This window comes from Oryctolagus cuniculus, chromosome 7, assembly GCF_051225735.1.
Source record: "Oryctolagus cuniculus isolate XC-2025 breed Fujian yellow rabbit chromosome 7, ASM5122573v1, whole genome shotgun sequence".
NCBI lineage: Eukaryota > Metazoa > Chordata > Mammalia > Lagomorpha > Leporidae > Oryctolagus > Oryctolagus cuniculus.
This window is the reverse complement of record NC_142873.1, coordinates 158,130,312-158,199,442: the sequence shown is the minus strand read 5'-3', so window position 1 is coordinate 158,199,442 and position 69,131 is coordinate 158,130,312. Positions and strand designations below refer to the sequence as shown.

Here is a 69,131-nt window from a genome sequence, read left to right as displayed (position 1 = left end):
AGAGTGGGCAAGGGAGCAGCCCGCGTCATCTTCACCCCTGCTTTCCAGACGAGGAAGCCGAGGTGCACCTGTTGGAATGACGCACGAACAGCAACAGGCTTGGGCGGAGAGGGGCTCGGCGGGAGGAGCTGGGGTGGGGTGGGGGAGGACTATCTCCCAGCTGCTGTGTTTGCACGAGAGGAGCACTGCACGAGGAGTCCTGCAGCCTGGTGGAGCCCTGACTCCGGCTCTGGCTCCGGCTCCGGTACGGGTTCGCTGAGCCAAGCTGTCTCCTCCCTGGGCCTCTACTTCCCCCTCTAAAAAACGGGGTGAATCATCCCCGCCCTGCCCAGCGGGAGAGTCTCAGAAAGCAAACCAGTGTGACTGGACGAGGAAGACCTCAGCCCACATCTGCCTCCCAGGAGCAGCGCTGTGCCGAGGGGGCCGCAACCCAGCTGGACCCTGGCTTCCAGAGCCTGGCGCCTGGCCTCCTGTCCCAGCCGTGAACTGCTGGGGCCTGGAGAACAGACCGGGGAGCCCCACACCGCCTCAGTATGGGGAAGGGATGCAGAGGGGCCCTTTGTGGAGGGGGCAGCAGGCCCAGGTTGCCAATGAGAATATTAGCTGGTGTGAACTAATTTGATGGTGTAGATAAAGGCCAGGCTGCCTGGGGCCCCGAGCCCCTCCTAGCCCCTGCCACCCCCGCCCGATAACATCGAGGCTGAGCCATCCCCACTCTGGCTCCCCATTCCTGGGTGATGAAACCCCACCTCGGTTGGGCTGGCTAGCACTGCAGTTACCAAACCACTGTAATTGAGATTAATTTGGGGGCTGATTGGGTCAGCCCTCGCAGGCACCCATTAATTAGTGGGGCCCCTGGGCAGGAGGTGCTGAGCGATGCCCAAAGTGTGTGTGGCCCAGAGGAGGGGACAAGCTGGACAGAGGCCCCCGAGCCCCTGCACGCTTGCTTCTTTGTGCAGGATGGGAAGGGGCCCCCACTCTTTGACTTGGGCCCAAAAGGCAGCTGTGGGTCTCCAAGGGTTAAAGGGCTCATTATGGGATGGGGAGAGGCGGAGGGGCCGCTCACTTGCAGGCTCCTTGGACATCAAACAACTCTTGCAAAACTTCCAGATGAGTTAAGTGCAAATGAATTTGAAACAAACAATGAAGTTCCCTTCAGAGACACCTGGGCAGAAAAATGAAGGGGAAAACGCCCCAGGGCCAGTGCTTGGTTAGAGATTTTTTTTTTTCCCTGAACCCAAAACACACAGGGAAAAACAAACCCACCCGTCTACACCGGGTGCCAGAGGCAGGCAGGCAGGCGCGCCCTGACTCAGTGCCCGGCTGGCAGGGAGCTGGGCCCGCACGTGAGGCCCAGGCCCAGGCCCAGGAGCAGAGAACAGCAGTGCAGGGTCCAAGCTGCAGGTGCCCAGGACGTGGGGGGGGGGGAAGGGGGGATGATGGGCGTGGGCTCCTCTGTGTGGGCGGCTGGGAGGAGGCCAACCGGCACAGCCCAGGCCTCACCCTCGGGGTCCTTGGCACCGCCCGGTCACATGTGTGCCTCTGGCCCCCTGGGGCGGGCCCTCCTGATGGCCAGGCAGGTGACGTGTCAGACGGGGACCTGCCTGCCCCGCCTGCTCACCCGGCTTGCCCCTGGGGAACTGCCTGTGAATCTCGCAGTGGGACAAGGGCAAGTTGAGTCACCAGCATCAGCCCCCGCTTCCTCCCACTCTGGAGCCTTCTCTTCACTCCCGGGCCCCAAGGACCGGGCAGGCGGCTGGGGCCCAGCCCAGGTGACTCTAAGGAGCCCTGGACCCACCTGCTTGGCAGGTGTCCCCACTTCTGAGCAGTGCCCGCCCCGGGAGCCGGGGCACGTGACCTCTGGGGCCCTAATGGAGGAGCCGCCTCCCTGCGCATTTGCAATTCATGGCTCCAGGGAGATTGCATTAGGGCCCCGCTGTCACTCGTGATGAATGTCGCTTGTTTTCCAGAAAAAAACAGGCCCTGGATGTGCAGTGACAAGGCCGCAGGAGGCCCCCGGCCCCCCTCCGCCCCCATCCCCACGGCCTGAGGACCCGGCCATGCCAGTGTCCTCAGGAGCCTGACAGTGGCCTGGGAGCTCGGCCCCTCTCGGCGGCGCTCAGGCCTCCCACATGGAAAGAGTTCCTGCCGTCCTCCAACACTCGCCAAGGCTTTCCCAGTCCTCGGCCCCTGAAATCCTTCGCCAGCAGCTCCACTTGACAGATGAGCAAACTGAGGCTTGCGGGCAGAGCGAAGGCCAATGAAACTGTGGCCTGCAGGAGAATCAGAGCGGCCCAGGGGCCCAGGTGCAGAGAGGGCCCTGAGAGAGGGGGTCTGGGAGGCCGAGGAAGGTGGGAGGAGCTGTCTGTGGTCGCCCCCCACCCCCGGCCATCTCTGCCCCCACCTCACTCAGGCTTTGCCCTCTCCTCCCTGGCCAGAGCAGGGGTCCCAGAGCTGGCTTGGTGGCGGCAGAGGGAGTGGTTCTCTCCCATTCCACCCGACCTGGGCCCACAGCCGGCTCAGCGGTAGGTAACCCGGGGTACAGAAGTCAGCTGGGGGTCTCGGCTGGGAGTCCCTTCCTCGGGTCCCCACTCCTCAGCTTCTCAAAGGGCCAGCGTTCCAGGGGGCCTTCGGGGACAGAGACAACTGCCTAGGCCTCCCTGGTGCCCTGCTCTGGCTCAGGAGCTCACGGTGGCTCCCACTTTCCCCACATTTACCAAATTTTATTCTGTTTCATCCCCGCTCCCGCCCTTACCAACTGGGAGCCACAGCCTGGCAGAGCCTCAGACAGAGACAAATAATTCCATGCCCAAGTGTCTTGGGAGGTCCCTTCACCAGGAATAAACAACAGCTCACCTCGGGACAGACAAAGCCGGTGACTAGGCCGTGCCCTGCCCCTCGGCGCAGATGGGAAACGGGCTGCGGGCCGTGTCCTTGGCTGTGTCCGTGCCCAGAACAGCGCCTGGCACGGAGCAGGTCTCTGCTGAATGAGTGGGAATGCGTGAATGAGTGAATGGATGAATAAATGATAAGCTAGCAGCCCCTGCAGGAGGGTGGAGGCTGTGGGCCGCTGGCGGGGGTGTGGGAGGCGGGCACGGGCTCCTGCCACGCCCCCTGCTGACCTCAGGGCCGCCCGAGTGTCTGGGGCTGGGAACGGGTGGGACAGTTGGATGGGGGTCTCTGTGCAGAACCTCTCATGGGGAGAGCCCACGGCCCCCCACCCCATAGCCCCAAACCCACCAGAGGAGCGGGACGATACCTGAGTGTGGCCCCTAGGTTGGTGCGAAGGGGGCGTCCTGTTATCTCCATGACGACTGCCCGAGGCAGCTGCTGTGTCCTCCTTCCCAGACAGAAGCGAAACAAGCGCCTGGAGCCCACCGTGGCCTGGCCTCGTCCCCGCCGATGGCTACTCCTGCCACCCCACCTTTCTGGCCTCGCCAGGCAGCCCGAGTGCCACCCCCCTTGGAGCCCTCCCCTCCCAGTCCTGTTCCTGCATCTGTGTGCGATGGAAGCCCCGCCCAGAAGGCCAGGTGTCCACTCGTGCCAGCTGCCCGCCCATCTGTTCCAGGGTGGCCCCATGGGCGCTGTCTGCCCTGCACTGGGGCTTCCTTGGCAGCAAGCCAGATCCCCGGCTCTGCATCCAATTGAATGAGCGAGGCCCCGATCCCGGTCCCCAGCGTCCAGGGCCCAGACAAGTTTCCAGGACGCAAATGGGCTTCGTCCCTGGCGCTCGCCTAAACGGGCAGATGTTGGTCCTGGCTGTTGGGGAGAGGAGCAGCTGAGCCACGCTTGAGAGCATGTGGGGCCCTATGCTCGGGGCCCGCCTTGTCCCCACCCTCAACAGCACCTCCCAAGCGGAGCCTGGAGCTGGACAAGAAGCTTGGCTCTGGACCGAGCTGGGTTCAAATTACCGTGTGGCCCTGGACCAAGTGCTCCCCCATGCTGGGCATCAGTTTTCCTGTCTATAAAATGGGCACGGCAGGCCCTAGGAGGCTCTGATGAGCTGGGGGTAAAGCACCAGGCATCAGCAGGTACTTCATGTTGTGTGCACGGGGCGTGCCCTTCGGTGCTCCCAGCCAGCAGGCACCCGCCCTCCGGGTCCCCGGGCTCCCATCCGCTCCTGTCACCGAGCCATGCCCCTGTGCCACATCTCCTGCCATCTGTCGGCACCAGTTGCTACCCACCACCACCAGGTGCCCCAGGGGCCCTGCCACGGTCCACTCTGCCGACAGTGGCTCCAGCTGGCCTCCAGGCCAGATACGGGGTCTCCAGCAACCCCCCAGGTCCCCAGGGCACCCCCTCGCCCTCCCCCAGGGCTGCCCGCACCCCCCGGGGGCTCCTCAGGCAGGGCCGGGGCCCTGGGACCGGGCTGGAAGCCGCCGGGGCTCCCGGAACGCTCCCCCGCCCGCCCTGCCCGGGCCCACATCCTGCCGCAGCCCTGCGTCTATTTCATCAGGCCCAGGATGGCTTTTTAAATAAATCTAAAAAACTCCACTTCCTCCTTGGCAAGTTCATTTTAAGTCATTTTATCTCTTTCCCCCCTATATTTTTCCCAAATAATGTGATTAAGTGACTCAGCGCCGGCTGCCTCTGGCAGGCCTGGCCTCTAATTCAGTTTCTGGACGGCCACCTTTAACCCCACTCCACTCCGGCTAAGAGAACACTTAAGCGAATATTCCGCCGCTTCCTACCGAGAGAGGCTGGGGGGCGGGGGGCGGGGGAGCGAAACAAACTTTCACATAAAATTATGGTATATGGATAATTGAGAAGTTTAAAAACATGAATCTAATTGTACAGTCCCCCGGGAAAGCCATATTGAGCCACCCTATAAGAGGCCTGGAATCTCCCGATGATGATTTATTGCTAAATCCTCGTATTTTTCAATACATTATAGTTTTTAAATTGTGTTTAAATTGAGTGTAGAGGAGCAGAGGCCATTAGGAGATGCAGAAATGATGATTATATTTAAATATTCATGCATGCAGTACCTTATTATTGAATCTGAACACTAACAAAATCAATATTAAGTGCGGTTTGACATGAATTTATTTATGAATTTCGACTTTCTAAGTACTGTATTTTTTCACTCAAAAATTGTGAGTATAATGTAGTAATGATATCAAAACACGATGTCAGGGAGCATTAGCTGGGAGGTTATAAACCCCGGATTAGGGGCCCAGATTGCCCTCAAAAGTGCTGGGTATACAAAACCCAATTCTTTTTTTTTTTTTTTCCTCTCCCTGCTTCTGAATCGTGCAAATCCACATACACTCGGAGAGGGAGGGAGGGAGGGAGGGTGGGGCGGGAGCCGGGCTCAGCGGCAGTGGCAGGCGGGGCTGCCAGGCACTCAGCAGCCGCGCGAGGCTGGGGTGCAGGGGCCGGATCCCCCGCTGTGCGCCAAGCCCCAGAAGCAGCCCCTCCCGCAGGGATGGGGGGAGCACTGTGGGGTGGGGGAGGCTAAGGGCACATTGATTTCCCCCACTTTGGATTCTGAGCGCCCAGTGAAAGCTGGGGAGGCAGATGGACCCCAGGAAACCTACAGAGCCAATGAGCTGGACTGAGAGCCCTGGTGCCCAGACCCTGGGGTCTGCCATCAGACAGACCCTGGGGTCATCTCGGACAGAAAGCTGAGGTGGCCTCCTCCTGCTCCGGCCCTGGCGCGGGCCCCTCACTACCCTCTGCCCAGGAGGCTGCCTGCAGACAGAGAGGTGCCCCCCACCCCTGGCTCCGAGATGCGGGGTCTGTGGGCTGGCGAGGCAGCCAGCACTGTCACATCAGCCCACGGTGGCTTCCACGTGCAAGGAGCCCGCTAGCCGGGCCCTGTCCATAACCCCCGGGTCCCATGGAGCCCCACAGAGACAGATGCCCACAGGGATGCACAGAGCCAACAGGAACAGGGACGGTGGTCAGCCAGCCTACACCCCTTTTGCCATGTGGGAGGTAACTCGCCGATGAGGCCACCCCCCGTAGGGACGACCCTGACTCAGGTGGATGAGGCTGAGGCCACCCTGCCCTGCACTACAACCTCCCCCTGCCCGGCAATGGCCCCCGTGTGCTCAGATGGGCTCATGACCACGTCCTTAAACCCACAAGCACCCCACCTTCCTGTTCCATACAGTCCCACATACTCAACACACAGACACCCCAACATCCAATACCTGACATACATAGCAACCCCAACTCACACACTAGCACACCCAATCTCCACATGAAACCCCAACACCTATGTCAATACCCCATGGGGCCACCGCCTGCAGTGCCGGCATCCCATGTGGACACGGGTTCGAGTCCCAGATGCTCCACTTCTGATCCAGCTCTCTGCCATGGCCTGGGAAAACAGTAGAAGATGACCCAAGCCTTTGGGCCCCTGCACCCACGTGGGAGACCAGAAGAAGATCCTGGCATCAGATTGGCGCAGCTCGGGCCGTTGCAGCCATTTGGAGAGTGAACCAGCAGATGGAAGACCTCTCTCTCTCTCTCAGACTCTCTCTCTCTCTCTCTCTCTGCCTCTCTGTACCTCTGCCTTTCAAATAAATAAAAATAAATCTTTAAAAAAACACTCCAACTTATCCACAGATCCACCCTAATACACGCAGACCCATCCAAAATACACGTGGACACCCTGACATACATGCAGATACCCCAGTTTACACACAGACACCCCGACATGCACAGGGACACCCAGTATACACGTGGACATCCCGACATATGGGCAGACACATCCAACACACATGTGGACACCTGACCTACGTGCAGACACCCCAGCACGGATACACCCCCTGCTCCTAACACCCAAGTTCTCAGCCCATCCCCCCCACGGCGGCAGGTGCAGCTCCCTGACAGCAGGTGGACGCAGATGCTCTGCGGGGTCGGGGTCAAACAGTACTTAGAGGTCCGCTTTGGAATATTCATCAGCCTTCGGGGGGAAGAAAGCAACAGCCCGCACAGGAGAAGAACCCAACCCCGACCCTCCACTCTTTTCCAGTAAATCGATGTATTTTGCTATAATTTTATTAGGAATATAAAAGGAGCCTTTTCAAAAGTGCTTAGGACGCAAAAAAAAGAGGCGGGCGATGGAAACATTAGTCTGTCTGTATTAGCAATCCCATAGTCACATTTTATTGTTACTGTCAGGATGCAAAAGCTGTGCTTAAAACAAAATAATACATAATGTATTACTGAGGCATACACATCAGCGGGCCGCGAGCGGCCGGCGTTTTTATTTTAAAAAGAAGATGCAAAAAAAAAAAAGAGAGAGAGAGAGATGGAGGGACAGAGAGTGGGGGAGGGGTGTGGGCAGCCCCTGGGCATCCGACCAGCAAGCCAGGAGCCCAGGCCCCAGAGGACTGGGAGCTCAGAGCCCAGCGAGGGTGTCAACCCCTTCGCAGCTGCAGGCGAAACTTGTGTCCAAAAGTGGCCCCAGGCCCTGGGTCCTCCCAGCTCCCAGGGTCTATGGAGTTCGGGCCCTTCGTGTGCTCCCCAGGGAAGAAGGCTGGGCAGTGGCTCTCCTCCCTGCTTTGTAGATAAACACACAGGATCAGAAAGGCACAGTGGCCGACTCCAGGTAACACAGCCGAGACCAGAGTCCGGGACAGGGGACCACAGCCGAACTCAGCGCCTTTTTCTGCTGTGCTGAGCTGCCCAGGTGTGGACAGCGTTCGGGCAGGGGCCCCTGGGCGTGTGGGTCCCCAGGGTGGTGTCTCTGCTCCACCCTGGGTCCCTGGGATCCATCCTCCAACTAACAATGCCATCTCCCGAAACACAGCCCTTACTGCCTTGTGCCCGCACTCCCCTGGCATGATCCTCCCCACCCAGGAGACGTCTGTGCCCCGGCAGGGCCCTGCTCGGTCTGGCCTGGCCCTGGGCTGCCTCCTCTCCCATCCTCCGCTCTTGTCCACTCAGCGCAGGCCTACAGAGCTTCCTTCCAGTCCTCAGGCCCATCACGCTGGCTCCTCCCTTAGGGCCAGTGTACATCGCCTCCTCCAAGAAGTCCCTCTGAATCAACCCAAACAAGACCCTCCACCTTCTGTCTCTCTGCTCTGTTTTTTTTAATTTACCTGTTTATCTCCTGTTTTCCTTGAACTAGAGCATAAGTCGCAAGACAGCACGGACCTTGTTGCTTTTGTTCACTGCAAATCAACCCAGCCCCTGACTCACACACGACCTACAAGTTCCATGGGTGAATGGAGGGATGGATGGGAGGATGGACAGACGGGTGGATGAACAGATGGGTGGATGGATGTGATGACGGACAGGTGGATGGATGGATGGATGGGAGGATGGACAGATGGATGGAGGGATAGATGCATGGGAGGATGGATGGATGGATGGATGAGGATGGATGGATAATGGATGGATGGGATGGGTGGACAGATGGACGGATGGAAGGATGGATGGGAGGATGCATGGATGGATGGATGTGATGACGGACAGATGGGTGGATGAACAGATGGATGGATGAGGATGGGTGGATGGGAGGATAGATGGATGAACAGATGAACGGATGGATGGATGAGGATGGATGGATGGATGATGGATGGATGAGTGGATGGACAGCACTAATACTTGGCTGTCATTGTAGGCAGTGGCTGGAAAATGTCCAAGCACCAGGCACCTCTGGCCCTGTGCCTATCCTGTTCTCTGGCCAGAGCCCCCTGGGCAGACCCTTCTTCCCACGTCTGGGGGCTCTCTCGCTCACCAGTCGGGGCCCCCAGCCTGAGCCTGCGCACTGGAAGATGGGATCTCCCGCTTTCAGCACCATCTGGGCCCAGCAGGGCCCGCAGCATCTGGGAGGACTCCTCCCCCTCGCTGCGCTGTGTCCCAGGTTTCCCCAGCTGCTCTCCAGCACGCGAGCGTCCCTGCTCCCTCTCCCCATCCCGCTCTCCCGCCGCCCCGCCCCCATCAGGCAGCTGGGGCATCTGGGCAGAGCAGGGACTCTTCCGCTCCCTCCCTGCTCTCAGGCCCTAGCTACCGCCTCCCCCCACCCCCCATCCAGCCTCCCTCTGCAGGCTCCTCCAACAGCCCCCACACCCTCATAAGAGAGCTTGCAGGAAGCAGCAGCTGAGGCCAGAACCAGGCATATCCAGGGCTGAGTCCTGACTCTGATTCCTAGTAGCCAACTGACTGGATGCTCTGCTTCAGCTTCTCTGTGCCTCGGTTTTCTCATCTGTAAAATGGAGCCAAGAATGGTGTCTACCTCGCCTGCCTTTGTAGCGTCTGCAAGGGGAACGGAAGGGAACACATGGAAACTCTTTAGGGCAGCTCTCTTCGGGGCTGCCGTGTGTAAGGGGGTAGGAACACCAGCCAGAGCCAGAAGAAGCCACAGCTGGGCCCTCGGCCCCTCCCGAGCCCTCCTGGGGTGGCTTCCCCACTGTCTCAGGGCGCTTGGCGCCACCTAGTGGTGGGTGAGGTACCGGAGGACCTGGTCCGCACAGAGCCCTGAGGCAGGATGGAAACCAGAGGTGAGAAGCGGCCAGAAGCAGGTGCCCACCTGTGTCTCTGGACACTGCCTGGGGGCAGCCTGTGCCCCAGAGGTCACCCCCACACATACACAACCTGGAGGCCGTCCTAGGAGAATACAGCAGGGAGAAACCACTCCATGACACCCAGCTCGGGAGAGCCCCCAGCCAGTCCCACCAACCACAGCCCGAGCCCCGCATCCTGCCCAGAGAGGGAGTCCAGAAGTAAGGCCGGAAGTGGCCCCAGCCTTCTGCCCATTACACACAGACCCTGGAGACCCTGGACAGCAGGAGGCTGATGACTCTGTTCCTGGGTTGCCAAGTCCTTCCCTCGGGGCATATGTGTTGAGACCTACTATGTGCTGAGACGCTGGGGATACAAGAGGAACAAGAGGCGATGCCCACCTCGTGGGGTTTGCATGGGGGGCAGGGCAGGTGGCGGGTGGAGAGGAGAGAAGAGGGGAAGAAAAGCAAATAAATGAAATTCACATCATGCTTAAAGGGGGACAGATGGCCAAAGTGCCAAAGGACACAAAGCGGGAGGGGGAGTTGTCATGGAAACAGGGTGGCAGCGTAGCCTGGTGGTTAAGGCATCGGGCTCTGAGCTGCCAGGCTGCCCGACTCTGCTCTGGCTGTGTGACTCTGGGTGAGCTACCGAAAGTCTCTGGGCCGCTGTTTGCTGTTCCTGAAACAAGGAAGAAGAGCTGCTGTCTGGTGGGCTTCTGCCCGGGATGGGATGATGCTCAGGTTCAGGGGGGCCCTGGAGATGAGGTGGCTTTCACTGTAGCACCAGGAGCCTGTGCGTGCCGGGGCAGTGCAGGGGCTGCTTCTCCGGACCCTGGTCCACCTCCCCCCACACACACAGCAGAGGGATACCAGGGCGTGGCGATGCGCCCAGTGGTCTCAGAGCCAGAGCACAGGCTGGGCGTGTGTGCAGGGTCTGCGCATGCAAGGCCACATGTGTCCAAGGACGCCTGGCCCTGGAGGCCACGCGTGCATCAGCACATGTAATAGGCATGCGCCCGTGAGCCTGTGAGCATGATTGCGTCCCATGCGGGAGGGGGGGAGGGCTGGATTGTCAGGAGCAGGGTTGTGCACCTGCAGCTGGGCAGGGCCCCGGTAGGGGCCACGATGACCCCCAATTGCACAGGGACAGCAGTGGGGGGGAGCATCCCATCCCCAGCCTGTCAGAGCAGAGAGGGAGGGGAGCTTCCAGTGCCCTCCCGAGAGCCCCCTCCTGCCTCATGCCCTCCCCCGTAAAACAGCGGTAAAGATTCTCGGTCCTGTGTAAGTCCGACAGGAGCTGACAGCACCAGACCCCCTGACGCTTGGCCCTGGCCCCAGCAAGTCCTCACTCCCGCTGGCCTCCAGGGCGGCGCACGTGGCCCCTTTGCGCGCACCAGAAGTCTTCACGTCCTCCCAGCAATTCTGTACGGAGCTGCCTTCCTGCTGGCCCCATTCTGCAGATGAGGAGACCGAGGCTTGGGGGAGTGAACGGAGCTGCCTGGATCACACGGCCAGCGAGGAGAACAGCACTTGCTCAGGGCAGCAGCCTCCAGTCCGTGCTGGCTCCTCTGCAGCCCAACCCGCCCTGGGGGTGCTCCTGCTCCCAGCGACCCCCCCATCCTGCCCCAGGTCAATCTCCAGGGTTGGATTTTGCTGAGTGTCCTCTCCCGCCCTCTCCCCGCCCCCCCCCCCCCACCTGGCCAGACTGGGAGGCAGCTGTCCCTGCTCTGGGAGGGTCCGTGAGAAAATGAGTACCCCGGCTCCTCCTCGCTCAACACCCATTTCACAGGCGGAGAAGCTGAGACCTGGAGACCCAGGAGCCTTCGAGTCCAGAGCAGGCGAGGGTGTGGTGAGAGCTTGGGGGTGCAGGCAGGGAGGCACCCCCAGGTGCTGAGGAATAGCGGTTCGGACACTTCCGGTGCGCTCGTGGCCTGACCCCTGCAGCTCAGCGCGAGGAGAGGGAAGGGGACACACAGAGCAGCCAAACTCAGGGGAAGCAGAGGAGAACCAAAAATCTGGCTGTGGGTGGGCATGGGGGCTTCCTGGAGGAGGAGGCCTTTCCCTCTTGGTTCCCAGCCAGTTTGAGCTAAGTCCTAAAGGATCAACCGGAGACCTTCCCAGAAGACTAGAGAAGGAAGGCCATGCGAGGCTGACCAACAGTGTGGCCAAAGGCAGGGAATGTGGGAGAACACCACAGCACGCTGGGAGCGCCAACGCCCTCCGTGGAGGGAAGACGGGGGAGACCAAGTGAGATTGCCCCAGGGAGCATGGCTGCTTGACACAGCGCCTAAGGCCTTGTGGCGGCTCCAGGCTTTGCCCAGGGCACGATGGGAACGGCTTGTCCCTGATCCCTCGCCCCCAAGCACCTGCTGGGTAGACTGGAGCCTGGGGTAACAATAGCCACGCGCTGGAGCCCTCCGAACCCGCCTTCTATCTCGTGTCTGCCCATTGGCTGGGACGCAGCCCTGCCCTTCCGCGCGCTGTCTCCATGCGGCTTTGCACGGTGGCCCCAAAGGCAAGCGTCCCAAGAGCACAGGCAGAGGTGCGTGGGGTCCCACGACGGAGCCTGGGAAGTCACAGTGTGTCGCTGTTGCTGTTGCTAAGCTCCACGGGTCGAAGCGCTCACAGGGTCTGCCCAGATCCGCCGGGAGGGAACGTGGGGTCCCTGCCTCTGGCTGCCTGTCCTCTGGTCCTGGACCCACCCCCAGGCACAGGCGGGAGGGGGCGCCAGCTGCCAGCCTCCCCTGTTGGCGCTGTCACAGCCCTGTCTCTGCAGCAGGCCTGGGCTGGCTCCCAGCAGGTGGGAGCCCCACTCGGCGTCTCCTCACTGGGATCAGTGTGCAGGAAAAGAGAGGAAAAAGGAGGCTGTGCCCTAGAAGCGCCCACGCCGAGCCCCGCGGCTCCCTCTCCCTGCACGGCCCTGCATCTCAGGCCCAGGGGACCGGGCCTGGCAGTCAGCAGAGCCCTCCCCCCTCTCTGCGGCCCCGGGGCTCGCCTCGTGCTGGCACCCAGAGCCCGGCAGACTGAGCAGACCAGGAGTAAGGTCCTGGGTTTCACAGGGGGAGCACTGGGCGCTTAAGTGGCTGCTTGGAGGGTGGCACAGCAGGTTAAGCCGCCACCCACGATGCTGACACCCTCTTTGAGTGCTGGTTCACGTCCCTGCTGCTCCACTTCCGATCCAGCTCCCTCCTAACGTGCCTGGGAAAGCAGCGGAAGGTGGGGAAGTGCTTGGGCCCCTGCACCCACGTGGGAGGCACAGGTGGAAATCCGGGCTACCAGCTTTGGCCTGGCTCGGCCCTGGCTGTTGTAAGCATTTGGGGGTGAACCAGCAAATGGAAACTCTCTCTCTCTCTCTCTCTCTCTCATGTGCTCTAGTTCTCTCTCGCCCCATCCCCTTTTCAAACAAATTTTTTAAAAAAATGTTTCTGGGGCTAGCATTGTGGCACAAAGGGTTAAAGCTGGCATCCACATCAGAGCATGAGTTCGAGTCCCGGCTGCTGTGCTTCCCACCCAGCTCCCTGCTAGTGCACCTGGGAGGGCAGTGGAAGTGACCCAAGTGCCTGGGCCCCTGCACCCACGTGGGAGACCCGGATGGACTTCTGGGCTCCTGACTTTGGCCTCGAATAGCCAGGTTCTTGTGGCTATTTGAGACGTTAACCAGCCGGTGCCGCGGCTCACTAGGCTAATCCTCCGCCTTGTGGCGCCGGCACACCAGGTTCTAGTCCCGGTCGGGGTGCCGGATTCTGTCCCGCTTGCCCCTCTTCCAGGCCAGCTCTCTGCTGTGGCCAGGGAGTGCAGTGGAGGATGGCCCAAGTGCTTGGCCCCTGCACCCCATGGGAGACCAGGAGAAGCACCTGGCTCCTGGCTTCGGATCAGCGCAGTGTGCCGGCCACAGCACACACCGCGCCGGCCACGGCGGCCATTGGTGGGTGAACCAATGGCAAAGGAAGACCTTTCTCTCTGTCTCTCCCTCTCACTGTCCACTCTGCCTGTCAAAAAAAAAAAAAATAGAGAAGTTAACCAGCTGATGGATGATCTCTCTCTCTCCTCTCTCTTTCTCTCTCTCTCTCTCTCTCTCTCTGTCATTTTGCCTTTCAAATAAATAAAATAAAATAAATCTTTAAAAAATTATATCCTTACTTCCAGTGCATGGTATTTTTTGAATGGATGAGGGGGCTCTATTTTTCTCTGGATTCCTAATGCCCATCAAAATGCCTGACACCTAGTAGGTATTCAGGATTTGCTGAAATGACAGCGCACACCCCCTGGGGGCCTGCCTGGGCCAAAGGGGACATCCACGCTGGGCTGTCACCTAGATGGACCCACGGAGCCCTGGCCTTGATGGCGCAGGATGCTGTGGCCACTCTCCCCATCCCCTCCCTCTCCCTGTCCCAGAGAGCGTGGAGCAACGGGCGGGGTCAGACACCACCGCCAACCAGCCTGGAAACCGGTCCCCGCCAGCGTCCCCATGGGAAAGGCCCCCAGCCGCCCTCCGCCCTCCATCCACAGGACCCTGCTTCCTGATCGGCCGCGCCCCCGGGAGCTGTGAGGCGAGCCCAGGGAGACCAGATTCCTCCTGGCAGCTTAAAGAGTTTTGGCTCCTGGCGAGGGCACATGTAATATTTAAATGACTTCCCCTCGGCACGCCCGCAGCCTGCCTCGGCTTCCCAGGTGAATTGGTAGGTGCTGAAATGGTCTAATTTCCCACACAAGCCACGTCAAATATAATTTGGGTGCAAAGTTGGTAATTATACGTACCATCAGTCTGATGTTAAAAACACTGAAAAATTCAGCAAGAAGAGACGGCCGGAGAGACACAAGTCTGAGGCCCAGCCAGGAAGAGGCAGGCCCGGGCCCCGCCAGAGCCAAGTCTCTAATTAATAATAGCATGTTTTCAGGGACTCAAAGGACGCGGGTCCCCAACTGTCTGAAAGGCCTTTGTCTACCAATTACCGGCACGGAGGTGGGGGTGGGCGCGCGCCGGGGAGGAGGTGGGCGGGGGCACCGGAGCCTGGCGGAGAAGTTGCCCGGATCTGAGCTGGGGCTGCAGCTCACCTGCTGTTCCCCGCTCAGCAGAGGGGACCCAGCCCGGTGGGGCCAGGCCCCTGGAGAGGGGCTTGCCCTCTGGGTGAACTGTGGGGAGGGGCCGGCTTTTTTCCCAGGCAGTTCTGGAAGATTCAGAGGTTGGAAACGGTGCTCATGCCTTCCTTGCCTAAGGTGGGGCTGGGCTTTGGCAGTTTAATAAGCTCGAAGGCCGGGGACCCCGTCTTACTCGGCGGCCCCTGCGTCTCTGGCCTCTGCAATCTAGTAGGCGCTCAGTAAATAATCTGTGGGATGAGGGCATTGTGTGCAGCGAGCTGTGATTCCTCCTCACTCTTGGCCCCACACCGCCCCGAGGGAGCACACAGAGCCGTGGGGAGGTCAGGGGGACTGGGATCACAATCCCATGCTTACAAGAACTATGGCCTTGGGACTGTTAGCAAAACTCTGCCTCAGTCTTCTCATCCATAAAATGGGCGTAAGAATCGGTCTGCCTCCTAGGATCGAGGTGAGTTGTGAGTGAGAGACTCCAGGTAAAGCCCACGGGTGCTCCAGTGGGACTTCTGGAGATGGTGTTTGGAGAGACAGGGAGAGAAGGGGCAGCCTCCAGACAGGAAGCCGGAGTAAAGAAACACATTTCCAGAGGGCACCGAGGGTGTGGTGCCAACCTTCCTCCTCGTCCCCCTGAGGAATCTCCAGGGGCCAGTGCTAGGGCGCAGCGGCGGGTCAGGCTGCGGCTTCCAACGCGGGTACCCCAGAGCGGAGCCCTGGTCCCAGTCCCAGCCGCCCCGCTTCCGATCCGGCTCCCTGCTATGGCCTGGGAAAGCAGCAGAGGACGGCCGCAGTGCTTGGGCCCTGCACCCACGTGGGAGACCCGGATGGAGCTCCTGCCCCCTGCCTCCTGCCTCCTGCCCCCTGCCCCTCCCCCTGCCCCTTGCTGACTCCTCCTGCCCCCTGCCCCTCCTCCTGCCTCCTGCCCCCTCCTCCTGCCCCCTGCCCCCTCCTCCTGCCTCCTGCCCCCTGCCTCCTGCCTCCTGCCCCCTGCCTCCTGCCTCCTGCCCCTCCTCCTGCCCCCTGCCCCTCCTCCTGACTCCTGCCTCCTGCCCCCTGCCCCTCCTCCTGCCTCCTGCCTCCTGCCCCCTGCCCCCTGCTCCTGCCTCCTGCCCCTCCCCCTGCCTCATGCCCCCTGCCCCCTGCCCCTCCCCCTGCCTCCTGCCTCCTGCCCCCTGCCCCTCCTCCTGCCTCCTGCCCCCTGCCTCCTCCCCCTGCCCCCTGCCCCCTGCCTCCTGCCCCTCCCCCTGCCCCCTGCCCCTCCCCCTGCCCCCTGCCTCCTCCCCCTGCCTCCTGCCTCCTGCCCCTCCCCCTGCCTCCTGCCCCTCCTCCTGCCCCCTGCCCCTCCTCCTGCCTCCTGCCCCCTCCTCCTGCCCCTCCTCCTGCCCCCTGCCCCTGCCTCCTGCCTCCTGCCCCCTGCCCCCTGCCCCTGCCTCCTGCCTCCTGCCTCCTGCCCCTGCTCCTGCCTCCTGCCCCTGCTCCTGCCTCCTGCCCCCTCCTCCTGCCTCCTGCCTCCTGCCTCCTACCTCCTTCCCCTCCTCCTGCCCCTCCTCCTGCCCCCTCCTCCTGCCCCCTGCCCCCTGCCCCCTCTCCTGCCCCCTGCCTCCTCCCCCTGCCTCCTCCTCTTGCCCCCTGCCTCCTGCCTCCTGCCCCCTGCCCCCTCCTCCTGCCTCCTGCCCCTTGCCCCTGCCTCCTGCCTCCTGCCTCCTTCCCCTCCTCCTGCCTCCTTTCCTGCCCCCTGTCCCCTGCCCCCTGCCTCCTGCCTCCTGGCTGGCCCTGCCCTGGCCATCGGGGCTCTTTGGGGAGTGAACCAGTTCATGAAGATCTCTCTCTCTCTCCCCCTCTCTCTCTGCGTCTCTCCCTCTCTGTCACTCTGCCTTTCAAATGAAAAAAAAAATCTTTAATAACAAAAAAGTTCTTCATTAAATCCCCTCTCCTGGCTCCCCGCGAGGGCACTGCGCCGATCCAGGCTTCGTGGACTCCAGGCGGGCAAGGACAGGCCCAGGTCCAGTGACACCTGCCGGGTGGACTTGCACAGACGGGGCGGGGCCTTCACACCCCAGGCCGGGGTGTGGGGGACATCCAGGCCGGCTGCGGGGGAGCTGGCACCCTCCAATGTGAAGAGAGCAGACTGGCGAGCAGGGTCCGTTCCCCACCCACCTGCCCAGCGAGGCCCCGCGTGGGGGTCCTCGGCTCTGCACACGGCGCCTCCGGGGACTGCCATGCTGGAGGTGGTCCAGGCGCTGCCTGCGCATCAGGAGCTTCCCAAGTCCGGGGTTTGGTGTCCAACTCGCCCTGCTGACACCTGCTGGGCGTCTCCCACCGTAACTGCTTAGGGGCCACGGGGGGTCTGAGTGGGCGGGAGCCTGGGATTCTGCATTTCTAGCAAGTTCCCTGTGAAGCCAGCGCTGCTGGCCGGAGGACCAAGCTGGGAGTAGCGAGGTTCCCCGCCGGAGGTTCCTGGGAGCGCCTGCGGATCATCGGAATCACCCGCGGAACTGGAAAAACCACGACAGAGAGAGTCCCGTGCAGGCGGGGCAGGTGGGGGGGGGGGGGTCTGGTTTTCAGATGCACGTCTGAATCACTTGAGGATGCTTTGGAAAAAATACCTACGCCCGGGCCGCCTCCCCACTCAGTTAAGCCAGAATCTCCAGGTGACACCTGGACACCTGCATGTTTAAAGGCCCGCCCCCTCCCCCTCCCCCTCCCCATACCACCCCCTCCCCCTCCCCCCCCCCCCCCCCCCCGCCGGGTGAGTCCAGTGAGCGGTCAGGCCTGAGGCTGCAGGGACTCCCGAAGGGGCTCGGGAAAGGGGACTCGCCGTACGCCAGACCCAGATCTTGAGATTTTTCGCACCAGAATCAATTTGTCTTTGTAAACGTGTTTATTAATTTGACAGAGAGGGAAGAGAGTGCCTATCCACTCCCTGGCTCACTTATCAAAAGTCCTCAATGGCCGGGCTGGGCCCTGTGGAATCCGGGAGCCAGGGGCTCGATCCTGGCCTCCCACAGGCAGGGCAGGAAGCCGGGGGCTGCAGCCATCACCTGCGGTGTCCCAGTGTCCACAGCAGCAGGAAGGTGCAGTCAGGAACCGGGTGCGGCAGGGGGTCCTCCAGGCTGGGACAACCCCCCACCTCTAAGTTTCTCTTTTGCTTCTGTTTTTCTGTGACCTTTTTGAAGCACCCTCGTCCAGCTTCGAGCTGCGGCGCACGTAGTACTCGCTATCGCCAAATCCCAAAAACCCGGGCCTTGATAGCCTTCTTTAAGGGGTTCAGATTCTGTAGGCCTGGGCAGGGCCCAGGAACCAGCATTCTTAACACTGTTGTGGGGCGGGGATACCGAGGCAGGTGGGCCTCGGGCCACACGTGGGGAAGGGCTCGTCCAGCATCCTCACCGCCAACCCCGCGACACCTGCCTCTGCCCTGGGCCACTGGGCGTGGGGCGCCCACCCGGGGGAGATGAGGGAGACCTAGAGCGGCCAGCGCAGGCTGCAGCCTCCCGGCACCGTCTCCGGGGCCGAGCAGAACTCAGAGCCCAGCAGGGAAGCAGGAGCCCAGGCTCCCGAGGAGGGCAGGGTGGGACAGAGCCAGGAAACCAGACAAGAGCGCTCCTGTCTAGCCAGTTCCTCCCCCGGCTCGCTGGGCCACCCACGGGGCAAGTCCAGGCGACACCTCCTCTGCCTGCCTCCACTTCCTTACTTCTAAAATAAAGGGAATAATCTCGCCCGACCCCCGCTTGTATACGGGATTGTGTTTGTGTGTGTTTTCCTTTTAGATTGAAGCAGCAACTGCTCAAGGCAAGGAATTCAACCAGATGTGAAGCATGTTACGCGCAAATTCTCTCCCAGCGATGCCGCTGATAAGGGCTTCTCGTGTGAGGTTCCAGACGTTTTCCTTGCGTGCACAAACAGATATCTGCCACACTTCTTAAAAAATGGGATTGTTCGCAGCGCGGCCCTTTGCTGTTTTCCACCTAGAGTTGACCATAGGCGTCCTGTAGACGGCTGTAGAGATCCACCTCGTTCCACCGGAAATAGGGGTCCACCTCGTTCCACCGGAAGTCTCTAGCAAGTCCCTCGGGTGCTTTGCCCACCGTACACTGGGTCTGCGCCTCCTATCCATGGGCATTTAGGCTGGTTCCCCTTTTTAAAATATTATATGTGTGTGTATTTGTTTTTTGAAAGGCAGAGGATCACAGAGAGAGAGAGAGAGAGATCTTCCATCTGCTGGTCACTCCCCCAGACGACCGTGGCTGGGCCAGGTCAAAGCCAGGAGCCAAGAATTCCATCTAGGTGTTACAGGAACTCAAGTCCTTGGGCCATCACGCACCGCCACCCTGGCTGGGTGGGAAACGGGACCCAGCTTCTCCCATAGGGATGCGTGAACACCCTTGTACGTGCACCTTGTGAGTACTTGTCCAGGGACAGCCACGGGGACATCCTGGAGATAGTGCCGGGCCTCACCCCTGCTTTCCATCTCGTTTTACGAGAAACCGACAAGGTGGAGTCTATGAGACACGTGGACCTGTGACGACAGGGGACAAGCAGGTGACAAACAGGGCTGTCCCACAGCATGAAGGGTTTCGATTAGAAACTGATCCGCACCGCCTCCCTCACTTCCGTTCTCACCCCCAGCACGGTCGTTAAACCGCTCTGCCTCACATCACCGTCCCGGGCCTGGGCCCCCGCCCGTCCACCGCATCACTGCCTTGGCCGTGGCCGCCAGCGCCTCCAGCCCCAGCGTTCTCAAGCACACGCCATAGACCCCACTCTGGGTAAAGTGAGAAGTTCCTAAAGGGACTGGGCAAACACCCAAATGAGGAGTAGAAAACGATAAAACCCTCAGAGGGGCCACTTTGGGGCACGGCAGGTTACGCGGCTGCTTGCGGTGCCGGGATCCCATATCAGAGCCGAGGTTCAATTCCTGTCTGCTCCACTCTGGATCCAGCTCCCTGATAATGCACCTGGGAAAGTGCATTAACTGTTTTGGGGGCCCTGCTACCCACGTGAGAGACGAGGACGGAGTTCCTGGCCCAGGCCAAGATGTTGCAGCCATTCGGGGAGTGAGCCAGCAAATGGAAGGTGGATTCTCTCTCTCCCCTCTCGCTCTCTCTCTCCCTTTCAAATAAGTAAATTTTTTTAGAAAAAACTATGAAACTTCTAATAAAAATATGAGGGAAATTCCTTATGATCCTGGGTTAGCAAAGCTTTCTTAGGACTCAAAGCATAGACCACCAAAGAAAACAATGGATACATTTGACTGTATCAAGATTGAATCCTTCTGCTCCTCAAAGACACTGAGAAAGAAGACATGCCACAAATGGGGAGAAAATACTTAGAAACCCATATGCAGCCAACAGCTGGCACCCCGATGTGTAACGATGTCTCAGGGACCAGTGCTGTGGTGTAATGAGTAAAGCCGCCACCTGCAGTGCTGGCATCCCATGTGGGCACCGGTTCGAGTCCTGACTGCTCCACTTCCAATCCAGCTCTCTGCTATGGCCTGGGGAAGCAGTAGAAGATGGCCCAAGCCCTTGGGCCACTGCACCCGCGTGGGAGACCCAGAAGAAGCTCCAGGCTCCTGGCTTTGGATCGGTGCAGCTCCAGCTGTTGCAGCCATCTGGGGAGTGAACCAGCGGATGGAAGAACTCTCTCTCTGTTTCTGCCTCTCTATAACTCACCTCTCTCTCTGTGTTTCTGCCTCTCTTTACTCTGCCTTTCAAATAAATAAATAAATATTTTTTAAAAAGATGTCTTGGAGCCTGTGCTGTAGCACAGCAGGTTAAGCTGCCATCTGTAGCGCCAGCATCCCGTATGGGCGCCAGTTCAAGTCTTGGCTGCCCCACTTCTGATCCAGCTCCCTGCTAATGGCCTGGGAAAGCAGTGGAAAATGGCCCAAGTGCTGGAGCCCCTGCACCCATGTGGGAGACCCAGATGAAGCTCCTGGCTCCTGGCTTTGGATCAGCCCAGCTCCAGCCATTGTAGCCATCTGGGGAGTGAACCAGCTGATGGAAGCTCACTCTCTCTCTCTCTCCCTCTCTCCCTCTCAATCTGTAACTCTTACATTCAGATAAATAAATAAGCTTTTAAGAAAAAAAGATGTTTCAAAACTCCAGAATAAGAAAAGAAACAGCCCAAGGAAAATGTGGGCCAAACATTTAAGCAGACACTTCACCAAAGCGAGCTCTGGCTGGAAATAAGCACACGGAAAGATGCCCGCGTCATCTGAAGTTAGGAAAATAACATGTCAACCCACAACGAGATACCACGATGCACAACAAAGTTCTTCCAATAACAGAACGGTGAGCACTGGGCGCAGCTGTTAAGACACCACTTGGGGCCGGTGCCGCGGCTCACTAGGCTAATCCTCCACCTGCGGCACCGGCACCCCGGGTTCTAGTCCTGGTCGGGGTGCCGATTCTGTCCCGGTTGCTCTTCTTCCAGTCCAGCTCTCTGCTGTGGCCTGGGAGTGCAGTGGAGGATGGCCCAAGTGCTTGGGCCCTGCACCCCATGGGAGACCAGGGGAAGCACCTGGCTCCTGGCTTCAGATTGGTGCAGTGCGCCGGCTGTAGCGTCCATTTTTGGGGGTGAACCAACAGAAGGAAGACCTTTCTCTCTGTCTCTCTCACTGTCTAACTCTGCCTGTCAAAAAAAAAAAAAAAAAGAGACCACTCGGGACACCTGTATCCCATGTTGGAGTGCCTGGGCTGGAGTCCCAGCCCCGCTCCCAAGTCCAGCTCCCTGCTAGCGTGCACCCAAGGCAGCAGCAGAGGATGGCTCCTAGCTTCAGCTTGGCCTCAGCTGCTGTGGGCATCTGGGGAGTGAGCCAGGGACAGGAGATTTCTGTATATATGCGTAGCTCTAAATTTAAAAAAAGTACAAAATTCTTGACAATACCAAACGCTGGCAAGAATGCGAAGCATGCAACACTGACTGGAAATCTTGCTATTGCTGGTGGGAATGCAAAATGGGGCAGCTTCACAATGCTTGCTCATAAAGGTAAATGCAACCTAACCTACAGTGTACGAGTCCTACTCCTGGGTACTTACCCAAGACAATAGTTGCATGTGTATTTGTGGACTGTACCATAACAAAATACCTAAGAAGAGCTACATATGAAGGAAGGAGGCTGATGGGCCCATGGTTGTGGAGGTTCACAGTCTAAGGTTCACCAGGCCCCCTTGGTGTGGCCAACTGCTGGGGCAAGAGGGTAGCAATGGTGGTGCATGTGCAGAGGGAGGGTCACAGGACAAGGGAAGAAGCCGGAGAGCAAGGCCTAACTTGACCTTGATAATCAATGTTCCCGTGAGAACGACCTTCCAAGGCCACGCACCCCAGGACCTAAGAACCTCCCAGGAGGCCCAGAGTTTGAGTTCAGGACTCGTGTCCTACTCAAGCCATAGCAACCCGTCTTTGGTGATTCCTTCTAAGAATTTTGTTTAAAGATTTATTTATTTATTTGAAAGGCAGAGTTACAGAGCGGCAGAGGCAGAGAGAGAGGTCTTCCATCCGCTGGCTCACCTCCCAGATGGCCGCAACGGCCAGGGCTGGACCTATCCCAAGCCAGAAGCCAGGAGCCAGGAGCTTCTTCTGGGTCTCCCATGCAAGTGCAGGGACCCAAGCACTTGGGCCATCTTCTGCTGCTTTCTCAGGCCACAGCAGAGAGCTGGATCAGAAGTAGGACAGCCAGGTCTTGAACCAGTGCCCATAGGGATGCTGGCACTGCAGGCGGCGGCTTTACCTACTACACCATGGATAACTTTCAAAAGAATTGTGCTTACGCTGTTCAAGAAGCCAGGCTCAGATGGCAACATGACATTTCCAATAAGGGCAAAGTGACGGGGACAGAAATGAGCAGAGGGGCTGCCCTGGCCAGGTGTGAAGGAGTCGACAGTGCCACCAGGGTGCTGGTCGTGTTTACCAGGCCGCACAGCACAGGGAAGGGCTCTGGTAGGAGTATGCCTACACTTATATATGAGGGCACTTCCCAGAAGATAAATTTGGGAGGGCAGCCTTGTGGCATAGCGGGTAAAGCCACCGCCTGAGACATTGGAATCCCAAATGGGCATCAGTTCATGACCCAGCTGCTCCACTTCTGATCCAGCTCCCTGCTAATGGCTTAGGAAAAGCAGCAGATGACCCAAGTGCTTGGGCCCCTGCACCCCCATGGGAGACCTCGATGAAACTCCAGGCTCCTGGCTTCTTCCTGGCCCAGCCCTGGCCATTGTAGCCATCTTGGGAGTGAACCAGCATATGGAAGATCTCTCTGTCTCTGTCTCTCTCTCTCTCAAATGAATAAATAGATGTCTTTTTTTTTAAAGATAAATTTGGGGCAGGCACTGTGGCTTACAGGTTCAAGCCACCACTTGGGACAGCCACATCCCATGTCCGAGTGCCAGTTCAAGTCCAAGTTGCTCCACTTCTAGTCCAGCTTCCTGCTAATGCTCGTGGGATACAGAAGGTGGTGGCCCAAGTACCTGCGTCCCTGCCACCCCCGTGAGAGATCTGGATGGAGTTCCTGGTCCTGGCTTTGGCCTGGTCCAGTTCCAATTGTTGCAGCCATTTGGGGAGTGAACCAGCAGATTGCAGATTCTCTCTCTCTCTCTCCCCCTCTCCCTCTCCCTCTTTCTCTGCCTTTCAAATAAATCTTTTTTAAAAGATGAATTTATTTTGGTTCAAAAATTTTGAAATCCATGCACAGTTTTTTCATACGGTGCATGCTGGAGGCATCTCCTAGGTGCCTGTGTACACACACACGGAAGACCTCCCGTAGTGCCTGTGTACACACACACGGAAGACCTCCCGTAGTGCCTGTGTACACACACACACACATGGAAGACCTCCCGTAGTGCCTGTGTACACACACACACACACACGGAAGACCTCCCGTAGTGCCTGTGTACACACACACGGAAGACCTCCCGTAGTGCCTGTGTACACACACACGGAAGACCTCCCGTAGTGCCTGTGTACACACACACACACATGGAAGACCTCCCGTAGTGCCTGTGTACACACACACACACACACGGAAGACCTCCCGTAGTGCCTGTGTACACACACACGGAAGACCTCCCGTAGTGCCTGTGTACACACACACGGAAGACCTCCCGTAGTGCCTGTGTACACACACACGGAAGACCTCCCGTAGTGCCTGTGTACACACACACGGAAGACCTCCCGTAGGTGCCTGTGTACACACACACATGGAAGACCTCCCGTAGTGCCTGTGTACACACACACATGGAAGACCTCCTGTAGTGCCTGTGTACACACACACATGGAAGACCTCCGGTAGTGCCTGTGTACACACACACGGAAGACCTCCGTAGTGCCTGTGTACACACACACACACACGGAAGACCTCCCGTAGTGCCTGTGTACACACACACACGGAAGACCTCCGGTAGTGCCTGTGTACACACACACACACAGAAGACCTCCTGTAGTGCCTGTGTACACACACACACACACGGAAGACCTCCCGTAGTGCCTGTGTACACACACACAGAAGACCTCCCGTAGTGCCTGTGTACACACACACGGAAGACCTCCCGTAGTGCCTGTGTACACACACACACACACACGGAAGACCTCCCGTAGTGCCTGTGTACACACACACACACACACGGAAGACCTCCCGTAGTGCCTGTGCACACACACACACAGAAGACCTCCCGTAGTGCCTGTGCACACACACACACAGAAGACCTCCCGTAGTGCCTGTGTACACACACACGATAGACCTCCCGTAGTGCCTGTGTACACACACACATGGAAGACCTCCTGTAGGTGCCTGTGTACACACACAAAGACCTCCCGTAGTGCCTGTGTACACACACACACACACAGAAGACCTCCCGTAGTGCCTGTGTACACACACACATGGAAGACCTCCTGTAGTGCCTGTGTACACACACACATGGAAGACCTCCCGTAGTGCCTGTGTACACACACACACACAGAAGACCTCCCGTAGTGCCTGTGTACACACACACACACAGAAGACCTCCCGTAGTGCCTGTGTACACACACACACACACGGAAGACCTCCCGTAGTGCCTGTGTACACACACACACGGAAGACCTCCCGTAGTGCCTGTGTACACACACACACGGAAGACCTCCCGTAGTGCCTGTGTACACACACACGGAAGACCTCCCATAGTGCCTGTGTACACACACGGTAGACCTCCCGTAGTGCCTGTGTACACACACACAGAAGACCTCCCGTAGGTGCCTGTGTACACACACACAAAGACCTCCCGTAGTGCCTGTGTACACACACACACACACGGAAGACCTCCCGTAGTGCCTGTGTACACACACACACGGTAGACCTCCCGTAGTGCCTGTGTACACACACACGGAAGACCTCCCGTAGGTGCCTGTGTACACACACACAAAGACCTCCCGTAGTGCCTGTGTACACACACACACACAGAAGACCTCCCGTAGTGCCTGTGTACACACACGGTAGACCTCCCGTAGTGCCTGTGCACACACACACACACACGGAAGACCTCCCGTAGTGCCTGTGTACACACACACAGAAGACCTCCCGTAGTGCCTGTGTACACACACACACGGAAGACCTCCCGTAGTGCCTGTGTACACACACACGGAAGACCTCCCGTAGTGCCTGTGTACACACACACGGAAGACCTCCCGTAGGTGCCTGTGTACACACACACAAAGACCTCCCGTAGTGCCTGTGTACACACACACACACATGGAAGACCTCCCGTAGTGCCTGTGTACACACACACACGGTAGACCTCCCGTAGGTGCCTGTGTACACACACACAGAAGACCTCCCGTAGGTGCCTGTGTGCACACACATGAGATCATTATGCTATGTCTTTAATAACAGGTGCATGGCACACATCTGTATTGCAGTGGCGGGCACATCACACAATTAGCACTTTAATGTGCGCGAGTCAGTGGCACTCAGCGCATTCACAACGCTGTGCAAACATCGCCCCATCTGCTTCCTAACTTCTTCATCCGCTGAGGGAAAGCCCACACCCCACGGAGGAACCGCTCCCCACTCCCCGGTCCCCTGTGCCCTGACCGCAGCCATGCCGCGCCCCATCTCCACGGACTTGCACATCCGGCTGTTCCCATAACCGGGAGTGAACGTTCGTGGACGGCTCCTTTTGCCTGGCAGAACGTCTGCACGGCTCATCCAAGCCGAGGCACCTGTCACCAGTTCACTCCTTCTCAGGCTGAGCGCAAGTCCGCTGTGTGGACACCCCACAGGTCGCTAACCCACTCGAACACTGATGGGCATCTGGGTCAATCCCCGCCTCCGCCCCCTCCCCAGATCGCTGCCGCAAACGCCCACTGCATGGCTTCCCTGCAGACTGCCCGCCTTGCTTCTCTCGGGCACACATGTAAGCGGGGTGGGGGGGTGCTGCGTCACATGGTGACTCCTTGTTTAACTTTTTGAAAGACCACCAAACTGTTTTCCATACCAAGAGATGATGGTTCCTACTTCTCCACGTCCTTGTCAACACTTATATATGCCGTGTTTAAAACTGCAGCCATGGGGCCGGCACTGTGGTGCAGTGGGTTAAAGCCCTGGCCTGAAGCGCCAGCATCCCATATGGGCACCTGTTCTAGTCCCAGCTGCTCCACTTCCGATCCAGCTCTCTGTATGGCCCGGGAAAGCATTGGAAGATGGCCCAAGTCCTTGGGACCCCGCACCCAACTGGGCGACCCAGAAGAGGCTCCTAGCTCCTTGCTTCAGTTCAGTTCAACTCTGGCCATTGCAGTCATTTGGGGAGTGAACCAATGGATAGAGGACTTCTCTCTCTCTCTCTCTCTGGCTCTGCCTCTCTCTGGAACTTTGTCTTTCAAATAAATAAAATAAATCTTTTTTTTTTTAAAAATTGCAGCCACTGGGGCCTGCTCAGTGGCATAACAGATTAAACCTCTTTCTGTAGTGCTGGCATCCCCTGTGGGCACTGGTTCTAGCCCCGGCTGCTCCACCTCTGACCCAGCTCCCTGCTGATGACCTGGGAGAGCACCTGGAGGAAGCTCCTGGCTCCTGGCTTCAGATCAGCCCAGCTCCAGCTCTTGCAGACATTTGGGAAGTGAACCAGCAGACAGGAGACCTCTCTCTCTCTGTGTGTGTAGCTTTACCTCTCAAGTAAAAATAAATAAATCTTTTTTAAAAATTACAGCCATTTTGGTGAGCATGAAGTATTTCACTGTGATTTTTTTTTAAAAGATTATTTAATCCTCCGCCTTGCGGCGCCAGCACACCGGGTTCTAGTCTCGGCCGGGGCGCCGGATTCTGTCCCGGTTGCCCCTCTTCCAGGCTAGCTCTCTGCTGTGGCCAGGGAGTGCAGTGGAGGATGGCCCAAGTGCTTGGGCCCTGCACCCCATGGGAGACCAGGATAAGCACCTGGCTCCTGCCATCGGATCAGCGCGGTGCGCCAGCCACAGTGCGCCGGCCGCGGCAGCCATTGGAGGGTGAACCAACGGCAAAGGAAGACCTTTCTCTCTCTCTCTCTCTCTCACTGTCCACTCTGCCTGTGAAAGAAAGAAAGAAAGAAAGAAAGAAAGAAAGAAAGAAAGAAAGAAAGAAAGAAGGAAGGAAGGAAGGAAGGAAGGAAGGAAGGAAGGAAGGAAGGAAGGGAAGAAAGAAAGAAAGTCAAGGTTACAGACAGAAAAGGAGAGACAGAGAGAGAAAGAGAGACATCTTCCATCCCCTGGTTCACTCCCCAAACGGCCGCAACTGCCAGGGCTGGGGAGGTGGAAGCCAGGATCCAGGAGTTCTTCTGGGTCTCCCATGTGGGTTCAGGGGTCCAAGCAGTTGGACCTTCTTCTACTGCTTTCCCAGGCCATAAGCAGGGGGCTGGGTTGGAAGCGGAGCAGCCAGGACTCGAACTGGCACCCATATGGGATGCTGTGTCACAGCTGGCTCCTCCCTGTGAATTTGATTTGTGTTTCCTTAATGTAATGATGTTGAGTATCTCTTCAAGTCCTTGCTGACCATTTGTAGATCTTCTTTGGGGAAACGCCCATTCAGTTCTTTTGCCCATATTTAAATAGGGTGGTGTGTCTTTTTGTTTTTGAATTGCAAGAGTTCGTTAGATATTCTGGATATTAAACCCTTATAAGATGCGCACTTTGCAAATATTTTCTTGCATTTGGTAGCTTAATCTTTCATATTCTTGATAATGCCCTCTGACACACAAAACTTTTAATCTGATGAGCTCTAATTTATCTCTTTTTAATTTCTTATTCTTATTTGCTGTCAAATCTAAGAATCCATTGCCAAAACGGAGGTCATAATAATTTACTTATTATCATGAGATTTTCTTACAATACTTTAATGCTGTTGCCCTAGCGTTGAGGCCATGGATCCGTTTCTATCCAGTTTTTGCTTAGGGAGGGAGGCAGAAGCTCACACGCACTCTCTCGCCCGTGGTGGTCCAGCGGCCCCAGCGCCATTTGTGAGGGGATCGGTGTCCCCGCATTGGCTGTCGGGCACCTTCATGGGAAATCACTCGCTGTCCATGGAGCCGGCTGATCCGAAGCCAGAAGCCGCGAGCTTCTTCCACGTCTCCACTCAGGAGGCTCTCAGTTCCTTGCCTTTGGTTTCTCGTCTGTCCCTATGCCGGTTCCACACTCTTTGCATCACTGTCACTTGTGAGCTGGATCGTGTGTCCCATCCCCCGCCCCCACCGCCCCGAGCACCCACGGGGCAGCAACTCTGAACACGGCTGTGTGTGGACATACAGTCTTCCGGGGAGGATTAGGTTAAAATGAAGTCACCGCACACAGGGTCCTTACAAAGAGAGCGAATTAAGCTGCCACCTGCCATGCCAGCATCCCACACAGGAATGCCCAGAGGTTTGAGTCTCGGCTGCTCCATTTCCGATCCAGCTCCCTGCTAATGCGCCTGGGAAAGCAGCAGAGGTGGCCCAAATGCTTGGGCCCCTCCTCCGACATGGGAGACCCGGATGAAGCTCCTGGCTCCTGGCTTCAGATCCGCGCAGCTTCAGCCGTTGCGGCCATCTGAGGAGTGAACCATCAGATGGAAGACCTCTCTCTCTCTCTCACTCTCTCTCTCTCTCTGCCTCTCCTTCTCTCTGTGTGTATAACACTGACTTTCAAATAAATAAATAAATCTTTAAAAAATAAATGAATAAATAAATAAATCTTAAAAAGAACAGCTTTTGTATTTCTGCCCCAAAAGTCGATCGGAATTAAAAAAAATTTTAAATATATTTGAGAAGCAAGAGACAGAGAGAAAAAGAGAAAGAGGGGCGGCAGACCAAGACCAACAGGGAACCCCCATCTTCCGGTGCACTCCCCAGCGCTCACAGCAGCTGGAGCTGTCAGTGCCGGAGACGAGAACTAAGAACGCACTCCAGGGGCCCAATGACCTGAGCCATCACTGCTGCCTCCCGGGGTCTGCAGCCGTGGGAAGCCGGGGTGAGGAAGGGAGCCCACGTGGGACACGGGCATCTTTGCACTTGCCTCCCGCTCCTGTGGCCGTGGAATCTTGACGGGGGTTGCACTGAATCTGTAGGTTGCTTGGGGGGGATCAGCCCTGCTCACGGCGTTCATTTCCCACTCGATGGGCGTGGGCGGCCTCTCTGCCTCACTAACGCGTTACTGCTTTTCTCAGCGTTTTGTACTTGTCAGGGTTTCGTGTCCCTGCCTAAGTGTTTGGTTGTCTGGTGCTAATGTAAGTGGGATTTTCTGTATTTTCTTCTTAAGCTGTTCCTTGCAGGTAACTAGAAATGCAAATGATTTTTTTTTTTTGACAGTCAGAGTAGACAGTGAGAGAGAGAGACAGAGAGAAAGGTCTTCCTTTGCTGTTGGTTCACCCTCCAATGGCCGCACCGCGCTGATCCGATGGCAGGAGCCAGGTACTTATCCTGGTCTCCCATGGGGTGCAGGGCCCAAGGACTTGGGCCATCCTCCACTGTACTCCCTGGCCACAGCAGAGAGCTGGCCTGGAAGAGGGGCAACCGGGACAGAATCCGGCGCCCCGACCGGGACTAGAACCCGGTGTGCCGGTGCCACAAGGTGGAGGATTAGCCTAGTGAGCCGCGGTGCCGGCCAACTAGAAATGCAAATGATTTTTAAAAATTAATTAGTTTAGAGGCTGGCACTGTGGCACAGCAAGTTAATGCGGGCACCCCATATGGGCGCTGGTTCAGGATCCAGCTGCTCCACTTCCAATCTAGCTCTCTGCTATGGCCTGGGAAAGCAGTGGAGGATGGCCAAAGTCCTTGGGCCCCTGCACCCACGTGGGAGACCTGGAAGAAGCTCCTAGCTCCTGGCTTCAGATCGGCATAACTCCAGCTGTTGCGGCCAATTGGGGAGTGAACCATTAGATGGAAGACCTCTCTCTCCCTCTGCCTCTCCTCTCTGTGTAACTCTGACCTTCAAATAAATAAATAAATCTTTAAAAATTAATTAGTTTATTTATTTGAAAGTTTCAGAGAGAGTGAGAGAGTCTTCCATCCACTGGTTCACTCCCCAAATGGCTACAACAGCTAAGGCTGGGCCAGGACGAAGCCAGGAGCCAGGATGTGGGTGGCACAGACCTAAATAGTTGGGCCATCCTTGGCTGCTTTTCCCAGGTCATGAGCAGGGAGCTGGATCGGAAACAGGGCAGCTGGGACTCGAACCGGCTATGCCACGATGCCAGCCCCTACGACTGATCCTTGTGCATTGATCTTGTCCCCTGCAGCTTTGCTGAATGTACAGCACACATTTTACAAATACTAAAATAAGAAAGTTCTTATCAACAGAGACTCCTGGCCAAAAGTTCATTGCAGGGACTCCCCCAAAGGCCCATCAGTTCTCCGGGGCACAGCGACAGTTGATGCCCCGAGAATCTTAGTTTCCTTTGCCTCAGAAATCCTTGCCCTGCTGTCTCCACCAACCCTGGAGTGCTTATTTTTAATTTCCACTTTTATTTGAAAGGAAGAGGGAGAAAGAGAGAGACATCTTCCATCCTCTGTCTCACTCCTCAAATGCCCACAACAGCGAGGGCTGGGCCACACGAGGGAACTCCATCCATTCCCCTCCTGTGAGGGGCAGGGATCCAATTGCTGCCTCCCCAGCTGTGGCTGTGTGTTACAAGCAGCCGGCCTGGAAGCGGCAGGGGGACTCGAGCCAGGCACTCCCACAGGGCATGTGGGCGACCCAACACCGTCTGCACCTGCTGAGCAAATGCCCCTTCCTGAACTGTCTCATTGTGACCCTCGCCCAACCCGAACCAAACTCCGGCCCGGAAGGACCCTCTGCGAGCCAAGCTTCCAATTCTCAGTAAATCCTGACTTCGCCCCTCCACTGCGAGACAGACAGAGCTCTGTCCACGGTGCTGCTCCCCGGGCCGGGGTCGCCAGCAAGCTCTGCCGTGTCTCTAGTCAAGAGGCAGAACATCAGAGAGGGCGAGAGCCGGGAGGAGGCCTTCCATCCACTGGTTCTCTCCCCACATGGCTGCAGCACCCAGATCTGAGCCAGGTGGAAGCCAGAAGCCGGGCACTCCCTCCTGGTCACCCAAGCACTTGGGCCACCCTCTGCTGTTTTCCCAGGCTCATTAGCAGGGCGCGAGATCGGAAGTGGAGCAGCTGGGCCTCGAACCAGAGTTCTGATGTGTGGTGGCGGCGACAGAAGCAGCAGCCTAACCCACTGCGCCACACCCCCAACCCTTCAGCTTTGTCCCGTCTACGGGTTATACTGGTGCTATCTGAGGGCTCGCATTTGACAAGAGTGAGACAAAGAGTAAACAACAAAGACGTATGTCAGAATTTCATTAGTTCATCGGCGAGGTGAGTGACTTCTTTGCTGAATCAGGGTTTTTAGATACTGGAAGAACGGCTCCTTCATTTTTTCCTGCTATCATAATGTGAAGGTCTCGGGTACGACATTCTTTGGAGTTTAATCTGCATTATCTGCCTTTTTCCGTCACTTGCTTATGTCTAGAGCATCAGCAATGCCATAAATCAAACCCCGAGCTGTAGCATTTGCCCGTTTCTCCGGTGCAACGCTGCTCCCGTGACCAAGTTCAAGTTGTTGGCGGCTGAGATCACTGGCTCGGAGAATGAGGCCGCTGTTGGACAGCACGGCCCGCTCAGCGCGGCAGAGGCAAGTCAGCTCACACGCTGGAGCCCACGGCAACACGAGCAGGACGAGAAGGGAGTGACGAGAGTGTTTGTCACCTTTGTCTTGAATCCAGTGGTTATTTGGTGTAATTTAATATTGAGTGATGGCCGTCGTCTAACCACCAGCTTGCAAAGTGCCTGGAAATTTAACAACCGACTCAAGCAGTGACAGCAGCCTGCTCTGGTGTCATTCTCCTTGGGTTTGGCTACAGAGCAGCTTTTTTTTTTTTTTTGGGGGGGGGGGACAGGCAGAGTTAGACAGTGAGAGAGAGAGACAGAGAGAGAAAGGTCTTCCTTCTGTTGGTTCACCCCCCAAATGGCTGCCACGGCCGGTGCTGTGCTGATCTGAAGGCAGGAGCCAGGTGCTTCCTCCTGGTCTCCCATGTGGGTGCAGGGCCCAAGCACTTGGGCCATCCTCCACTGTATTCCTGGGACACAGCAGAGAGCTGGCCTGGAAGAGGAGCAACCGGGACAGAACCGGCGCCCTGAGTGGGACTAGAACCCGGGGTGCCGGCGCTGCAGACAGAGGATTAGCCTAGTGAGCCACGGCACCGGCAGAGCAGCTCTTGACTGTCCCTCCTCCGCGTGCCACCATGCCCTTCGGCATGGAGCCTGCACAGAGCCTCTTCCGAGCTGGGATCCTGTGTCTGCGCCCGATGAGTGCAGCCAGCTCACAGGGAGACCCGAGCTGCAAGAGGGGCTGGAAGGTGCATTTCTGAGTTCCACCGTGGGGCCGTGGGGCGCACAGGGTGGGAGATGCCGTAGCGCTAAGAGCGCTCACAGCGTGCTGGGTGACCCTGGGAGTGTGCATTGCTGAGCCTGGAGGCCCTTGCGGAGCGGAGACAGGAGATGACCACCGCGTGCCTTCTAGGGATACCCAACGCACCTGACCTTGACCCGCCATTCCGGGAAGGAAGCTGGGCAGGGTCCCCGGCTGAGGACGGAGGAAGTGGCCGCATCGCTGCTTCTCGTCCGAAAGACTGGAAGAAGCCACGTGCAGAGCCCTCGGAAGGCAGAAGGCCGGCGCCATGCGGTGCGGCCACTGGGACGGCCGGGCAGGGAGACCGAACCGAGCCGCGGGGCCGGGCGTGCGAGTCGCCTTCGGCCTTGGAGGATGCGCGTCTCCCTCTACCCACGCCGGGCGGCACCTGCGGACGCCTTTCCGGGAGGTCTGGGCGGGAAGGCTGGCGCACGCCACGTGGGGACGGCCCCTGGGGACATCACATCGCAGGAGAGAGGCCGGTCTCTGCGGGGCAGCTGTGGCGTGACCCCTGATGCGGGGCTTCCCCGAGACAGAAGGGGAGGGGTGCGGTGGGGGCCAGGGGCGGGGGGGGGCAGGACTGGGGGTTTGCCGGGCAAGTTCTGCAGGTGGCGGGGGCGGCCGCCCCGCAGTGGGAATGCGCTTCTTGCCCCCGCACGTTGGAGGTGATAAATGTCACGTGTTTACTGTCGAACAGACCCAACAGCGGCCGCCCTGGGCAGGGGAGAGGGCACGGCGCAGAGGGAGGGGCCTGTCTCGTTGTACGCCCTACACCTCAGGGCCAGGTTTGCCAGGTTTGCCGCGTGCACTTTTGAGTGACCTGCATGAGTTTTTTTAAAAAAGATTTATTCATCTATTTGAAAGGCAGAGTTACGGGGGAGAGAAGGAGAGACACAGAGAGAGGTCTTGCATCCACTGGTTCACTCCCCAGATGGCCACAATGGCTGAGCCGGGCCAGGCTGAAACCAGGAGCCAGGAGCTTCCTGCGGGTGGCAGGACACAAGCACGGGGGCCGTCCTCTGCTGCTTTCTCGGCCATTAGCAGGGGCTGGATCGGGAGAGGAGCAGCTGCGACTCGAACCAGTGCTGATATGGGATGCTGGTAGCTGCTTAACCCGCTGAGCCCCAACCTTGGCCCCGACCCGCCAGCATTTCCCTGGGTCCACCCAAGCCAGTGCCTGGCATCCATATGGGCGCCACCGGTATCCCATATCGGCACTGGTTTGAGTCCTGGTTGCTCTTCTTCCAATCCAGCTCTCTGCTAATGCACCTGGGAGAGCAGGAGAAGATGGCCCAGGTGCTTGGGCCCCTGCACCCACGTGGGAGATCCAGAAGAAGCTCCTGGCTCCTGGCTTCAGATCCGCCCAGCTCTGGCCATTGCAGCCATTTGGGGAATGAACCAGTGGATAAATGATCTTTCTCTGTCTCTCCCTCTCTCTGTAACTCTGTCTCTCAAATAAATAAAATATTAAAAAAAAACCCAAAGTGGCCCTAGGAGTAGCATTAGAAGGTGCACACAAAGGAGGGGCTGGGGCTGGGCCACAGACCCCATCCCAGTATTCCCAGAGCAAGTGCAGTGGGTACAGTGGGGAGGGCCACGGGCCCCTGGAAAAGGGAGTTGTCACCCACTGTAATAAACACTAGGAGTTCTGAGGACCCAGGGCCAGTGCCTGATCCAGCTTGAGGATCCAGGAGGGCTTCCTGGAAGAAGTGGCAAGCGAAGGAGCGTGGAGTGTGAGTCAGGAGCCTGAACAGCAGCAGGAAACCAGGACGACCCACAGTGGACCCTCAGTGTCCCCAGAGCTGCGGGCCGAGGCCTGGCGGGCCAGGCTGAGGGCTGCTCCCACCACCACTGCCTCTCTAACACAGTGCTTCTGCCCAGCCCCCTCCCAGACACTGGGGGGCCCCTTGGGAGCAGTTATGCAAATCACCTGCTGGGTGTGGCTCTGGGCCCCTGACTGGCGGCTGCAGAAGCTCCTGCCTCCAGGGAAGAGAGAGCCACCCCCCCACCCCGCGAGGGCCCCCGACCCTGTGCACATCTGGTTCCCATTGGGTCCGTTTGGTTCCAATCATCCCACTTCCTGCTACCGACTTTGGGCGCCCCGGCCTCCCCCCAGCTGTGGGGACAGCCTCAGCCCCTCCCGCAGCCCCCAGAGAGACCTGCAGAGGGGAGAACTCCAGCAGCCTTGGGGGCTCCCCGTGGCCCCCACATGAGTTCAATCCTCATCCGCTGCCCGCTAAGCTGTCCCCAGACCTTTCCTCTGCCCCCCTCCCCCCAGCTTGGGGTGCCCTGGGCTTCTGCAGAGCACCCCACAGCCTTCCAGGGGCCGCTCCCTGGGCCTGGTCCCTTCACCTCCTGGTGGCGGGGGCCCTGCTGTGTGTCAGGCACCTGCTGGGCTCCTCTGTGTCTGCCCAAAAGGTGCAGGAGCAGGAGGCAGTGAGGCATGGGTGCCGGGGTGGGGCAGAGAGAAGGTCCCAGAGCTGCTTCCGGTGGCCACAGGACAGCAGGGACGGAGCTGGGGTGGGGTGGCAGGGCCTCAGGACGATAGACAGCAGGACGGGAGGGAAGACCGGGACTCAGCAGGGACGCCAGGCACCCGCCCAGGCGGGCCCAGGACAATGATTTGGGGAGAAGGTTCCTTCCGCTCCCGCCTCCGTCGGCCAGGGTGCAGCTCTCCCTGCAGCGCAGGGCGGGGCCTCCACCCCTCCCAGGCCTCAGCCCCACCGCACCTGTCCCTCGCCGTGCCTAATTGCTCACGCGAGCCTGGAGGTCCCGCGTGGGTGAAGCGTAGCAGCTCCTCTACTCCTCGAAGCAACTCCTGGAGGGGTGGGCGTTGGGGCACAGTGGCTTAAACCGCGGCCGGGGACGCCGGCTCCCAAATCCGAGTGCCGGTTCAAGTCCTTGCTCTTCTGGGGGGTGCACCTTCCTGCCAGTGTGCGGGGAGGCAGCAGGTGGTGGTCCAAGTGCCACGTGAGAGATCTGGATGGAGTTCCAGCCTTTGGCCTGGCCCCACCTTGGATAGTACAGACATTGGGGTGGGGGGGGGGTAAACCAGTGGATGGAAGACCCCTCTCTGTTTCTGTCTCTCTCCACCTTTCAAATACATAAAAATAAATAAAGAATGATAATCGCTGCTATCCTCACCCCATTTCTTAGATGAGAAGACTGAGGCATAAAGAGCTTAAATAACTGACCAGAGACCACTCAACTGGTAGGTAGTGAAGCTGGCAGCGGGACCCAGGAGCCTCCTAACACCCCTAGTCCTGCTGAGTCTCCGATCCCGCCACACCTCTCCCACGACTGGATGAGACTCGAGACTGGGTTTCCCCTGAGACACTGGGTATCTGTGCGACTCCCCCAGGGACAAGGACAGGCAGTGGATCACGCGGTCATTCAGCTCACAGATTTTTCACTGAGCACCACCTGGGAGCCCTGTGCCAAAACCCCTCCCGGCCTCAGGCCCTCCTCTGTCTGGGGGTGCAACGGAGGAGGAGTAAGACACGCGCGTCCTTTGCACTTTCCTCGCCACCACGTTTGCAAAGCACCAGGTGAAACCCAGGAGTGGCGCGTTTCTAACCTCGCAGCGCCAAAACACTGCCTCGGCGCGGGACCCCTGGGAAAAGCTCTACCTGGCTCACCCCGAGGGTGACCCGGCCGTCAGAACAGCCCAGGGCTAGCGCTCAGGGCCCTGTGCTGCCATCCACTGCCCCACACGGCTCTGTTGAAAGGTTCTGGACAGGGCGCGTAAGCCCCCGGCCCCCCTGCTGGCCTGGGGAAGGGTGCAGGTGAGAGGGCCCGGGCCAGGCAGCACCTCCGCTTCCTCACGGGCGCGTGCCCCGGGCCCAGGACGGAGCTGCCGCAGGCGCTCCGGGAAGGAGGAGGAGAGGGGGAAGAGCAGGCTGGGGCCGTGAGCAGGGAGTGCTGCGCCTGGCACGGGGACAGGGTTTGTTTGCACCTCTTTGAAGCTGGAAGATGAAAGCCGGGCCCACATGGCTGCCTTTGATTCTTCCTCTCCGGGCCCCCGCGCAGCTGTAGCCGGGCCAGCACCCAGCCCTGCACTGCCCCGGGGAGCAGGAGCGGCCTCGGGCCAAGGGTGTCTCCCCTGGGTGGCTGAGGCCAAGCGGAGACATCACCCCCAGTCCTGGGGGCCCTGCCCTCCCACAGCCCCACCCAGAGGGGACAGAAGCGGGGACAACCCTGCGGGCCAGCCGTCGGAGCAAACACTGGAAGAACGAGGGGCCGGTATGTTTTAGCAGGAGCTGCTGTGTGCCAGGCTCTGTCCGCCATGCCCTCCCCATCGGCATCTGGGTGTGAAGGGCTTAGCACCATGTCTGGCATGGGAAATGCACTCAGTGTGTGTTAGCCATCATCATCACCACCATCATCATCACCACCATCATCATCATCACCGTCATCATCACCACCATCATCACCATCTTCAAGGCCTCTCAGCCACTCCCAGCCCAGAGGGGAGAGAAGCAGCTGCTGGCCGAGCCCACCCCTCTGTTCCTCCTCTCTCCTCCATCCCCGGCGCCAGCCCTGCTCTAGGGAGGAGGCGAGACGGCAGCTTTGTTTGGCCTGAGAAGCTCAGACCAGAAGCCCCGTGTAAGGGAAGCAAAGCCGCAGCAGGGAGCCCTTCCGGCAACTGGAGGCCACGGCCGTGGCCAAGCTCTGTGGCCAAACAAGGGAGGGCATCTGCTTCCCCAGGGGCATGGCCTCTGCAATCCCAGACAGCAGCCGGGGCGCCCCAGCCCCTACTGCCAGTCCCAGCAGCCCTGTTCCACCCCACGTGGCTCGGTGACGTGGCTGGGGGAGGGTCTGCGAGCCCCCCACCTTTGACCTTCTGTTGACCTCTTGCTGCTTCCCCTGGGGAGAGGGGGCAAGGGACAGGGGTGCAGCCAGAGCCGGTGACAGAAGCCCAGTGGGGGAGAACCAGTGGTTCCTCTGACACTGTCTCCGGGCCAGCGTGGCCCTCCCCATTTCACAGATGGGGAGGCCACGGCCGGGAGCTGTGGTCACACACTTGGGAGGGAGCGCATCCAGAATCTGGGCCCGGGCTGGACCGGCTCCAAGGCCGGTGCTCGTCCCACTCGGCCACACTGGCAGGGAGTCCTGCCCCTCCCCTCTCTGAAGCCCTGAACTCTGAAGCCAGGAAGCCCGGGGACAGGTGGATGGGGCAGGAATGTCACCAGCCCACGACCCCTTGCGGCCACCTCTGCCAGGCCGGTGCGGATTTCCCTGAACACCCACAGCTGGCAGGACGATTTAGCCCGTTCTCATTTTCATAGACTTCTCCGATGGTGTATTAGATGGGTGTGACCAGCCCGTTCTCATTTTCATAGACTTCTCCGATGGCGTATTAGATGGGTGTGACCCGCCTATCAAACACAGTTTCACGGGTCTTTCTGTTTAGGTAGTGTCCATGTCAGTGAAAATAGTGCATCGATTTGAAGGGAAAAAACCTTAAGTAAATACAAATGCAGGTGGTAAATAAAAGTGTTGTGGCAAAGGTTAGGCTTGTGACACCTGTACCTGGCATGGAGTCCTGCCGCTCTTCTTCCAATCCAGCTCCCTGCTAATGTGCCTGGGAAGGCAGTAGAGGGCGGCCTCAGTGCTTGGGCCCCTGCGCCCACGTGGGAGACACAGATGGAGCTCCTGGCTCCTGGCTTCAGGCTGGCCCAGCCCCTGCATTGTGGGCATTTGGGGAGTGAACCAGCGGATGGAAGACACCTCACTCTCACTCTCTCTCTGTCTCTCCCTCTCTCTCTTTCTCCGTGTCTGTCCCTCTCTCTGTGTCACTCTGTGAATAGAATAAGTCAAATGTTGTTTAAAATCATGCAGATGATTGGCAGACGCGCCCAGGTGGCAGCGTGTAGGGGCGGGGCAGCCGACAGCTGCAGGGACAAGTGTCAATGCCAGCGGGGTGCCGGGTGGGGACGACCCGGGAGGGTCGTGGCGAGGCAAGGCAGCGAGAGGCAGCGAGAGGCGAGAGGCGGCCACACACCCGCCCAGGGCCCCGCGCCGGCTGCGGGCCTGCAGGCCACATTGCCGCCTCTCTTCCCCGGGCTGCGCGGCCGCAGCTGGCTGATGTGAGACACACATGTTTTGACTGAAGCCGCTCTCCCCCACCTCCCCAGAAAACGCCAACATTAAAGGGAGCGCAGCTTTGTAAAACTGAAACTGTAAAACGCTGCTGAAACCCAGCCCCGGGATTAAAGAAACCACATGAAAAGGCACTGGGGACAACCTGGACGCTGACTTCCTGTTCAGAAGTTCGCTCAACATGTGCCTCCCACCCGGCCCAGGGAACAGCGGGGAGGGGGGTGGGAGGCAGGGGAGGGGGAGGAAGGCCAGGGCTACAACCTCCCAGGCCTCTGACCCCCAGGGACTCCAAGGAGAAGTTTCACGGTGGACCTTGGCCTTGGGATCCTGCACTGCAGGAACGCAGGGGTCAGGAGCTGGAGCCCACAGCCACCCAACACCCTGCTTCCCAGCCTGGGCCTCCCTGGCCCAGGACCCTGGAGACACGGGAAGCACCCACGGGCCCAGCCAGGCCTCCCGCCCAGTCCTGGTTAAAAACCTTGCCCCGGCCAGGCACGAGAGCCTACTGTGGGTTCAAATACCAACTCTGCCATTTCTTTCTTTCTTCTTTTAAAATCTATTTACTGGGGCCGGCACTGTGGTGTAGTGGGTAAAGCTGCCACCTGCAGTACCACCATCCCATATGGGTGCCAGGACTAGTCCTGGCTGCTCTACTTCCTGTCCAGCTCTCTGCTATGGCCTGGGAAAGCAGCAGAGGATGGCCCAAGGCCTTGGGCCCCTGCACCCACATGGGAGACCCAGAAGAAGCTCCTGGCTCCTGGCTTCAGATTGGCACAGTTCCCACCATTGCAGCTATCAAGGGAGTGAGCCAGTGGATGGAGGACCTCTCTCTCTCTCTCTCTCTCTCTCTCTCTCTCTCTCTGCCTCTCTGTGGCTCTGCCTTTTAAATAAATAAGTCTTTTAAAAAAATAAGATGAGGGGCTGGTGCTGTGGCACAGAGGGTTAATGCCCTGAACTGAAGCGCTGACATTCCATATGGGTGCCAGTTCGAGTCCCGGCTGCTCCATAAGATCTATTTATTTATTTGAAAGTCAGAGTTACACAGAGAGAGGAGAGGCAGAGAAAGAGAGAGAGAGAGAGAGAGAGAGAGAGAGAGAGAGGTCTTCCATCCGATGGTTCACTCCCCAGATATCCGCAATGGCCAGAGCTGTGCTGATCCGAAGCCAGGAGCCAGGAGCTTCTTCCGGGTCTCCCACGTGGGTGCAGGGGCCCAGGGACTTGGGCCATCTTCTACTGCCTTCCCGGGCCATAGCAGAGAGCTGGACAGGAAGTAGAGCAGCCGGGTTTGAACCAGTGCCCATATGGGATGCCGGCGCTTCAGGCCAGGGTGTTAACCCACTGTGCCACAGCACTGGCCCAAATAAATAAATCTTTAAAACAAAATAAGATGAGGCACTTAGCCTATTTTTTTTAATCTATTTATTGGAGCTGGTGCTGTGGCATAGCGGGTTAAGTCACCGTCTGAGATGCCAGCATCCCATATGGGTGCTGGTTCAAGTCCCAGCTGCTCCACTTCCGACCCAGCTCCCTGCCAATGTGCCTGAGAAAGCAGCAGAAGATGGTCCAACCTGGGACATGAACCAGCTGCCATGTGGGATGCCGGCGTCAGAGGTGGAGGCTTTCCTTGCCACGTGGCAACACCAGTCCCCACTCTGCCTTTTATCAGCAGTGGGTCCACCCAAGAACCCTGAGACATACCCACAGCGTTATTTTTGGGGAAGCTCCCGGCCAAATGCCTGGCGTGCAGGAAGGACCGGGTGAGCAGTACTGGCCGTTGTTGGCTCCACTCGTCCCCTGCCCCTGTTACCGAGCGGCACTGCGGTGCAGCCCGTGCCCTGCACGGGGAAACCAAGGTGGTTCTTCCTCTGCCTTCCCAAGAGTAGGGTTTGGGTTCCCCAGGAGTCTCCCTCTTCGCAGTCTCAGACAAGCCATGGCCTCTGTCTGGGCCTCGGATCATCACCCTCGGAAAAAGCAGCAAGGCTGACCTTGATCCAAGGCCCCCTCTGGCTCAGCTGCTCTGGTCTGGGGTCAGGGGTTGCAAAGGAGGGAGGAAGGCTTTCTCCCCACTGAGGCTGGGGAACCTGAGCAGAGACGCGAAGCTGTTGCTGGTGCCGTGGCTGAAGAAGGGGCTGCTGGGGCTGCCCACCTTGAAGCCAGCCATCTGCGGCTGCAGGCAGGGGACGTCCTGCCCGTGGGCACACGTGGCAGGTGCAACCCCACGTGGACTCATGCCCCCACAGCACACACACACACACACACACACACACCCGGCCACACATCCCTATACACGTGGGCCACTCGGTGGCCATCGCCGCCCCAGATCCATCACAGCCCTCCCTCCGTTATCTAAACTCCCCATGCCCTCCAGTGTCCCCCGCAATCACTTACCTAATATTAGGATATTAAAAAATATGGCAAGATTTTAAGAGACTTATTAAAATGCAATTAGCAGCGTGTACGACTTAAGCAGGGAGATTATTTTTAAAAATGACTTGATTGTGCGGAATACCGCGCATCTTCCCGAGGCCGTAAACCTGCCAATCACGCACTCACTCCCATGAAAAGGCATCTCGCTTTCTCTTTGTCCTTCAAAATTTTCCCCTGTTCCCAGTGACCAGGAAGGTGGTGGCCCCCACCCACCCACACATGCTCACACTGAGACCCTTCCAGGAGCCCCTCGGGAGGACGCCAAGGGGTTCATCGGGCCCAAAGCAAAGCCTGCAGAAGCTTTGAGAAACCAGCCCCAGGGAGGGCAAGGGGCTGGAGGAGCCCCCACCCCCGTTACCATTTGGATGTGGGCAGAGGCTGCTGGGCGGTTGTCAAGAGGCTGGGAGGAGGGGAGGCCGAAGAAGCCCCAAGGAGGGGTTACTGCTGAGCCTCCGAGACCCCCACTGCCCACCTGGCAGCCCCCGGCAGCACCCACTGGCCGGGCTGCAACAGTGGAATATGCTGCCCCCTGCTGCCGGCTCTGTGCGCTGCAGCTGTGCTCCGAGGACCTGGCCGCCCAGGGAAGGCGCTCACAGAGCCCAGGTGCCCGCCCTAACCCAGCTGGGAGGCACCCCCCTCCACCCCCAACCCCGGGGCCGTTCCACGACTTTCACCTGCAGAGGACCACGCAGGCGGGAACACGGGTCTGCTCTCCGCCAGCCGCCTCCCGGGCAGCCCCACCCCGGCTGAAGGAGTTTATCAAATGGGCTTGCTACTTCCTGGCATAGGCGGCCCCTGGCACTTTTATTCCAGCCATAAAAAGGCTATTTCATTGAGAAATAAAGTCCCATCTCCCTGCCGTGTGACTCCTTTCAGAGCTCTTACTCAACTGCCAGGCAAATTTATGCTTCCTGGATGCCACTTCCCACGATTGCAACTGGAAGTCAGGCAGAGGGAGCTGGAAGGGGCCACGTCCCCTGCGGCTGATGGATGTCCGCGCCCGCATACGCCTCGGTCTAAGGAACCTGGGAGACCCAAGGGGTCCAGGAGAAAGCCCTGGCCTCGCGATGAGGCAGCCAGGGTTCGAGGCTGGCCCTGCCATATGCTAGCTGGACCACCTTGGGCACAGTCCCAAACCTCAGCTCCCTTGCCTGCAAAAACTAAAAGACACAATCCTTCCTTCCTCACAGGGGTGGTGCCAGAGGCCGCGAGGGACCGGTGGGGATGTCACGTGTGGCTGTCTTTAGGGAGGGGCGGGGCCTCTGACTCAGGGGCTGCCCCCTCACGGTCCCCCTGGGCACTGGTGCTCAGCTTACGCGGTGATGCCGCCGAGCCCCTGGGTTTCTAGGTCTGTAGGACGAGGTGGGGCCTGAGAACCTGTTTCTAACAAGCTTCCAGGAGATGCTGATGCTGCTGGCTTTGAGATCCAGGATGAGGGGCGAGGGAGAGGAGCAGGTGGGAGGTCACCCATGGAGCAAGCAAGGGGTGGGCTCTGCAAATGAGCTTCTGTCCACATTGTTCCGTCTCAGCCTCCCACCTGGCACGGCCTCCTGTCTCCGGCAGCCCTCGGCCCTCACTGTGAGCAGCAGAGGGCTGAGCTAGATAGGATGGACACTCAGGAGCGGGGCGCAGTCCCGAGCAGCCTGGGAGACCCTTAGCTCGCATCTCCAGCAGCTGCTGGGCCTGACACAGATCAGAGACCCCCAGCCACATGTTTCCACACAGTCCAGAGCTGAAACCCACGCTCAGGAAGTGAACTTGACCAGCTCAAGGGGTCACGGCCTGGGCGGGGCAGTCTGGTCTCCTGACACCCAGCGGGAGCTCGTCCCACCAGGCTGCCTCACTGGTTCTGCAGTAACCTGCAGGATTACTAAGCTGATAACTCGGGTTCCAGTTTAAGTAATATGCAAATGCCCAGGAGGGACTTGCAACAAAGCCGGAAAGAGGCGTCGTGCTGCCGGCTCGGCCGGGGGAGCACCCAAAACCCCGGGGATCTAGGGCCTTCGGCCGGGGGAAACGCTGGGTCTGGGTGTTGCAAGGCGTGCTCAAGACAGGTTCTGTGCTCGTGGAGGGGAGCCCAGAAGGGAAAGGGACCAGCACTGGACACTCCGTGAGACCCCGCCGGGCAGCCGCTGACCCCAAGGGCGGAGCCCTCCGTGCCAGATGTCACTGCTCACATTTCACGACCCCTCTGGTCCTGCGTTTCAGAGCGAGGCCAGCGAAGGGAGAGGAGTGAAGGGGTCTGTTCCTGTGTCCGCGAGCCCAGCCCCTCAGCCGGGGAGACCCAGGCGCCGGGTGGAGCCTGCTGACTTTATTAACTCCATCCCCCTGGTCTCCCTCTATGGCAACCGGACCTGGGAAAGCGTCTGCCCTGGCTCTCAGGACTCCTGAGAGCATGCGCGTCCCTGGGATAAGGTGTCCCCGAGCCACGTGGCCTGGAGGGGATGGAAACGGTGAAGGGTGGCTGGGGGCTGCAGGACACGGGGACAGAGACCCCTGGGACACACCAGAGGCCCCTGTCTCCAACCGCACCCAGCAGCTGCTCCCCCACGTCAGGCCGGCCACCAGTGGGCGTGGCACAGTCCTGCAAGAAGCCACCCTTGGGTCACCTTTCTCTCCAGTGGGGAGGGGGCCTTGCTGCCACCCTTGTCCCTCAGACACCCACTCTGCACTGGAGTCAGCCACTCCTGTGCTTGCCTGTGGAGCCGGAATAAATGCTGGGCTCCCGGCGGGCCTCCAAGCCCGCAGCCTCCTGCCACCCCCACTCTTCTGCTCCGGCCCCCCCCCCCCCCGCTCCGAAGGCCTCCTTTCTGTCCCTGCAGCCCTCTCGGGCCCTTGCACATGTGCCTCTGCCCAATGCCTCCCCCAGCTCTCTCCAGGGTTGCCCCTTGTGCCCCAGGAGGGGTCACCCTGGCCTTCCCACCCACCCGGGCCGCCTGTCCAGGTCTCTTCAGAGCACTCGGCGGTACCTGGACTTGTCTACACGCTCTTATTGTCGACCTCCAGATCCCCCCTTCCTGCACCCCCGGAACACTCCTTCCTGCACGAGGGCCTTTTTGTCTGATGCAGCGCAGCCTCCCCAGAACTGGGATGGCTCCTGGCTCAGGGGAGGCACCCCACAAACACCTATCCAGGGTGGGGTCCTGCACATGCTCGGGGAGCCCCCAGCAGCAGCACCGGGCTCTAACCACTGACCCCCCACACCCCCGCCCAGCCCCTGAAGCCTCCAGAGTCGACGCAGGCCCCGGGCCAGGCCGCGGCTGTGTTTCCTCTCCCAGCCCAGGTGCCCAGGGAGCACAGGCGGCATGGGCCTCTGCCCGCCGGCCTCCTCTCGGTGTCGGGCTTGCACGGCGTGGGGGCTGCCATCCCTGGGCAGCAGCTGCCCACAGGGGAACTGCCTGGCAGGGTGGGGCGAGGTGGGGGCTGGCCTTGGAGTCACGGCTCCCATTCAAGAAGGGAAATCATCCAAGCTTTTAAAAAATTAAATGGAGTCGGTAATTTGATTTCAGAGAGAAGCTGAAAACCTCGTAATGGCAGAAGCGGCTCAGTTCCGTGGTGAAAAGGAAAAGCCTTAAATGGGGCTATTAAGCTTTTGCCTGGGATGGATCTGCCCGGAGAAGGAGGAAGGCGGGGGCGGCCGGGGGGAGCGGTGGTCCTCGAGGTGGGGGCCGTTTATCAGCCAAGACAACCCTGATTATTTATTTATTTATTTACTCCTTGAGCCGGGCGGGTGGAGCCTCCTCTCTTGGCCGTGTTTCAAATCCCACTTCCAGGGGTGGGTCGGCCTGGAGGGTGGGGGTGCCACCCTTCCAGGGAAGCACGGGGTGGGCGCGCTGTTCCGGCAGGCCCAGGCCGCCGTGCCCAACCACAGCCGGGCTTCCGAGCCGGGTAGCCTGCGCCACGGGGTCACCGGGCGTCGCTGGAGGTGGCTGAACCCGCGGGGTACCCACCGCTGCAGAGGAAAAGCGAGGAGACAGTTCTCCTCCCTGAGGCCTTAGACAGCTGGGGCCACGGTGCCCCAAGGCCCGAGGCCGAAGACCATCTTGGGGGTCCTACCCCCCTCCCCCTCAGAGAGGCCTGACTGTGGCTGGTGTCCCGCCCTGCTCTCCTGGGCTGGAGCCGAGCTGTCCGGCTGCCCTGTGCGGGGCTCTGTCTATCCCCTGCCCCGCTGGGGTGGACTCTAATCTTCCCACTTGACTGATCAGGAAATTGAGGCTCAGAGAGGGTCACACAGCCAGAGAGCAGAGAAACCAGGACTTGAACCCTGGTCCCTGGCAGGCGGGGCTGCAGAGCTCCGCGCTCTCGCCTGGCCCAGGCACAGGAGAGGCCGGGGCACCTGGGCTGCCTCCCAGGGGCACTCCCAGGACTCACCCCCAGGGTCTCCACAGCAGCCCAGCCAGGGGCCCCTCAGAAAGCCCCTCCGTGGGGTGCCGAGGCTCAGAAGCACCCAGAGCCAGGTGCCCAGGTGGGCCCTGTCATCTCCTGGTGGGCCAAGGCCCCGCGGCCAGTGGGGGGTGGGTGTCCAGGCTCGGCCAGGCTGGGGGTGAAGGTGCCACAGGAGCCGGCGGGGTCGGGGCTTGCAGAGGTGGAAGGCCGGATGGGTGTGCAGCCCCCGACGCGTCCCGGCCCAGGGACCCCCTGGGGACTGACTCCAGGTCCCCAGCTCTGCCTGACCCCTGCACGGATGAGGCGGCGGGCTTCTTGGAGGTGGGGGCCGGACGGGCGGCTGGGGAGGCCGCTGGGCTCGCCCTGTGGCTCCCAGTGGGATCTGGTGATGCGGTCCCCCGCTGCCCCGCCCTTGGGGTGGCAGCCGCGGCCTCCAGCCCTTGCAGGCTGGTGCATCGCAGCCCTTGTGTGTCCTGACTTGGTTCTGGGGAGGCCAGGCCCACGCTGGGGAGAGAGGCAGGTTGGCAGGGAACCAGCGCCTCCTCTGCCAGGCTGGCCATCGGGGGCTCCCTCAGTGGCTGGAGACCCTTGCTGGCCTGGTCAGGCTCCCTCTGGACGGGCTCAGCAGTGGCCTCCTGCCCCGGTGACTCTCCCTGCAGCAGGGGGCTTCCTGGTGGCTGGGCAGGGTCCGGCCCAGGCCTCTCAGCCCCTAGACCTTCAGCAGGGGCAAGTGACGGTCCTGAGCCCAGAAACAGTTGGGGCCGTTCGGACGGAGGTGACGGAGGAGAGGAGACTTCTGAGGACGAAGGCACGGGCAGGGCAGTGGGGTCTGGGGAACCTCGACGTGGGGGGCTGGGGCCAGCCTGAACAGCTCCTGCGGACTCTAGGGAGGGCGTGGCTGAAGGCGGGGGAGATCCAGGTAACCCCACTTCCCCCGGGGGTGCCGGGGGGCCGCACTCAGCCTCCGTGGCTCTGGGGGTGAGGGAGGCAGTGGGGGTCCAGCTTCCTCCTGCCGGTCTGGCTCTCTGTGGGAACCGTTCACGCTCCTGCTGTGGCGAGAGAGTGTAGAAAGAGAAGCAGCATTAGAAATTAATGCAGGTGGGCGCTGGCTGCCTGAGGCTCTCGGGCCAGGAGAAGGGCCTGTGGAAGCTTCTAGACCTCAGCTGGTTCTCCGGTTTCTACCCCAAGTCCTTTGGGATGTGCCTCAGTTTCCCTCCCCTACTTTAAGTTTATAGCTGTGATCCTACTCCTCCGTTTGCTCTGGTAGGCACTGGTAGGCTGGGGGCAGCCAGGATAGGGGGGAGGGGCCTGCCTTCAGGTGAGAAACTGGGTGAGGTGACAGAGTTGGGGGTGGGGTGGGGGTAGGGTCAGAGTGGGGCTGACTCTGAAAGAATGGTGGTGAAAGAGAAATCTCACGCCCAGCTGGCCCTGCGGATGGCTTATGGGCACCAAACCCTTTGGAGGAACCCATGGACAGAGGGCACAGCGGGACTTGCCTTGGCCAGTGCGTGGTTAGGGTCCTGAGAAAGCCCTTCCGGGGCAGTGGCTCCTGCAGCTCGGCGCTGGGCAGAGGCAGCAGACCACACTCCTGCCACAGGGGTCTCCGAGCTTGGGGACTGCGTGGATGGAGAGGTCCTTGGTGCGGCTGTTGAGGTCGGCAACTCCGTGCCTGAACCTTCCAGAAAGGAGGCAGAGGTCGGTCTTCTTCCTAAGAAAATAAAATTCCCCAAATACCCTGCTGTCAGACCACGAGGGTCCCCTTTACTGCAGGTGGGGGAATGCAAGCTTGGAGAGCTCGAATGTGCCCGGCGCTGTGGTGGAGCAGGTAAAGCCACTGCCTGCGGCACCGGCATCCCTATGGGCACCAGCTTGAGCCCTGGCTGCTCCAGTTCTAATCCAGCTCTCTGCTAATGGCCTGGGAAAGCAGTGGAAGATGGCCCAAGTGCTTGGGCCCCTGCACCCACGTGGGAGACCTGGAGGAAGCTCCTGGCTCCTGGCTTTTGCCTGGCCCAGCCCTGGCCATTGTGGCCATCTGGGGAGTGAACCAGTGGATGGAAGAACTCTCTCTCTAACTCTACATTTAAAATAAATAAATATTTTTTAAAAATTGAAGCACAGGCCTGAATTTTGAACTTCACAGATGACCTTGAGTTGTTTTTTTTTTTTTTCTGCTGTTGTTTTCCCAGGCACATTAGCAGGGAGCTGAATTGGAAGTGGAGCATCCAGGACTTGAACGGTTGTCCATATGGGATGCTGGCACTGTAGACAGTGCCTTAACCCTCTACGCCACAGCACCAGCCCCGGGGAATCCTTTTTCAGACTGGGTGCACATCAAGACACATCTCTGAAAGTGAAATTGAATTGCAAGAAGTCAGGTTTCCTGCAGAGAGCACCTGGCCCGGGCCGGATGCCACCACCAGTTTGATTGTGGAGCTATTTCCCACTTGGAGGTTAAACACACCAGCCCAGCCGCAGGCACCTCACAGCCCTGGGCAGACTCCCGCCAGCCAGCCTGAGGTGAGATCCGGCCCTCACACCAGACCCTCTCTGCTCGGGGCAGGGAATGTTTAGCAGCGGCCAAGGCCTCCACCCACCAGGCAGCGGCAGCAGCTCCCTCGGTCACAACCAACAATGCTACAGACGCTGCCAAGCACCCTCTGGGGAGGCCAAACTCACCCCCCCACCAAGGTCCAGAACTGTTGGGTTCAAACTTGCAAATCCTGGTCCACGGGTCAAATACAGGCCTAAGTCGCGTCTGATGTGGCCTGCAGAGTGTCTTAGAGATTTTTAATTAACTGACAAAACGTTAAAGGCAGGGCTTTTCTAGAACCAGACTCACGTGGATGATCAGAGCACTATGAGGGGGGATGGGCTCCGGCCGAGTGAGGCAGGTGCAGGGTTCTCAGGAGCCCCCACACCTGGGCCCCGGGCTTCCTCCTCCCTACCCCCAGAGGCATTGCCCACCATGACCTCTGCTGTCCACTGTCCACTGCACAAACAGGGAGCAGGCCGTCAGCCTGAGCGTTAGGACACCAGCATCCCACACTGAGTGCCTGGGCTTGACCCTGGCTCCAACTCCCACCGGGGTCACTCGGGGGGCAGCAGGGATGACTCAAGTCGTTAGGTCCCCGCTGCCCACACGGGAGACCTGGATTGGGTCCTCGCTCCCAGCCCTGGCTCAAGCCCAACCCCAGCCCCAACTGTTGCGGGCATCTGGGGGGTAAAGCAGCAGGTGACAGTTCTGTCTGTCTGTCTCTCAAATAAACAAATAAATAGACAGTTTTTTAAACGTGAAAACAGGGGCCAGTACTGTGGTACAGCGGGTGAAGCCACTGCCGCATCCCACATGGGCGCTGGTTCAAGTCCCAGCTGCTCCACTTCCAATCCAGCTCCCTGCTAAGGCACCTGGGAAAGCAGCAGAAAATGGCCCCAGTGCCGGGGCTCCTGCCACCCAAGTGGAAGGTCTGAATAGGGTCCAGGCTTCTGGCCTTGGCCTGGCCCAGCCCTGACCATTGTGGCCATCTTGGGAGTGAACCAGCAGATGGAAGATCTTTTAATTTCCTTCTCTCCCTGTAACTCTGCCTTTCAAATAAATAAACAAATCTTTCTATAAAAATGTGGAACGGTTATCTCTCCCCTCCTCTTCTCTAAATTTATCTTGCCAGGTGCACACTCTACTTCCCCACTTTTTTTTTTTTTTTTAAGATTCTCTTTATTTATTTGAAAGGCAGAGTCACAGGGAGAGAGGGAGAGACAGAGAGGCCCTGCACCTGCCGGCTCACTCCCCAAACAGCAACAAAGGCCAGGGCAGGGCCAAGCCAAAGCCAGGAGCCAGGAGCCTTCCCTGGGCCTCCCACTCCGGTGCAAGTCCCAAGCACTCAGACCATCTTCTGCTGCTTTCCCAGGTGCATTAGCAGGGAGCTGGATTGGAAGTGGAGCAGCTGGGACTCGAACCATTGCACATAAGGGATGCTGGTGCTGCAGGCAGCAAGTGGCTTAACCCGCTGCACCACAACACCAGCCCTGAGGTTGTGTTTTTAGTAGGATGTGTGCTCTCTCTGTTTTTCCTTCTCTCTCTCTCTCTCTCTCTAACTCTGCCTTTCAAATAAATAAATAAATCCTTACAAGGCGTGGAGGGAGGGCTGGCGCTGTGGTTCAGAGGGTTAAGCCGCCGAGGCATCCGATACCCCCACTGTCTTAACAGCCACCATCTGAAATAATCAGGACATGTCCTGTAGGTTCCAGGACTTTGTGGGGAGGGGGAAAGACACTAAAACGCCCGTGACCACAGAGAGCCCAGGCAACCCACTAATATTCCCCTTCGTTAGTCACATATTTACAAAGGAAAAAAAGTGGTCTTTGTCTAAAACATCCTCTTGAAAATTCCTAGCGAAACTGCAACGTAACAAGTAGGTATGAAGTGTTGATCAAAGACCGGCAAAGACGGACAAACCTGGACAAGAGGCAGACGCGGCCCCGGGCTCAGGGCGTCCACCGAGGCGGGAGCCTGCCCCACTGGCCACGATAAGAATAGAAAGACTGAGAGGCCCCCGGGGGGAGGCAGGCGAGGGGTCCTGGGAGCCAGAGAAGGGAGAGTCATTCCGGCTGCTGACATGTAAGTAATACGATGGGGAAGAGAACATTCTTTTCCTGTGTAAATCATTCCAGAGAGGAAAAAAAAAAAAAAACCTTCCTAACATGTCTTTATTGCTGCTGCTATTTTTGTATTTTGCTCATCACCTCTGTGTTAACAACTTGACCGTCTCTTCAAGGCCCAAGACGAGGCTCACCGGCTCTCTGGTGTCACCCCTGAGCCCCCCGCCCTCCACGGGCATTCTCTGGACACCTCTCATCTCCCCCTGCAGACTGGACGCCGCTGGACACCCAGAGCCGAATCCGGGGGCCTCTGCGGCCCCTCAAGCCTCGTGCTGGGCCTCTGTGCTTGGTACATATTTGTCGGGTAAAGCCCCAGCCTTTGCAAAATCCATGTCGTGGCTGCAGGAAACTGGGAAGAGAAAAAGAGCCGAAATGCGTAAAAACTTGCGGGAAACGTTGCCATTTTTAGGGGACCCAGAACTCCTCCTCCACTCCGTCTTTCCCTATGTTTCCAATTCTGAACTGGGGGCTGTACGTGGTAGGCAGTCCCCCTTTTAATCTTTAAATATAGTTCTGAATATAATTACATTTTTATGCAGTACCGAAACATCATATCCTGGTAACCGGGCATTCTTGGCGCGGCTAACATCTGAGTTGAATCTCCTGCGCGTCTGTCTTCTATTGAGGACCGCGGGGAAGTCGGAGATGAAAGTGATCGACAGCATTTGTGAATTATGTGCATTTCCTTACGCTGTGTCTCAATGGCGTTTGCTCCCGGTGGTTTTGCACGTGTGAGTGCCAGGTCGGCTGGTAGCCGCGCTCACACCGAAAAACCCCTTTCAAGATGAAATCCCCGTGTCCTGGCGTGGAGGACACACACCACGTTCAGAAGGCGGTTCCTCGCCGGTCAAGCAGTGAGTCGCAGGGTGGGGATTCGCCCTCGCCGCTCAGACCCCAGCGGGATGCCTGCGCCCCACGCCAGACGCGTGGGTTGGAATCCCAGCTCCGGCTCCTGGCTCCAGCTTCCTGACTCGGGAGGCAGCAGGTGACGGTTCACGTTCCCGGGCCCCTGCCACCCACGTGCGAGCCCTGGGTAAAGCTCCTGGCTCCTGGCTTCAGCCTGGCCCGGCCCTGGCTGTTGTGGGCAGGTATTTGCGGAGTAACTCAGTGGATGGAAGCTTTTTCTCTTTCTCTCTCTCTTTCACAATTTAAAAAGAAGAAGAAGGAGAGGAAGGAAGAGGGAGAGAAGGAGAGAGAAAGGTTGCATGGTGGAGTGCTCTTGGCCCGAGAGCCTGACCCGTCTATTGGAGCGTACTGAACAGCTGGGCCCCGAGTAGGGAGAGCTGGACAGATGAGGACAGAAGCAATCTGCCTCCTGCCAGGCTCTTCTACATCACTGACCACCCCTCCCCCCGGTCTTCTCAGCCCATCTGCGTAACAGGTACTGGTGTTCCCATTTTCCAGATGAAGAAACCGAGTCTCCACAAGGTCTCTTGCCGAGGCTGTGCAGATGGCTGGGAAGCTGACGCTCACCTCCCGCCCCACCCTCTTCCGACTCCAGAGCCAGGGACCTCGTCACCCAGGGGACCCTGTGCTGCCCTTGTCCTCATGAAGGCTCTGGCCAGTGGGTCTGACCCCATCACTTCCTTACCTGGTTGGGTGTGGGACCCGTCAGTCCCGGGAGAAAGAAGCCCAGGGCCAGGGAGAGGGGTGCACGCGGGGCCTGCCTGTCCCCCACAGGCTCACCCTCCCTCCTGGTGCCTGTCTTACCCACACAGGGGAAGGCGCTCTCCACCGTCCAGACGACCGGGGCCATCATCTCGGCAAACTGCAGGCTCAGGTCCACCCTGTAGAAAGCTCTGGTCCCCGGGCCTCCTCGGGCCTCCTGGCATTGCTGCGGGGCCAGGAGGGATGCGTTGGGCCTGGCAGGGGGCTTCCTGGCACTCCCGCCCCCGCAGAGACGCCTCCGCAAGAGTGCTGGGGCTCAGGGGCACGAGCGCAAGGTCCCTCTGGAGCTGCACCCCCAGATCTGCCCTCCCGGTGCCCGACTCTGCACGGCGGCCATGGCCCAGAGAAGTGGTCTTGGGAGAGGGCAGGCTGGTGACGCCACCAGGACACTGACCTGGACGCGCAACAGTCCGGCCGCCGGGATGCTGACCACCACAAAATCCCCGCTCTCGGTCACGGTGAAGGTGCCGGCCTGGTGGACCCGGAGGAACCGCAGGCTCAAGCTCTCCTTGATGTGAGACCCTCTTTTGACCAGACCCAGTCTCTGCTTGGGGACGTGAACTAAGACCTCTGACTCAGGCTGGGCTGACCCTGCAACGGAAGGACACGTGACACAGAGAGAGCCGCACTTCACGGGCCTGGGGGCCATCTGTGGCCAGCGCGGTGTCGCTTCACCAGGCGGTGACAGCCAGCAGGTGACTTGGTGTCCTGGAACGCAGCTGCGTGGGTGGAGCGAGAAGGAGAAAGGGCCACCCCAGACCCTCAGGGGCTCCCGTCATCTGCAGAGGCCCCCGAGGAAACAGACGGCAGGAGCAGGGCTGCACCCCAGAAACTGCAGAGATGTCTCCGCCAAGACGGTCGCCCCGGCCCCGTGCCCCGGCCCAGGGCTCTGAGGAAACGCAGCTCCTATCAGCTGTTTACACTTTAGCAAGAATTTCATCGTGTCAGCTCTCTCGCGAGGGCGTATTACGCCAGCTCTGCAGTTGCTAAATGAAACCATTTGTCTCCAAATAAAGGGATTTCAAACATCAGAACAGAAGAGATGTTGCCGGGCCTGGCTGGGCCACCCCAATGCCTGAAACTCCCCAGAGCCCTGATCCCGAAACTCAGGTCCGTGATGAAATCCTATACGCACACACGGGAAGGCTTAGTCATTTCTGCTCTACCCACACAGGATGAAGTCTTTGATCCACCTAAGTTTGCATACCGAGTTCTTGAGAATTTAAATTCCCTGGAGGTAGGAAGTGGTCTTTCAGATTCCGGGCCTCTTTATGTTACATAAGGCACGTGGCAATGGTGTCACCCCAGACTGAGCCCAACAGCTGAGCACGTGTCGGGTCCCAGACGCCAGCAGTGCGCGTGGGTGTCCGAGCAAGGCTGCGGGGGCTCTCCCGGCTTGGGGGGCCCCAGCCCCAGCTCTGCCGGCCTTCAGCTTCTCCCCGGCACCCTACACCCCATCCAGCATTTCAGAAACGCACGGTCACGACTGGAGCCGAGAAGAGAGGAGGCGGGGCGGGAGCGAGGGGAATAAGGTGCCCAGTGGAGAGAGAGACACAGAGGGGGCCAGGGTGATGCAGTCAGGAGGGTGCCGTTAGGGGCACTCCCGGGTCTTACCCAGGGGGCAAGCAGCTTCTAGGGAGTAGGCATAGGAACCGCTCACCAGCCAGAGTGGCAGGAGCTCCGCAGAGGTGTTCAGCACCTGGTGAGACAGAACGGCCGCCCTGTGGCCTCTGAAACAGCTCCTTCTGGACGCAACCCCCCCAGCCCTCCTCACCCCCGCTTCAAACTGGTCTCTGGACTAAGCCCCGAGCCCTCCCAAGCCCAGGTCGGGGACCACCGCCCCGATGCAACCAGGAAATATTATTTAGCGGGGATATTTTTAGCAGGAAGCGAGCTTGGAGCAAATGTCATGTGAGCCGTCTCCTCTTACCCGGCAACTTTGGGCTATTTAAAGAGACGGTAATTACGCTCCTGCCACCACCATCAGGACGCGCTGAATGCATGATTACAGGGCCCCTCATCTGCCGAGCAGAGCACTTTACGCTAATGGGGTCCAATTTTCAAAGCCGCCTGCCTAAATCTGTCCGGTCTCGCAGGTGGACATTTGAGTCGGCACTGGCAGGGTGGCAAACTGCTCCTGCGGGTGCCGTGCCTGGAGGACCCGCAGCCTGGCAGGACTGGCTGTCCACTGCTGACCTCCCGCCTCTGAAGAAGGTCTTGTCGCGGGCTTTGCACAGTGATTTCGGAGGCATTGATGTCCACGGACAATCCCATCAGGCCGGCATCCTCCAGGGAGGCCACCAGCTCCCCTCGGAGGGACAGCAGCCAGGGCATCTGAAGCAGCGGGACACGTGCACACGTCAGTGAGCCAGGGAGACACAGTCACCAGAGTACAGGAGAGGGACACTCAAGGGGACCTCAGGAAGGTCCAGCACCGCAGGAGGAAGGGGTGGACCAGGGCAGGAGGGCAGGCTGCTGACGGGGGAGACACAGAAGACGTGGGCGCCCTGGCTCTTTGGGGTTCAGCTACTTTGCAGGGTGCCCGGCACAGCAGGGCTAAAGAAATGAAGGTGGGGCTAGCGTTGTGGAGCAGCCGGTTAAGCCACCGCTTGCAGTGCTGGCATCCCGTACTGGAGAGCCCACTGGCGTCCTGGCTGTTCCACTTCCAATCCAGCTCCCTGCTAATGCGTCTGGGAAGGCAGTGGAGGATGGCCCAAGTGCTGGGGTCTCTGCCATTCATGTGGGAGACCCAGATGGAGTTCTTGGCTTCAGCCTGGCTCCGCCCTGGGTATTGCAGCATTGAGGGCGTGAACCATGGATGAAAGATATCTCCTCCCCCCCACCTTTCTCTCTCTCTCCATCTCTCTCTCTCTCTCTCTCCATCTCTCCCACCCCACCCCATCTCTGATGCTTGCCTTTCAAAGAAATAAATCACAAAGAAAGAAATGAAGGTCCCGTCACCCCAGAGCAATGCCGACCGCTCAGCCCTGTCTCTGCTCCCGCTGTCACTTTACCACCAGGGCCTTGTGCACAGGGGGTGCCTGCTGTTGGGAGAAAGGTGGGCCGGGAGGCTCCCCAGCCCCCTTCCTCGGAGGACGGGCTGGAGGAATTCAGGCCCCGAGCAAGAACAAGGTCCCTTGGCCGGCGCCGCGGCTCACTAGGCTAATCCTCCGCCTTGTGGCGCCGGCACACCGGGTTCTAGTCCCGGTCAGGGCTCCGGATTCTGTCCCGGTTGCCCCTCTTCCAGTCCAGCTCTCTGCTGTGGCCAGGGAGTGCAGTGGAGGATGGCCCAAGTGCTTGGGCCCTGCACCCCATGGGAGACCAGGATAAGTACCTGGCTCCTGCCTTCGGATCAGTGCGGTGCGCCGGCCGCGGCGGCCATTGGAGAGTGAACCAACGGCAAAGGAAGACCTTTCTCTCTGTCTCTCTCTCTCACTGTCCACTCTGCCTGTCAAAAAATTAAAAAAAAAAAAAAGAAAAAAAAAAGAAAAAAGAACAAGGTCCCAGAGCCGAGATTCAAGGGGAAGCGACGTGGAGTGAAAGGCTGGTTCCTTCCGGAAGGCTACGGAAAACCCACCCCGGGCAGCAGCAGGCAGGCTCAGGGACGCAGCTGTGCGACTTGGGAACAGGGAGGCTTGGGGGGGGGGACTTCCGGTTACCAGGGACTTTGCAGGGAGAAACTCGGCCCCCCACGCAAAGCTGGCCCCCTCCTCAGGGTGCCCCTCTGGTGGCCTTGGGCTTCTGCCTGGACATCATCAGGAAAGCTCTGGCAGCCAAGATCCAGATCCAGAGAGTGGGTGCTGTCCACAGGCGCACCAGGCCTGGCAGAACCTTCCAGAAAGTTGTTCCTGGCCTACTCACCTGCCCACCGTCGCTTCCGAGGGGCAGAGGCCGGGAGACCTGCGGAACAAAGAGACAGCAACACCTCCTGGCAGTGGCAAGCAAGGGTGAGCGAGCAGACGCTGCTGCCCCGGGCACGAGAGCGCCGGTAATCACCCCAGCGGGCGGCCGGGCTGTTTGCTCATTAAGACAAGAAAATCATTTATGTTCTGGGACTCCAGTGTCAACAGAGCCAGGGAGATGTCGCAGCCTCAGCTGCCGCCCTGGGCCTGGCCGATGGGGCAGCCGGGGTCCCGGGCACAGCTGGCAAGGCCGAGAGTGGGTGTGTGACGTGCAGATGCTGTTCAGAACCCACTTTGCATGCGGCTCGTCTCCGGGGCCTCCTCCCGGTCCTCCCAGCATGCTTTGCTCCCTTGTCTTTCCTTTTTGGGCCCAACAGGTGAGGGCAGAGAGGGAAGTTCTGCCACTGAGGCCTCTCTACCCAAACAGGGCGGTCCCCGGCAAACAGGACAGCTGGTCCTGGAGTGCACCTGAGCCTCCCACCCAGGCGGCCCGTGCAGTGGCGCCGTTATCTCTCCTTTCACAGGTGAGGAACACGGTGCTGGCGCGGGCGGGGGACCTTCCTGGAGCCCCAGCTGCAGCCCCACCCCCGCCCGGCGTCCTCTCATCTGCTCTTCCCACACTCCCCCTTGGGCTGTGCACCTGGGCCAGAGGTGTAGACTTGGGATGGAGCCACAGACCCACGGGAGCCCCTCTGAGGTCCTCTGGCTCCCACCCCCCACAACCGAGGCCAGAGGGGACGGGCCGGACTCCTAGGCGAAGGCTACTCCCACCCTCTCCCAGCGTCGAGAGGACTGGGTAGGGCTGGAAGGAGGACCCCCCCGACACACACACACACACTCAGGCCTCTGGGTGTCCCAGCTCTGCTGCCTCCGGGCCCCAGCGAGCCACAGGCTCTGGACAGGCCACAGGGAACCCTGCCCGCGGGCCCTGCTATGACCTTGTCTTTGGGAAAGGAGCCGCTTTGACTTGGGAAGATTCGGGAAGACGCCTTCGGCTGGGCGAGAGGCTGCAGAGGACTCAGCCTGCCCCCACCAACCGCCAGGGCTGCCCACTGTCCTCACCGCCCTGGGTCGAAGGTAGCGGAGCCCCGCAGGCTGGGTTTTAGGAAGGCGGGCGACCTTCCCCCACAAGACGGAAGCGGTGCGGTGACCAAGGCGCAGCCGGAGCGCACGGTGCCCTTTCAGTCGCCAGGAGGAGGCTATATTTAGGGTCCACGGACATCGCCCAGGACCTGGGCAGCCTTCACTGGGAGCCATCGCTAATCACTGCGTTGAGTTTACGGGTGCCCCTGGGCACACTTAACCCAGGGCAATGAATAGTTATTGCTCGGCCTCCCGCTCAGGGCCTGTGGGCACACTTAAGCGAGCTGGCGGATTGCTGCGAGCAGGGCACGGCTCGGGTACACCCTTGGGCACCCTGCGCCATCAGCGGGGGGAGGCAGAGTATTAAATATCTATGTGCCCTGTGCCCACAGCTGCATTTAGCCAAGGGCAAGGCCGGTGAAACGGCTTTAATTAAAACTTAATGCAAGTTCAAGGTGCAGCCACGGAAGCGGCGGCTGCAGAAGTCACCAGGAATGAATCAGTCAATTCGATGAGGTTCTCAGATAGGGGGAGGGGGCTGCGGGGACGGGGGCTGGGGCAGCGCAGACCCGTTTTCGGTCGCTTGCGTGCTTTCCACCTCTCTGCGCCCTTGTTTGGGAATGTGGGCCCCCGCACACCCCCACACCTCGGCGGCAGAAGGAGACAAAGCGGGCAGCAGAGCGGAGAGTCGGTCCCGCTGTTCTCAGCGATTCCGCCCAGTGTCGTGTGTCAGCCGCAGGATCAGCCCCCCTGGCGGCTGCTCCTGGAATTACAGGCCCAGTGCGCAGGAGAAGTGGCCGGCCCTGGGACGTCAAACCCATAACTGGGGGCACCCCTGCAAGGCAGGTGGGTAGAGGAAGACCACCCCCCTTTAGCTCTGCTCCTTACGGCGGGGAAGCAAAGGGGTTGCAGAGTCCGGGAAGGCAGTGAGGCGGGCTCAGCAGAGACTGGACTGGGGGCTCCGCCAGACAGAGCACTCACTCCGAAACCAGGCCAGGGACCAGCACTGCAGTGCGGTGGGTAAAACCGCTGCTTGTGACACCTGCATCCTACGAGAACACCAGCTCAAGTCCCGGCTGCTCGGCTTCCAGTCCAGCTCCCTGTTAATACCCCCGGGAAAGCAGCAGATAGATGGGCCTGGGTGCTGGGGCCGCTGCCATCCACAAGGGAGGCCTGGATGGAGTTCCAGGTTCCTGGCTTCTGCCTGGACCAGCCCTGACTGCTGTGGCCGCTTGGGAAGTTAATCAGCAGGTGGAAGATCTGTCTCTGTCTCTGTCTCTTTCCCCTCCCCGCCCCAATCATTCTGCCTTTCAAATAAATAAGTCTTAAATAAAAACCAATAGAAAATTGAGGCCGGCGCCGCGGCTCACTAGGCTAATCCTCCGCCTAGCGGCGCCGGCACACCGGGTTCTAGTCCCGGTCGGGGCGCCGGATTCTGTCCTGGTTGCCCCTCTTCCAGGCCAGCTCTCTGCTGTGGCCAGGGAGTGCAGTGGAGGATGGCCCAGGTGCTTGGGCCCTGCACCCCATGGGAGACCAGGAAAAGCACCTGGCTCCTGGCTCCTGCCATCGGATCAGCGCGGTGCGCCGGCCGCAGCGCGCTGGCCGCGGCGGCCATTGGAGGGTGAACCAACGGCAAAGGAAGACCTTTCTCTCTGTCTCTCTCTCTCTCACTGTCCACTCTGCCTGTCAAAAAAAAAAAAAAAAAAAAGAAAAGAAAAAAAAAGAAAATTGACACAGGCCGGTGCCACGGCTCACTGGGCTAATCCTCTGCCTGTGGTGCCAGCACTCTGGGTTCTAGTCCCGGTTGGGGCGCCGGATTCTGTCCTGGTTGCCCCTCTTCCAGTTGCCTCCCCTTCCTTGGAAGGAAGACCTTTCTCTCTGTCTCTCTTTCTCTCTCATTGTCTGACTCTGCCTGTCAAAAAAGAAAAAAAGAAAAAGAAAGGAAGGAAGGAAATTGACACAACCAACTGCTGGCTAAAAGAGATTCCAGAAGCCCAGGCCAGATGAGAAAAACACTATACGCTCTTCCTGGGACCAGGGGCTCTGTCCTAGCCAAAACTTTTGCACCAGCACCCAGCAAATGCAAGGTGGCTTCAAAAATGCCATGGACAATGGATGGAAAGATAAGTTCATTTTAGAGCAGAAAATCTGAAATCCATGAGCTTTTGGAAGACCCTGCAGTAGGTGCTTAATTAGCCGAGTTTTCACTCCAGCCTCCTCCTCCCTCCTGTCTCCCTTCTCATCCCTCTGGCCAAATTCAGCATTTCATTGGACCACACACGTTTATAAAAATAAAGGCAACTTGGGGTGGGCGCTGTTGTGTAGTGGGTAAAGCCTCCACCTACAGCACCAGCATCCTATATGGGCGCCGGTTCGAGTCTCTGCTGCTCCTCTTCAGATCCAGCTCTCTACTATGACCTGGGAAAGCAGTGAAAGATGGCCCAAGTCCCCGGGGCCCTGCACCCACATGGGAGACCTGGAAGAAGCTCCTGGCTCCTGGTTTTGGATCGGCGCAGCTCCAGCCGTTGTGGCCATTTGGGGAGTGAACCAGTGGATGGAAAACCTCTCTCTCTGTCTTTCCCTCTCTGTCTGTAACTCTGCCTCTCAAATAAATAAACAAATAAATCTTAAAAAAAAAAAAAAACAATGCCAACTATTTTTTAATAAGGAGATTTCCCAAACAATTACAGATTTCCAGTTTTTCATCAAAAGTTGGAAATCCTGCAAGATGGACTGGAGTTGGGTAGCTGCTGCCCCTCTGCGGGGGCTGGGGTGGGGATTGTGCTGCTCCACTTGCCCCACCCCCACCTGCCACCTCGCTCAAGTCGGCACCGCCCTGCGGGTCCCCGGCCCATCTCTGAATCTCTGTTTACTTCTCTCATCCTTGGACGGGGGATAACAAGAGCACCTGCTGCCTAGGGTTGCCGTGGAGGTGAAGTGAGTTAAAACAGAACGGTAAGAATAGTGCCTGGCACGGACTGAGCCCTACATACGAGGCATCTCCAGAAAATTCTTAGAAGATGCATGTTGTGAAAAACTATTCTGAACTTTTTTGCATCATAATAAACTTTTTTTTTTAATTTGGAAGAGAGAAAAAGAGAGTTCGCGTCTACTGGTTCACACCGCAAGTGCTGCAATGTCCACAGTTGGGCTGGGGCCAAACCTGGGAATGAGCGCCCACTCCAGGTCTCCCACGTGGGTGGCAGGGACCCAGGGGCTTGAGCCATCACCACCGCCCCCCGGGGTGTGCCTTAGCAGGAAGCAGGACTGGGAGCCGGACTCAAATCCAGGCACCTCGATGTGAGATGCCGGTGGCTTAGCCATGAGGCTAAACACCTGCTCCCCTTTCTTATCCACTTAATTGTTTATTTACTTAGGAGGTAGAGAGACAGAGAGGAAAAGAAACATCTCTTCATTCCATTTCTCCATAGACCTTGTGAAGTACTTTTGTTTTTGTTGAGTAAATGAGGGCAGGGGTAAAATCCACACCCTTTCTGTGACAGGTTTGGCCCCTGTGGTGTTTGCCATCCTCCCCACCCCCCAGGCTGGCTCAGCTCACAGAGCCCCCCCCAGGGGGGGGTTAGCGGCCCGTAAGGCAGAGGACGAGTGGGGTTTGGGGATAAACCTCCAGGGCTGATCTTCCAAATGGACACAGCACACCTGATGGCACCTGAGCTCTGTAACCGCCACGGCCCAAGCTAAAACGCAGCATCCGAACTCGCGACTTTCAACCCAGAGAGAAGGAACACAGAGAGGGTTTTGCAGCCTTGGTGATGACGCAGGTGGCCCCGTGGCAACAGGGAGAAAGCCACTCAGAGACCTTCAGCCCACCCCCTCTCCTAGCCCATCTCAGCCCTTGGTGCTCAGAAAAGCCCCGCAGAACCCAGGCCTCTGCAGAGGACGAGGCGTGAGGCAGCCCCAGACGCCGCTTCTCCGCCTGGCCATGTCCTGGGCTCGGAGCCATGGCCGCCGGCCTTGACCTTCACAGAGAAGTCCAGCACAGATGCCCCACGGCCGCCCCCCAGGCCCTGGGCAGCCGGTACCTGGATGAACTCGGGGCTGCAGCGGACGCTCTGCTGGCCCAGCCTCGACCCGATTCGGGGACACTTCATTACGTAGCGATCACTCCGCTCCAACCTCTTCACCCCTTTTTGAAATATTCTGATTTCCAACCTGTAATTTGCTGTCTGGAAGCAGGGCGAGATCCGTGCGTGTGGGTGAAAGAGAGAAACACAGTTAATAGGCCACAATTACGGGTCAGTGGCCGTTAGCAGCAAATAGGATTAGAAGCTGGCAGGTCTCGGAGGCAGGGTGGGCAGGGAGACTAAGACTGGCAGGGACCCAGACCCCAGCTTCAGCCTCTGGGCTCCCACCGGGGAAATCCTCAGGGCTGGGGATTCTCTGTGGGTCTGGGAGGGACCGCCCTGGCCAGAACAAGAGGTCTTGGTTGAGCTCCCCTGACAGTTAGCAAACATTTGCTCAACATCTGTGTCCCCTCTGACACCCACGACCGGCTTTCTTGTGCCCATTTGACAGTCAAGGCAGCTGAGGAGCGAGGGCCCGAGGTAAAGGCGCGTGGCCGTTCCCGGCCTGCGCACAAAGACCTGGTCTGCTCATCCCCTCCCTCCCTGTGTGCAAGGTGCAGCTTCAGAGATGTCATAGCAATGGGCTCCACGAGGGCCCTCCTCCCGCCACGTGGGGAGAACCCAGGGGTAAGGTTGGGGGCAGGGCCTGAGAAGGCTGCTGTTGGGGGGAGGGGGTGCAAAAGGAGGCGACCGCAGAGAGGAGGGGAATGAGGACTAAGGAGGAGGCGAGCTCCTGAAATCCCATCCCCAGGAAGGGCCTCAACCCCGTTAGGGAAGAACTGGGCTCAGTCACGGAAGGAGGATGAGAAATGAAAGAGGAGAAAACGGGGGGGACTGTGAGGGTCCTGGGCCGGACTACACCTGCCCAGGAGCCAGGGAGTGGAAGTTAGCCACCAAGAATACCTGGGAGCCACGCCCCCTCCAGGCCACTGCAGAAGTCAGGGCCTGCCCCCCTCTAACTGGCATGAGCCCACCCCTCCATCCCCAGCCCCGAAACCCCCTTCTCCAGCCCTCACTGGGGAGGTCCCAGGTTTCTAGGGCCTCAAGCTCCTGGGAGGGGGAGGCCTCTACGTGACCCGGCATTTGGCACAGCAGTTAAGACACTGCTTGAGTTCTAGGTTCAAGTCCCAGCTCCGCTTTCAATTCCAGCTTCCTGCTAATGCACACCCCGGGAGGCAGCAGATGACGGCCCAAGTGGCCTGCCACCCAGTGGGAGACCCAGAGTGATTAGCTGGCTCCTGGCTCCGGCCTGGCCCAGCCACTGCTGTTTCTGGCATTTGTGGAGTGGACAAACATCTGCCAGTCTGTCTGTCTTTTAAATAAATATTCTACAGGCCCACCTCCTTCTGCACAAAGCAGGCCGAGTATCGAACTCGGAAGATGAAGTCCCCGTCGGGAGTAGGGTGCAGGAAGTAGCCACACTTGGCCAGGGAAGAATCCAGGTGGTCGGGGCCCCTCCAGGTCCCTGTAATGAGAAAGGGACGGCAACGTGGCTTGAGCCTGCTGAGGCCACTGGTGAGCAAGGTCAGAAACAGCGACACCCTCTGCCCGGAGCTGCTCTCCTGGGGTGTCTGGAAGAGGCAGAGGTAGAAGGCCCAGAAAGATTTGCACCCTCAGGAAGGCCCAGTGATTTCCCCTTCGATATGGCGGATACGGCGGATACGGGGGATTCGGCGGCCCCTTAGGCTCAGGGACCCACTCCAAGATGCTCTGTGGCTGCCAGAAATCACGGATGGCACCAGACCCTACAGGTGCCACATTTGCCTCTCGTGAAGGTACTTCCCAAACTTCCTGGAGCACGTGCCTGGGTCCCTGCTGCCTGACCCCAGGAACCAGCGCTCAGTTATCCTCAAGGCAGATTCCGTCGGGGTAAGCCTGACTGTAAGTCCACTGTCCACAGACTTTATGAAGTGCATTTGAACACACAAATCTATGATAATAAAGTATCATTTAAAACTTAGGCAGGGGCCGGCACTGTGGCGTAGCAGGTGAAGCCACTGCCTGCAGTGCTGGCATCCCATATGGGCACCGGTTCAAGTCCCGGTTGCTCCACTTCCTGTCCAGCTCTCTGCTATGGCCTGGGAAAGCAGTAGAAAATGGCCCGCCGGCGCCGCGGCTCACTAGGCTAATCCTCCGCCTTGCGGCGCCGGCACACCGGGTTCTAGTCCCGGTCGGGGCGCCGGATCCTGTCCCGGTTGCCCCTCTTCCAGGCCAGCTCTCTGCTGTGGTCAGGGAGTGCAGTGGAGGATGGTCCAAGTGCTTGGGCCCTGCACCCCATGGGAGACCAGGAGAAGTACCTGGCTCCTGCCATCGGATCAGCGCGGTGTGCCGGCCGCGGCGGCCATTGGAGGGTGAACCAATGGCAAAGGAAGACCTTTCTGTCTGTCTCTCTCTCTCACTGTCCACTCTGCCTGTCCAAAAAAAAAAAAAAAGAAAAGAAAAAGAAAGAAAGAAAATAGCCCAAGTTCTTGGGCCCCTGCACCCATGTGGGAGACCCAGAAGAAGCTCCTGGCTCCTGGCTTTGGATCAGTGCAGCTCCGGCCACTGCGGCCATCTGGGGATTGAAGCATTGGATAGAAGATCTGCCCCCCCCCCCCCGCCTCTCTTCTCTCTCTGTGTAACTCTGACTTTCAAATAAATAAACCTTTAAAAAAAAACTTAGGCAGAGAAAGAACAATAACTAATAATAAAATAGAACAATGGTTACCTGTACACTATAATGAAAGTTACTTAAAGCTTATGAGTTGTTTCTGGAATTTTCTGCAGGTCACAGAAACAGTGAACAGTTAAACCACAGGGAAGCGGGGCTGCGGCACATCCGGAATCCGGCCCCGTCTCCCTGCTCTGGGCTCCTCTTGTCTTGGCTCCAGGCTTCCTCCCTTAGCCCCTGTGTCTGTGACCCGCACGGTGGCCAACAGGATCCCGTTCAAAGCTCTATCAGATCCTGCTCTCCTCTGCTCAGACACCTCCATTCTTCTCTTGGCGGGGGCAGGGGGCAGGGAGCCAAGGTCCTCCAAGACCCCTCACTCGCTGACCACCTCCCCCATACCCTCCACCTCCCTCCCTCTGACCCTGCCGCACCACTGGGGCTGTGTCTCAAGCATGCCAGGCGCACTCCTGCCTCAGGGCCTCTGCACCCAACGTGCTCTGGGTCTGGAACTCTCTCCTTCCTACCTGCCTGCGCACTGCCCCACGAGCCTGCGCTGACCACACTCCTGATCCTGAATCCTTGCTTTCTGTTCCGCAGTGCACACTGCCTGCCAACCCGCCATCAAACAGTTTGCGTATCGATTCTATTCCCTACCTGTCACCCCCGACCCGGGGCATCGCCGCCTCCCTGGTGCTGGCACCGTGCCTGGCATCGGGAGGCTCAGGCAGTCTCCGTGGGAGGACAGAGATCTCAAGAGCGCTCCCCCCGAGCAGAGGGATCACGGGCCCGCTCCATCATCTGCCCTGGACCTCCCTCTAGTTTCCACAATTATCTTGTATCACTTGACATGATTTTTTTAAAGGCCGTTCTTGAAGGTTCGCAGTTTCAGCGTGCAGTGGGTGGGAGATGGACACGGGGCTCCGCGTGGGGGTCCCCCAGGGGGAGAGGCTCCCCTCCCAGCAGCTCGCAGCTTGCACTACTATCTTTAGCAGGAGATCAAGGCCGCGCCTCGGGCGGAGGGAGGCTGTGGAAGGCGGCTCACTGGGGAAATAAAGTGTCTGAGGCTGGATGTGCAAATTGACCTGGGTCGCTTTAGTTTTGCATCCACGTTTGCACTTTGTAAATATTTGCCTGGCACCCCGCCGCTCACACCTGCTCGCTGTCCGCTCAAGTTCTCGGAAGGCAGCAGGCACCGCCATTTCTCCAGCCCCACCTGGCGCTGCCGGGCTGCCGCGCGAAATGAAAACGCTCCCTCAAAAGCCACAGGTGTCTCTGCCAGCGCAGAAAACTAATGGGCTGTGGCTGGCCGCTGTGACTAATTCTCTGATTATTGACTTTATGATTTTACGCTTAAAACTTCTTTATAATAACACACAGAAATGTTTAATGGGCTCTATCCAGAGCCATAAAAATTACTTATTGAACAAGCGTTTTAAAACTATTAATCTATTGTTTTCCATTAATAATGGCTCTCCAAAGAACAGGCGACAGCTTAATGTATCCACAGCATTTCTACTGGAAAAGTGGCCTTTTAATACACAAATGCTACTTCTGAGATGTCCAGAGCCAACGGCCACCGGGCGCCCAACCCACCCAGGACAGATTTAGGCCACACCAGTCCCACAGGGTGCCTTACGAATTTCCAAGGGTGGGCTTGGCGTACAAGCGAAGACGCTGTCTGACCCAGCCGACGTCGACCCTTACCTGGTGGGTGCAGGACTCTGCTCAGCCACCGCTTCAAACCTCCCAGGCGGCTCCGTGGGACCCACAGGGTCATGTAATCAGAGAAGCACTCGACCTCATCGGTCGACCAGGAAGACACTTCTGGAAGGAAGAAGGGGGTGGTGGGGAGCAGGTGACCACCCCCCCACATCCTCCACCCTAGCTCTGTGTCTCCCTCCTTCCCGGCTCATACCACTGATGAGAATTATGGTGTGTGGCTGTTCGTGGGATCTCCCATGAGGGAAGATGGGTGGAGATAAGCCCGCCTCTTACTCACGTGAAAATGGGCTCAGGTAGGGCAGGGGCTGTGTTGGCAGTATTGCCCACCCCACCCCCATGGCTCTTCCTCACAGTGGCACCTGGCGCCTGTAGCCGCTGGGTCAATATTTGTTCCACCCACGGCTCTGGCCAGAGCCTGGCGTGTCCTAAAGATGGGAATGAAGGACGTCACACCCTGGAGAGGCGTCTACTGCCTGTCCCCTAGACGTGCAAACCACGCCCTCCGTGAAGAGTGTAAGTTATGGGGTATTTGTTCACCACATGCCCCGAAACCCTGCCCAGTGCCTGGCATCCACAGACACCGCCATACGTGTGTGAAGTGCGTGTTTTCAATCCAAGCACTGGAATCACACAGGGACACGTGAGACAGCTGGGCCATAGGAAGTGGACTCTTGCTTATTTCCCCAGGGAGCCCTGCCCGGCGCTCCCCAACACTGGACAGCTGAGACAGCTTGAACGAAACTCACTCTAGGTGTGAACCATCTGACAACAGGAGGCCTGGGAAGGCTGGAAGCATCTTACCTGCTAATCTCTCTCTCGACAGAGACCTGCAAGCTGCCAGGAGGGACACCTTGTGTGCATCCAACCCTGGAGCTGGACGCTCAGGGCTCAGATGCTGGCTCCAGCTATCGCACCTGGGACAAGTCATTTAACCCCTCCGAGACCCATTTCCTCTTTTGCAAGGCGGGCACATGGAAGAATTAACCTTGGCCCAAAGAGGTTTGAGGCCCCCTCCTCTCCCCAGCACCTGGGTGGCAAATTCTTTTTTTTTTTTTTTTTTTTTTTTTTTGACAGGCAGAGTGGACAGTGAGAGAGACAGAGAGAAAGGTCTTCCTTTGCCGTTGGTTCACCCTCCAAAGGCCGCCGCGGCCGGCGCACCATGCTGATCCGATGGCAGGAGCCAGGTGCTTCTCCTGGTCTCCCCTGGGGTGCAGGGCCCAAGCACTTGGGCCATCCTCCACTGTACTCCCAGGCCACAGCAGAGAGCTGGCCTGGAAGAGGGGCAACCGGGACAGAATCCGGCACCCCGACCGGGACTAGAACCTGGTGTGCCGGCGCCGCAAGGCAGAGGATTAGCCTAGTGAGCCGCGGCACCGGCCCCTGGGTGGCAAATTCTAAGCCCTCGGAATATTCTGTCCAATAGGAGTGTCTGCTTCCTTGCGGGCACTGGCCACATCGGATAGCCCCTGCCGACGATGTGAGTTATGCCGGGGCTGCGGCATCAGCTCACCACGGGGGCTGGAGACTAAGGGCAGCCACGCCCACCTGTCTGACCACTCGATGACCTCGGCCCGGGTTGGCCACATTCTTTGTGTGTTGTCCCACATTGCTGCTGGGAGAAGTTAGCAGGAGTGGCGGACTCTTCAGGTAAGGACACCTGGAAGCCTGGCCCCGGGTCTCCCCAGGATGTGTGATTATTGAACCTGAAATGGTCTTGGGGACTCTCCGACTTGAAGTCGAAAGGGAGGATGGTCAGGGCTGGCGTTGTGGCACAGTGGGTTAAGCCAGTGCTGGTGATGCCGGCATCCCATACCAGGGGCCAGTTCAAGCCCCGCCTGCTCTGCCGCTGACCCAGCTTCCTGTTACTGCATCCGAGCAGGCGGTGGGAGATGATGGCGTCCTCGGGAGCCAGTGGATGGAAGATATCTACCTCTGGCTCTCCTCTTCTGTCACTATGCCTTTCAAGTAAATAAGCAAATCTCTTTCTTTAAAAAGATTTATTTATTTATTTGAAAGGCTGAGTGAGAGAGAGGCAGAAGCAGAGAGAGAGGTCTTCCCCAGATGGCCACGACAGCTGGAGCTGAGCCAATCTGAAGCCAGGAGCCAGGAGTCTCCTCTGGTCTCCCACGCGGGTGCAGGGGCCCAAGGACTTGGACCATCTTCCACTGCTTTCTCAGGCCACAGCAGAGAGCTGGATGGGAAGAGGAGCAGCCGGGACTCAACTGCTGCCCATATGGGATGCCGGCACTGCAGGCGGCAGCTTCACCTGCTCTGCCACAGTGCTGACCCATAAATAAATCTTAAAAAAAAAAAAAAGGTGAGGCTAGTCTCGGGGCAGGCATCGTAGTGTCGTGGGTTAAGCTGCTGCCGGGACACCCGCATCCCACATTGGACCTTCCTGGATTGGGTCCCAGCTACTGTGCTTCCAATCCAGCTTCCAGCGAATGCGCCTGGGAAAACAGCGGGTGATGATCCAAGTACTGGGCCCCTGCAATGCGTGTGGAGCCTCAGGTGGAGTTCTAGGCTCCTGGCTTCAGCCTGGCCCAGCTCTGGCTAAAATAAGCATTTGGGGAGTGAACCAGAGAATGGAAAATCTCCCTCCCCCTCCCCCATCTCCTCCCTCTCCTCCCATCCCCTCCCCCTCCCCCTCTCCCTCTCCTTCTTCTTCTCCCTCTCCCTAACTCTCTCTCTCTCTCTCTCTGCCTTTCAAATAAGTAACATCTTACAAACAAGAAGGTGGTCTCGGCGTCCCCTGACCTTGTGGCACAGTGACAGTGCCTGTCTCAAAGACACAATGAAGGGATGCATGGCACGTGCCCAGCACAAGGCCTGGCCCATAACACTGCTGGACAGATGCATGGCACTGGCACAGGGTCTTCATTGGCTGCAGGCGCATGGCTGCCCGGGTTGAAGTCCTGGCTCTGCCACCCACTGCTGTGAGACCGCAGACGAGTCCCTCGCTCTTCTGAACCTCGGTCCCCTGCTGTAAACACCGTGCTGATGTAAGGACGAGGCAGCAAGGCCAGCCTGGCAACGGCACACGGCACATGCCGTGCGTGCTGGTGTTTATGACTGAAACAAGCCCCGGGCTCTGAGTCAGAGGATGCCAGGCCCAACCTGAACCCGGCACCAGGCAGCCATGAGACCCCGGCACGTGGCCTCCCTGGCTCCCATGTTGTTGGCGCTGGGAGAGGGCAGCGGACAGCCACACTGTGGGCAGGCTCTGTGGCTGTCTCACTTCAGAGTTACCCAGCTCCCCCCAGCACGCCAGCTACCAGTCTCCGCAGGAACTGCCCGAGCCTGGAAGTATCATCGAGTTACCTGTCAGAGCTTCACGTGCAGGGCTCGCCCCGTGCCTGTTTGACCTGGAGGGGAGACTCCACGCGGACACGGCAGCCTGAACACAGACAAGGCAGACAGCCCTGCAGGACAGAACAGAGAGCGTGGAGGGGACACACAGGCTCCGAGGCCCGATCTACCTGCATCCATTCACTCACCCCATGCTGTTCCTCTTGAGGGCCTACTGTGTGCAATGGCCAAGACACAGAAAGAACCATCATGGACAAGTGAAAACATAGCTGAATAAAGACATTTCGGATGACAGTCAGCTCTAGGGCCAGCGTGGTGGTGCGGTGGGTTAAGTCACAGCCTGCAATCCCATACCCCATATCAGAGCGCCGGTTCGAGTCCTGGTTATTCTGCTTCTGATCCAGCTCCCTGCTAATGCACCTGGGAAAGCAATGGAAGATGGCCCAGGTGCTCGGACCCCTGCCATTCATATGAGAGACCCGGATGGTGCTCTGGGCTCCTAGCTTTGGCCTGGACAGGCCCCAGCTGTTGTAGTCATTTGGGGAGTGAACCATCAGTTGGAAGATCTCTCTTTCTCTCTCTCTCTCTCCCCCCTTCAAATAAATAAGTCAATCTATAAGAAAAACAACAGTCAACTCCCCCCAAAAATTAAGCAGAACAATGAGACGAAGAGCCTACAGTGCAGAGA

General features: G+C 58.7%; 1 protein-coding gene across 9 annotated transcripts; it reads right to left on the bottom strand.

Moving 5' to 3' along the window:
* Nucleotides 1-44,672: 44,672 nt before the first annotated feature.
* On the bottom strand, nucleotides 44,673-68,553 carry CIROZ (ciliated left-right organizer protein containing ZP-N domains). 9 transcript variants are annotated; one of them, XM_089299322.1, is made up of 11 exons: nucleotides 68,456-68,553; nucleotides 65,117-65,236; nucleotides 62,103-62,227; nucleotides 60,721-60,864; nucleotides 55,554-55,592; nucleotides 53,889-54,026; nucleotides 53,307-53,391; nucleotides 52,087-52,283; nucleotides 51,735-51,858; nucleotides 46,865-47,076; nucleotides 44,673-46,414 (listed from the first exon to the last, which is right to left on the bottom strand). In XM_089299322.1, exons 2-11 carry the CDS (start codon nucleotides 65,187-65,189, stop codon nucleotides 45,458-45,460), a joined length of 2,094 nt encoding a protein of 697 aa, XP_089155448.1. In that variant the 5' UTR covers nucleotides 65,190-65,236; nucleotides 68,456-68,553; the 3' UTR covers nucleotides 44,673-45,457. The 9 variants fall into 9 exon arrangements, 7 of the variants coding, with proteins under 7 accessions (XP_089155448.1, XP_089155447.1, XP_089155449.1 ...); XR_016210268.1 differs by lacking the exon at nucleotides 68,456-68,553 and having other exon boundaries at nucleotides 53,353-53,391; nucleotides 65,117-65,383; XM_089299321.1 differs by lacking the exon at nucleotides 68,456-68,553 and having other exon boundaries at nucleotides 65,117-65,349.
* Between the last annotated feature and the right edge of the window lie 578 nt (nucleotides 68,554-69,131).

What these genes read in the sequence shown, in the direction of transcription:
- CIROZ (XM_089299321.1), bottom strand. Translation starts at nt 65,285, where the DNA reads ATGTGGGGGGGTGGTCACCTGCTCCCCACCACCCCCTTCTTCCTTCCA. An exon ending in AGAAGCTGCTTGCCCCCTGG is followed by an intron (nt 52,284 to 53,306) that starts GTAAGACCCGGG and finishes CTTCCGTTGCAG; the next exon opens with GGTCAGCCCAGCCTGAGTCA. An exon ending in CCGGACTGTTGCGCGTCCAG is followed by an intron (nt 51,859 to 52,086) that starts GTCAGTGTCCTG and finishes CTGGCCCCGCAG; the next exon opens with CAATGCCAGGAGGCCCGAGG.